Genomic DNA, 72,089 nt, shown 5'->3' with positions numbered 1-72,089 from the left:
AGTAAAAAAAAAAAAAAAAAAGCTTGATGAAGGGAAACAACACATTCCTGCTGGGTAAATAATGTCTGTGCATCGCAGGCTCCCGTCACCTTATTTGTCCCGGTGCACGCCAGTGATCCCATTAAAAACCTCTACAGCGACAACATCCACAAAACGTCCATAAACAAGCGAGCGTTCTCAGAGCCAGCTCCGCCTCCATCAGCTCAAAAAGTCAGAAAAGCTTCATCCTCGAAGAAAGAACCAATGAAACTGAGCTAAACCTGCTCATTATTCATCATTCATCTATTAAACACAGAGGTTCTCAACCTTTTCAAAATAAAGGTCCCAGAGAGCGGGGACCCCCACTGTAGCTGAAGGTGGTTGAACACAGACATGAACATTGAAGAACAGTCATATGGAGACAGGACCATCTATATAAGGGGGAATAAAGGGGAGAGATTTTTGGGGTCCATCCATAAAGTCAGTAAAATGATGGTCTATTGTTCTATGAATCTGTGATAACCACATTTATTTATTCATCTGAATAATATCCACTGTTATCCAGGAACGTTTATTATTATTATTATAGTCATCTTAAAGATGGAAATCCTTGTTTTAATCACTAATAAAATGGTTCAAAGTGACCAAAAATGGTTGAAAAGGTGGTGAAATGGGTTTTTAAAAACCACAGAAATTGGTTAAAAGTTGCAAATTAGAGTGGACCAAAACAATTAGTTTAAACTGGCAAATAATGGGCATGACAAATCATGAATGTGGTTAAATTAGCAAAAATAAGCATGAAATATGGTGAAAATATAGGTTAAAAGGGACAATAATGGGTCAACATACAGTGTGTGACATTATGTGGAAAAGTGCTGAAAAATAATAATTGAAATAATTGAAATGTGATGAAGAAGTGGCAGAAATGGAAGAAATGTAGCAAAAATGCATTAAAAAGAGCAAAAATATTTATCTGAATAATATCCACTGTTATCCAGGAAATAGTTGGAAAGGTGGTGATTCTAAAAACCACAGAAAATGGTTAAAAGTTGCAAATTAGAATGGACAAAAAACGGCCCGAAAAAGTGGTAAAAAAAGGTTAAAAGTGCCAATATTTGAACAATTAGTTCAAACTGGCAAATAATGGGTATGAGAAATCATGAATGTGGTTAAATTGGCAAAAAAATAAGCATGAAATATGGTAAAAAGAGGTTAAAAGTGACAATAATGGGCCAACATATGTGACATTAGGTGGAAAAGTGGTGGAAAGGATTTATAAGTGCTAAACAAGTCTGGAAAGTGAAAAAAATGTGGAAAAATGTGCAGAAAAGGCATTAAAATGTGATGTAGAAGTGTCAGAAATGGGAGTAATGTAGAAAAAATGCATTAAAAGGAGGAAAAATATGGCAAGAAAAAGTGATGAAAATATGTTAAAATATTGAAAGTTTGGTGTAGTTGCAGAAAAAGGGTAAAAATAAGCAAAAATAGGCTCCAATTGTTAACCATATTTAACATGTTTGGTATGATTTGGGACGTTTAATAGTCAGCAAAGTCATTTAAACAGAAAAGTACAAAGTGAAGTGAGAATGAATAAATGTTGAAAGAAAAAATAAGGTTTAGGGTTAGAGGAGGATATTCAGGCGTCAACACAGCACGATACTAGACAGCTGTTCCTAGTGTGAGAAAGTCCTGATCTGAACTGTTAGATAATAAAACGATTCTTCTCGTACACGTGTTTATCAGAGACTTTAGAAACAGCAGCAGCATCACGGACCACATTCAGTCTTTGTGTTTTCATCCACAGTGTCTGGATCACGTCCATTCAAAGAGCTGAAAGCAGCGTGTCCTACATCGTGTGGTGAGAGCTGCTGGGGTCTCGTTCTCGTGGGGCCACAGTTTTACAAGCAAGTGAAAGCAGCAGCAGCAGCAACCAGGGAGGAAAAGCTTACACCAGTAAAACAACGAGAGGTATGGAAATAACTCAATTACCTCACAGAAAACTATGTCAAACAAAACATTTCAAATCATCTCCAAGTCTATTTTTAACTTCTTCAATTGAACATTCCTTTACGTTTTCAACATTACACAACCATGCAGCACTATAAGACTTCACTGACGAGTAGGGGTGTTGGAAAAAATTCATTTGGCAAAATATCGCGATATTACGTCGATTCTAAATGCATCCATATCGGCTTTTGTTTTTACCTTTATTTAACCAGGAGGAGACATTGTAACTGTATAAAGAAGAGCTGGAACCTGGACATGTTGACCAGCTTGTGTTTTTCAATAAAATAAAATGAAAAAAATACTAACTTTCTGCTTTTTTTGTTGTTCTGGGCATAAACAGTACAAGTTGGTTTTAAGTTGTTGGCACATGTTAAAGCTAATGTCTTGAAGGTAAAATATGGCAATAAAATATATTTCATACATAATGTTCTCATGAAGATGTACAAATTTACACATTACTTGTTTGTTAAGTCGTATATACAGTATATAATAAAAAAATCACAATAATCACAGTTATACTTTAATATCGGGATGTATCGCCAGACACCAGGCAATACACATGAATCTAATTAAATCTATTATACGTAGTTAGATCCAATGTGTCAATAAGTCATAACGTATAATATTAATAAATAAACTAGGCCGTCCTTTTTTGCATGGTCGCCGTTATACAATGAACTTTCTGAAACGGAAAACAATATTGTTGTTTTACTATTTTTATCTATTTATGCAATCTGACACTGAATATAAACGTCACCTGCATTTTTTTGGAAAAATATTATTTTATTATTATATTTTACCACAAATTATGATTTAGTTTTAGTTTTTTGACTAAAATACAACTTAGTTTTAGTGAAAATTAGCTATTTTAGTTCTAGTCTAGTTTAGTCAACTAAATGACATTAAGGTTTTAGTCGACTAAAATATAAAGCGTTTTTAAGGATTCAAATATTATTGATCAACCTGATATTGGATGGTATTGATTTATTATATTTTTTCCTCATATATGCAGCATTTTTTTAAATAATCAGTTTTGTTATTGTCACTTAAAATAAATGTTGTTGACCAAAACTAAGATGAATAATTTTACAACTCCAATCTTTGTAATTTTATTTTTTTATTTTATTAGTTTTCTATCTATTATTATTATTATTATTATTATTATTATTATTATTATTATTATTATTATAATTATGTCGTGTAATTTGTTCTTTTTCTGTTATTATTATATAGTTTTTAGAGGTGTTTGATTCAACATTAATAAATACTGTTGAAGATTTACAAAATACATGGAAAATCGAATCAGGACTAAAGCATGTGTTCCCAGCCCTAATAAACACTGATTATTAAGTTCAGGATTAATTCAACATGTTCTCATTAGAAGTTTGTGGAACAACTTCATCTGATATAAAACAATATATACAATGATTCCTGACGCAACACCGGTAGAATAATATTCATATTCATAAGCAGGAAAGTGACACGTGCACGCGCACACAGTCATTTTGCTGTGAACACGTAAATTAAAGAAAGTTAAAGTAAAGTGAATAAATCCCACCTGATAATAAAGAAGCAGCTCTGCCATGGTTTGTTTCATTCACTCCGCCATGCTGACCAGGTCACGTGTCTGACAGCCTGCGGGGGGCGGGGCCTAACGAGGCACTGATTGACAGCTCAGCGCTGACGTCACTTTTTGTGAATGGAGTCGTTTATGTTTGTAAATGTTAAAAATAAAAAAATAAATGTTTGTAAATGTTAGATATAGATGTGAGCTTTGTACACATAGATACACACATGTATATAAAGATATATGTACATAGATCAGACATGGGCAACCTCAGGCTCGGGGGCCAAGTGAGGGCCCTAGGTCTAAATTTGTGTGGCCCCCAAAATAAACACACAAAATTGCTTTAAAAATAAACAATCTTACAGAAAAACGTGTAAAATGAACACGAAATGAACGAAATTACTTAAAAAATATATAAAATTTACAAAGAAACACAAAAGATGATAAAAACATTAAATGTTTGCAAAAAAATATGCATATCAACAATAAAAACAAAGACGACTCACAAAAAACTACAACAAAGATACACAAAATAACTCTAAAACATAAAACTACAAACAGAAAATGAGCAAAATGAAAACAAAAATACACTAAATGTATACATACTGTATATAAAATGTATACAAAAAACACAAAAGATGACAAGAACATTAAAAAAGAACAAAAATATGCAAATCAACAAGAAAAACAAAAACGTACACAAAACTACAACAAAAATACACAAAATCACTCAAAAAACACAAAACAACAACACTTTAGGAAATGAAACATCAAAAAACACAAGATGAAAAAACATTAAAAAAGTTAAAAAAAATTTAAAAAATGCACCAAAATCACCCAAAAAACAACAACAAAAACATAAAAATTAGAGAAAATATATAAAACGACAACAAAAATACACTAAATGATTTCAAAATATCTAAAATTTACATTATCACTCAAAAAAACAGTTGACATCAAAAACACAAAAAAATGACAGAAACATTAAAAAATAACAAAAATAAACAGGTCCACAACAACAAAAATGACTCATCACACACAAAAGTAGTAGAAAAACACACAATATGACTCAAACAACACACCAAACTACAAAAACATATAAACTGAAAGAAAAATATACAAAATTACAAGAACAAAACACACAAAATGCCTCTGAAGACATGCAGAAAATTCACAAAAATATACAAAAATGACAGAAAAAATATACACAATGAGAACAAAAACATAAAACATGCATAAAAAATGCTCAGATTGTTCTTTATTCTAAAAGTTGACATAAATGTTGATCATGTGACACTCAGATAAGACAGAAATCACATTTTTATGGCCTTGCTGTGATAAAAGTTGAGGGTAAAATACAGTGGTGTGTTCAGGTCAATAATCTGTAATAATCTACAGATATACAGTGGATTTAAATCATCTCTACCTTTTACTCTGCTTTCCTTGGTTTCATGTGGATATTTCTCATAAAGACTAAAAGTTAAAAACAAACATTGCTGATGTAAAACCTGTGAAACATCTTTAATTGTTTGAAACACTGGGTCTAAATCTTCCCTGTGGAGCTGAAGCATCAGTAAGTGTCTGTTAGAGATAAAATGATAGAGTACATTATACATAGTGTATGAAGACATTTCATTAGACGGAGAAATGTCACTGTGACTCACCTCCTCCTCGTCCATTTAAAACCTCTTTTATTTCTGCTGCTGATTGAAAGTCTTTCTGCTGGAAGATGGAAACGTTACATTTGCTCTTCTGTGATGAAAGAATCATTAATGACAGCGTCTCCAATCCACACACTAAAGCACTCATACAGGGAGGAATGGAAAGACTTTTACTTTTAAACCACCTTTGACGCTATCCACCCACTTTCTTATTTCTGTAGCTTTAATCACATTTTTATGATGCGTATTAGGGCCACATTGGAATAAAATCTGGCCACTACAAGATTAAAGTTGCAAAATTTCTAAAAAAAAGGTGACATTTTGTTGTAAACACTGAAAAATGTACTAAATGACAACAAAATACTCAAAATTATTTGGAAAACTGACTGTAAAAATAATGAAAAAATTACAAAAGTATATGCAAAATGATTAAAAATACAAATAATATGGCAAAAATACAGAAGAGAAATACATTTAAGAAATACACAGAACGGCTACAAAAATACTAACAAAAAATAACAACAAAGTACACTAAATATTTATTTTTTTTAATACACAAGAATGACTGTATAAACTATGCAAAATTGGGAAGAAAAATACACAAAACAAGAACAAAAACACAGGAAACTTTAAAAAAAATGATATGAGAAATTATGTTGAAATCAACATAAGTCAAGAAATTAAAAAAATAAATAAATGACAAGATAAGATGAGATTCTCTAGAATGTCAATTAAACCTGAACGTATTGCGTTTCTAGCTTTGGTGCAACAACAGCAACAGCAACAGCAACAGCAACAGCAACAACAACAGCAACAGCAACAGCAACAGCAACAGCAACAGCAACATCAACAACAACAGCAGCAGCAGCAACAGCAACAGCAGCAGCAACAGCAGCAGCAACAGCAGCAGCAGCAGCAGCAGCAGCAGCAGCAGCAGCAGCAGCAGCAACAGCAACAGCAACAGCAACATCAACAACAACAGCAGCAGCAGCAACAGCAACAGCAGCAGCAACAGCAGCAGCAACAGCAGCAGCAGCAGCAGCAGCAGCAGCAGCAGCAACAGCAACAGCAACAGCAACATCAACAGCAACAGCAACAGCAACAGCAACAGCAGCAGCAGCAACAGCAACAGCAGCAGCAACAGCAGCAGCAGCAGCAGCAACAGCAACAGCAACAGCAACAGCAACAGCAACAGCAGCAACAGCAACAGCAGCAGCAGAAGTTTTTAAGGACTATTATAATCTGATTGACGTCCTATTGTTAATTCAAAGTATATTTAATCTGTTGTTTTGTTTTTTGCAGCCCCTCCATCTTCAGCTCTAACAGGTTTTCTGTCTTTGAAAGATTTAAAATGTTTTTAGATTTGTTCAGAAGTGCTTTTACTCTAATGTTTCACACTCGACTGAATGAAAGTGTGTCAGAAGTTGCTTCTGTGCTCTTCACTATAATTACTAAACGCTCATAGTTTCCTGAATGATTCCTGTGACCATGAAGTCATCACAACTCAATTATTCACCAGTGCTTCTGAATTTCATCCAAAAAGCAGAAAATGTATTTATTTTGTTCAGAAACACAAAGCCAGACCTCGGTAAGACGTCACTAAACTTCTGTTTCTGCCTTTTATGGGTGACAATTAGAAAGTTGTGCCAGTTAAAATAAACAGCAACTTTTAGCAATATTTAGCAACAAAATACGTTTAAAAAATGTATGAAGATTTACTTTTTTTTTTTTTACGTTACTTTTGACCAGATTTACAGCAATATTTGTGAAATTTGTGAAGCTTTTTTCTTCTAAAAATATTTTATCAATGTTAAATGTAAATGTAAATGCAAAATCTAAATCTTAATGTTAAATGTTAAATGTAAATGTTAAATGTAAATGTTAAATGTAAATGTTAAATTTAAATGTAAATGTTAAATGTAAATGTTAAATGTAAATGTTAAATCTTAATGTTAAATCTAAATCTAAAGGGTAAACCTAAAGGTTAAATGTTAAACCGAAATGTTAAATATAAATGTCAAGGTGAAACTAAATATTTAACTAATATGCAAATTCACCAGAAGTACCAAAGTACGATCTCACCTTCAACATTTAGATGTAACAATTCGATATGGTTTTAGATTTGACATTTAGATTTAAAATTTGGATTTATATTTAACATTTAAGATTTACATTTTAACATTTAAATTTAAATCTAACATCTATTTAACATTCATTTTTAAATATTTAGATTTAGACTTAACATTTAGATTTAGATTTAACATTTAGATTTTGTATTTGGATTTATATGTAACATTTAAGATTTACATTTAACATTTAACATTTAGATTGAACATTTAACATTTAGATTTAATATTTGGATTTAGAGGTAACATTTAAGATTTTTTTACATTCATATTTAAATGTAACATTTAGATTAACATTTAATAATTAGATTTAGATTTAGTATTTACATTGATCATTTGTATTGAAATGTAACATTTATATTTAACACTAATGTTTATATTTAGCATTTAGATTTAACATTGACGGGGGGGGGGGGGAAAATTCACAAATATTGCTGTTAATCTGGTCAGAAGTAACAAAAAAAGAGTTTTGTTGCAAAATGTTGCAAAAAGTTGCAGTTTTTAAATTTTAGGGTTTGCAACTTTCCAATCTTCGCCCCATAGCGTTTCTTCTGAACATTAATTGGTAATATTATTTGAGCTCTGGAGTAATCCAAGATGTTCCGGAAGCACACACAGGCGTGCGGCGCTGTACGCCTCCATGCTAATAATGCTTTGACAGCAGAGGATAGATTTCCTGCTACAAGTTATGACGGGAAGATCAATTCTTCTGAGCCGTCCAGCGCTAGCGTGGCGTTCCTCAGAGAGCTGAGCATTATCTCAGTAGATAAGCTTACGTTAGCACATTCACACACACTGAGTTTAAGCTAACGTAGCTCACACCATAAACAGGGAAAAAGGCTTGGATTTGTGCAGAGAACAGTCTTTCACTCGTCATAATCTAATCATATTCCTCTTTGCCATTATCTGATTTAATTTGAAGATTTTCAGCCACCCACAGAAGAAGCAGGAAAAGCTAACAGGGCGTGTTTGTGCATTTATGTAATTTCATTAAGAATTCCCCCATTTTCAGTCGTTTGTGTCACAAATGTTGCTGAGATCATTGATTCTAGAGCTGAGACACTTTACTGTCTGTCTGACTACTGGGAGGTTTCTACAAGATGTTTAAAAAGCAACATTTGCACCATGTTAGTGATGATGACGCAAATAAAGTAAAGTGCATTAAAGCAGTGGTTGTCAACTTTTTTAGCACAATATTCACTGTTATCCAGGAAGTTTATTATCATTTGCTCTACAGTATATATTAATCCTTGTTGAAATCAGAAATAAAATGGGTTAAAAGTGACTAAAAGGGTTCCAAGTGTTGATATTGGAACAATTAGTTAAAACTGGCAAATATGGGCATTCCTAATCGTAAATGTGGTTAAATTGAAAAAAAAAAATATGCATGAAATATGGGAAAAAGAGGTTATAAGTGACAATATGGGGTCAATATATGCGACATTAGGTGGAAAAATGGTGGAAAGGGTTTATAAGTGCTGAAAATGTCTTGAAAGTGGAAAAAATGTGCAGAAAAGTCATTGAAATGTGATGTAGAAGTGTCAGAAATGGGAGAAATGTAGCAAAAATACATTAACAGGAGCAAAAATATGGCAAGAAAAGTGAATGAAAATACGTTAAAATATAGAAAGTTTGGTGTAGTTGCAGAAAAATGGTAAAAATAAACAAAAATGGGCTCAAATTGTTCAAAAGAATTCTTAAAGGCATCTGGCGACCCCATCCCAATGTGTCCCGACCCCAAGGTTGAGAACCCCTGCATTAAAGGAATCATAGGTAATATATTTTTTTATGGAAACCATCTACTCAGTTTATGTTTATAGTTAGACGTAAATACGAATAAAGGGGCGGGGAAACTAATTCAGGCTTGCCATTTGCTTCAGAAAATATTACAGCCAATCAGGGAGCTGGATTTGGTTTTAATCCCTCCTACTTCATTTACATTAGGTCTACTAGTGAATCTGTTGGCTTTACCAGCACTAGAGTAGACTAAAAGCTGTCTACTAGTAGTGTCCTGCATTGCATTGTGGGATATGGAGTCCTGTAGACACTGTTTTTATAGTGTTTCTTTACCAGAAAACGTTTTCATCCTTCATGCATGTTTACTGTTGTAATTAATATTTTTATTTTTTTGTTGCAAAGATTCTTTCAAATTAATTGTTTTTTTTTTTTTTTGTTATGGATTAAAGATTGAATAAAATGAAATACATTATACACAATATAAATGAGTGAATGTTTAAAAAAATCACTTTACACTGTTTTAATTGTTTTCTGTTGAAAACGTCATGAAAATAAAGAGACGATACAGAGTCAATATAAACATAAAAATATTATACATTTGTGTGCAGATTGTCTGTAGGAAGTACAAGTCATTTCACATTAAATCAATAGTTAAATGTCTTTATTGATATTTTTAATGTGACATTTTAAATGAAATGTGTGGCTCAGGGCCAACATTAAACTAACAAATAGAAAATAAATTAAAATGACTTATGACCTTATTGATCAGGTGGTGTTTTGTTCATTTATTGGATTAATGGGAGAGTAAGTCACACATTTCATTACATCTGTGTAAAGAGGGCGGGGCAAAGGCTACATAATCAACATAATGGAAGTAATGCTCGTGTTTGTGGACGTAGCAGCAGGAAAACTAATGAATAATGATAATTTATTGACTTCATAACTCATACAAAAATCATTCAAAGGTCATGAATGCACGGAATGTTTTAAATATGAAAGTGTTTCCTTTCCTATATCAGACTTTTAAAAGATGTTTTTATATCTGCAGACAGTGGTGTTTTCACACACACACACACACACACACACACACACACACACACACACACACACACACACACACACACACACACACACACAGACACACACACACACACACGCACACACACACACACACACACCCACACACACACCCTCTGTCAATCATTGCTACTTATTATCATTTTGTTCATTTGTTTAACCATTTTTCAGCAACCCTGCAATAAAATTTCATCAAAATGGCTAAAAATATTTTTTTTTTAACTTTATTAATTGGAAAAGGTAAAAATGATTCCATAAATAGATAAAGTTCCCGCAGAAAGACAAAGAAAAACCAAAAAATACACCAAATGAAACGAAAACGCACAGAATGAAGTAAAAACAAACATGACCTAAAAAAAATACACAAAATGGCTTGAAAATGCAGAAAATGACTCGAAAACACACAAAGTGACTCCAAAAATACAAATAATTACTGCAGAAACACACAAAATGATTTAAAAAATGAAGAAAAATTTGTGCAAAAATACACAGAACAACTAAAAAATACTCAAAATGACTCGAAAATGCGCAGAATGACTCCATTAATACACAAACGTCTTGCAGAATTATACAGAAAAACCAAAAAATACATAAAATGAAACAAAAATGCACAGAATGACACAAAAAACACACAAAATGTCATTAAAATTAACAAAATTACTGCAATACAAAAAACAACCAAAACAAATACATAAAATGACTTAAAAATGCAGAAAATTACACAAAAACACAGAAAATGACTTGAAAATGCACAGAATAATTCCAATAATACACAATATTACAGAAAGAATACACAGAACAACCAAAAAATACACAAAATGACACTAATGCAACACAAATGAACACAAATTAAAATATAGAAATCACAGGTCATTGTTGCATCTGTTGCTTGTAATTTGACATCAGCCCCATCTTACCACTGCAGGATGATGTAAGCGCGTAGAAAACCAACTAAAGCTAATTATGGGATGTGATGCAAACTTTCTATGAGCTACAAGAACACAATCCTCCTTTTCATCAGATTTAATTTTCCTTTAAAGTTCTACAAGTTCATTTTCATCAACATCTAGTCTCCACGTTCTCTGCTAATCACTTAAAAGGTTGTTTAGGTTCCAATCAATCTTTCATCAACTAAGATTACAGTAACAATGTTAGTTTTGGTGTATGTTAGGAAACTCAGAAAGTCAATCACAATTACGTTCTCAATTACTTAACTTCAATTACAATTAATTACAATTACTGAGCCTGAAATAAATTACCTAATAAAAGTTAACCTCCCTCTTGTGTTAGCTTCCTGTTAGCATCTCTAATGCTAACGGGTCCTAAATTAGCTGTAGAATACACTAAAATCCAATATCTATCAGTTAAGCTTCCTAATCAATAAAAATATAGGTTTTAATCAATTTTTTAATGGTGAAATGTGGGAAAACTTGATATGAAACATATTTTAATAATTGTTAACTACATATGTGTAGAACTGTACATAGAACTGTAACAAGGTTCCACAGTTTTGCATTAAATTCTGATTGACAATTTTTATCGAATTTTTATGGCAATTACAATTACAAAATCAATTATCTAAACTCAATTACAATTTCATTACAATTAAGACAGCAACAGATTTTTAAAATTACAATTACAATTATGCCATAATCGTAATTAATTATCAATTGCGCGATTACAATTATACTTGACACCAACCCTAAAACACACACACACACACACACACACACACACACACACACACACACACACACACACACACACACACACACACACACACACACACACACAGCAAAGGTCTTTGACAATCGATGACTCATGATTGATGACTCATGTCTAGATTAATAAAACCTCTCAGAAAAAGATGCAGATTTTTGTCTAAATGTCAACAACGTCTAATTTCACTTTATCTCTGATGTGAAAAAGAGGAAACATTTAGTAGTGAATGAGTCAGTGAGTGACTCATTAGGACTGGTGTTAGCATAATGTTAGCCTAATGTTAACATAATGTTTGTCTAATTTTAGCCTATTGTTAGCATAATGTTAGCCTAATGTTAGCTTAATGTTAGCATAATGTTAGCCTAATGTTAACATAATGTTTGTCTAATTTTAGCCTATTGTTAGCATAATGTTAGCCTAATGTTAGCTTAATGTTAGCATAATGTTAGCCTAATGTTAACATAATGTTTGTCTAATTTTAGCCTATTGTTAGCATAATGTTAGCTTAATGTTAGCCTAATGTTAGCATAATGTTAGTTTAATGTTAGCATAATGTTAGCTTAATGTTAGCATAATGTTAGCCTAATGTTAGCATAATGTTAGCCTAACGTTATATTAATGTTAGCTTAATGTTAGCATAATGTTAGCATAATGTTAGCTTAAGGTTAGCCTAACGTTGGCATAATGTCAGCGTAAAGCTAGCATAATGTTAGCCTAATGTTAACATAATGTTAGCCTAATATTAGCTTAATCTTAGCATAATGTTAGCTTTATGTTATCACAATGTTAGCCTAATGTTAGCTTAATGTTAGCATAATGTTAGCCTAATTTTAGCCTAATGTTAGCATAATGTTAGCCTAACGTTAGCTTAATGTTAGCCTAATTTTAGCATAACGTTAGCCTAATGTTGGCATAATGTTAGCCTGATGTTAGCCTAATGTTAGCATAATGCTAGCTTAAGGTTAGCCTAACGTTGGCATAATGTCAACGTAAAGCTAGCATAATGTTAGCCTAATGTTAGCATAATGTTAGCCTAATGTTAGTATAATGTTAGCCTAATGATGGCATATTGTTAGCCTAATGTTAGCATAATGTTAGTATAATGTTGGCATAATGTCAGCCTACTGTTAGCATAATGTTAGCCTAATGTTAGCATAATGTTAGCATAATGCTAGCTTAAGGTTAGCCTAACGTTGGCATAATGTCAACGTAAAGCTAGCATAATGTTAGCCTAATGTTAGCATAATGTTAGCCTAATGTTAGTATAATGTTAGCCTAATGATGGCATATTGTTAGCCTAATGTTAGCATAATGTTAGTATAATGTTGGCATAATGTCAGCCTACTGTTAGCATAATGTTAGCCTAATGTTAGCATAATGTTAGCTTAATGTTAGCATAATGTTAGCCTTTTCCATTGGCTCTTTTTTTGTGTATTTTTGTTGTCATTTTGAATATTTTTCTGTATTTCTTTAGTAATTGTCTGTATTTTAGAGTAGTTTTGCTTATTCTTGATGATGTTTTGAATATTTTCCTGTAATTTGGTCATCTTGTGTTTTCTTGTTGTTTTGAATATTTTTTTGAATTTTTGTAGTAGTCGTCAGTATTTTGGAGAATTTTGTCTATTTTTGTTGTTGTTTAGTGTGTTTTTTGTACTAATTGTTGAGTATTTTTGTAGAAGCCGTCTGTGTTTTGGACTAATTTTCTACTTAGTTTTGCATTTTTCTGTAATTACATGTGTTTACTTTGGGGGGCCGCACAAACTTAATTGTGTAATCTGTCATTTATCGCACACTTAGAGCCGTAGTTCAGACAATTACAGACGTAAATGAGTTCCTTTCCTCCAAAGATCACAGTGAGTCATTAAAAGCAGGTAAATGTATGAATGGTCTGTGTGGACCATCATACAAAGCACATGTGCACGTGGTGCGTGCACGTGGTGCGTGCACGTTGCTCAGAGAAAACATCAGGAGCCCTCTTTTCAATTTCCTGCTCCACTCTCATTTCAGTCATTCTTTATATTCATTTTATTAGTTTTGAACCAGAAAAGTCACAGTTTTTACCTTTTCCAGTAAAGTAAAAAATAATAAATAAAATAAATGTTATTGAAATTTTATTGCGGGGGAAGGGGGGGTTAAAATGTTTTATTCTTGAAAGAGGTTCAGAAAAATGGTAAAACAAATGAACAAAATGATAAATAAGTAGCGATGATTGACAGAGGGTGTGTGTGTGTGTGTGTGTGTGTGTCTCTAAATCCTGGGGTTCATCTTTTCAGAGCGATCCAACGTCCAGATGGAAACATTTGTACAGTATCACGTTGCTATTATTGGACTAAAATGATCCGTCCTCCCTCTCAGTGGCTCCGGTCCAACCGTCCCCTCCCTCACAATTCTATAATAATAATAATGTTGTTTTTTCTGGTATTTCCAGTGACACTTTCATACCGTTTCCCAGCAAGAAAGCAACACATCACTATGTGTTTTTATTATTTAATTCATGTTGTTATTTTGTGTTTATGGAGTCATTCCATAATATTTTTCAATATTTTTTAGTTAGTTTTTGTGTTTTTTGGACTTCTTGTTAACTATTTTGTTGTCATTTTGAATGTTTTTCGATGTTTTTATCATAGTCATCTGTATTTTGGAGTATTTTAGGTATTTTTGTTGTCATTTTGGATGTTTTTCTGTATTTTTGTAGCAGTCGTCTGTATTTTGGTGTAATTTTGTGTATTTTTGTCATCATTTTGAATGTTTTTAGGGTCATTTTGTACATTATTCTGTATTTTTTTTCAGCAGTTATCTGTATATTGCAGTATTGTTGTTTATTCTTGTTTTCATATTGAATGTTTTTCTGTATTTTTGTAGCAGTTGTCTGTATTTTGGAGTAGTTTTGTGCATTTTTGACATCATTTTGAACATTTTACTGTATTTCTTTGGTCGTCGTCTCCATTTTGGAGTAGGGTTGTGTGTTTTTATTGTCGTTTTGAACATTATTCTGTATTTTTGTAGTAGTTTTCTGTAAATTGGAGTAGTTTTGTGGATTTCTGTTGTCGTATTTTTCTGTTTTATTTTGTAGTACAGTCCCCTCCCTATAAAGAGCAACACCACCTCTTCTTCACAATCAAATTCATTAGATTTTAGTCCAAAATGTTCGACTGCATCATTCATAATGTAGCATCATGATTTATTTTTTGTTGATTTATGCTATTATTTTGTGTTTATGGAGTCATTCTATAATATTCTTCTATATTTTGGGTCAATTTGAATATTTGTCCATGTTGTTGTAGTAGTTGTCTGTATTTTGGAGTATTTGATGTTTTTTGTTGTTGTTGTTTTGAATATTATTCTGTATTTTTGTTTTTGTGTATTTTTGTTGTAGGTTTCTGTATTTTGGAGTCGTTTTTGTGTATTTTTATTGCCATTTTGAACATTTTTGTTGTCATTTTGAATATTTGTCTGTATTTCTTCAGTAGCCATCTGTATTTTGGAGTAGTTTTGTGTATTTTTGTCATCATTTATAATGTTTTTGTGTATTTTTGAATATTTGTCTGTATTTCTTTAGTAGTTGTCTACATTTTGGTGCAGTTTTGTGTATTCTGGTTGTTGCATTGAATATTTTTCTCTGAATTTGTCGTATTCTTGTGTCTATTTGGACTTGTTTTAGTGGGTTTTTGTGGTCGTTTTGAACATTATTCTGTATTTTTGTGGTAGTTGTCTGTAAATTGGAGTAGTTTTGTGGATTCCTGTTGTGGTTTGATTATTTTTCTGTTTTATTTTGTAGTACAGTAGTCGTCCCCTCCCACACAATTCTTCAATAATAATGTTTTTTCTGTTTTTTCTCCAATGAGACTTTCATAAAGAGCAACACTCCACCTCTTCGTCACAATCAAACTCATTAGTTTTGAGTCTAAAATGTAATGTGTAATTCATAATGTAGCATCACCATGTGTTTTCATCACTTTCTCTTCACACTTTCATTAGAGGAAATTAGTGAGCAGGTGTTTGCAATCAGCATCATCGGCCTTTCATGGCTCAAAAGGGAGACTTTCACACCCAGCAAGCATCTGATTAACCTATCAGTGGAAACACGCGGTTCAGGCTCTAACAGCATGGAGAAAAGCACCAGATGTGTGCACTTTACCACCCTCATGTAAACACGAGCAGCACCAAAGAGGACAAACACACGCAGCCTGGAGATGGAGATGAGACAGAATCCTTCATTCAAACTAAATATAATAAATAATACAAACATGAGCCACTCATGACCTCCCAAAACAAGTCCCCAAAAATAACATAACAAAATGTACAATAAATAACTAAAAAAATATGACATAATGACAACAAAGACACACAAATACAACCACTTAAACATACAAACATAATCCAAAAACACACAAAATGACTCCAAAGAGTGGACAAAATGCTGACAAAATTACTCAAAATGACAGAAAAAATGGCAATAAAAAATAATAACATCCATCCATTTTCAGACCTGCTTGTTCCTGTTTTTCAGGGTTATGGGGGTCTGTCGTTGCCTAGGCGGGGGTGCACCCTGGACAGGGTGCCAGTCCATCACAGGGCAACACACACACACGTTTTGGATTGTGAGCCATAGTGAAGGCTACGCAGCACAAGGAGAACATGCAAGCTCCACACAGAGAGGACCTAAATGTCCACCCCAGGGCTTGAACCCAGGACCTTCTTGCTGTGAGGTGGACGTGCAAACCACTAAACTACTGTGCATCCCAAAAATAAAAAATGCAACAAAATGACACAAAGGTGAGACAAAATAACAATAAAAACACACAGAATGTCAGTAAAAGAACACAAAGTATGAACAAAAACCAACACAGACTGAAACTAGAATAAGAATATTTTATTGTTTTCATTCACTTAAATCAGGGCTGACTTTATTTAAGCACAGCGACTAATAAGTTAATAAGAGAGGGTGGGACTTAATGACTAGATTTATATCAATAGAATAGATTTTAGTTATTGACACAATCCTAAAAATAAGCTAAATTTATTATAATGTTATTTTAATGATGTTACACAATGAGTCATATTGTTTATTATTGAAAAAAAACATCTATAAAATCTACTTTTTTGTGAAAAAAACAGACATTGGCGCCATCTAGTGGACATGACTTGGTATAGAGCAGAATGGAAGAATAAAATGTGATTTATTTTTTTTATCAGAGGCTGAATTATTAACATTCATGTCAGCATTTAAAATAATGAGCAATCATTGTATTAACAGATAATAATAATAATAATAACAATAATAATAATAATAATAATAATAATAATAATAATAATAATAATAATAATAATAATAATAATAATAATAATAATAAATAGTTTATCTGACACACAAAGAGAACTTTATTGTCTTCAACTTTCCTTCACTCCTCAGTTTCATCATCGTCTTTATGGTTTGATGGAGTTCATTATAAAACAAAAACAGGTCACAAAGGCTGCAAAGTTTCCCCTAATCATTTTAGAATAACATGCAAATAAATGTCTGATAGCAGGTTTACAGATTATCATCCTACAAAGAGTCATAAAATAAACATTTCTTATCATAATAGAGATACCTTTATGAGCATTAAGAGTAGAGTTGCACAATGACGCTCAAAGGTGACATTTACACGTTAGAATTGGAATAAAATTACATAAATTTGGACCAGATTTAAAATTTAATTAATCTTTCAAAATCTAAAATCATTATTATTGTTATTTTAGGAACTATATTAACCATGTAATGTTTGTTTTTAACCCTATTCCTCCACGCAAAGCACTTTTAATTTGAAATAAAGGCTTTTTTTTAAAGGTTTAGGATTAGACTCTTTTTCAAAAATATGTATTCTATTTGATAAATGTCAATTTTAAAAGATTTTTGCATATTCAGACATATGTAAGTGTAGACCAGCATTAGGAGTCATTGGTTAGAAAGGGAACCAGTTTAATGTGAACCTGCTCATAGCCAACAAAAAAAATAATGTGAAAAATAAACTGTGTGTGAGGAAGAAATGACTCCAAAGACAAAAACAAGATCAAATACACAAAAATGCTTCAAAAAGACACAAACATTTACATTAAACCTCTGCTAAGCTTCTAATTCTCCTCTTTTCCACATATTATCAGTTATGTGGATCAATGATCCTGATCATGGTTCTATGATCATTCACACATTAATCTTGGAACACATTTATATCCCTATTAATAACATACAGTAGCTCACAATGTGTGGACACGCCCATTTTTGGGTGAACATTGTTTAAAATGTACACGAGGAACCAACGCGACATAAGTGAGTCCAATTTTATAAAGATCAGTCAATTATGAATTGAGATACTGTATAACTATTTCACCAATAATGAAAAAGAGATTTTTCTATTCTTCAAACTGATCCAGAATCAATATATTGATCTGTATCTCCTTAAAAAGTCAACAAAAACTTCCAGGGCCTAAAGCAGACGTAGGCCACATTCTGCCCTTTTTATGTGACCCCAAAAGTAAAAGCAGAAATGACAGAAAAATACACAAAACAAGAGCAAAAATACATGAAAAAATCACAAAGAATTACAACATTGCAGGAAAATAAAAAAACAAGAGAATAACAGAAAATACTACAAGAAATACACAAAAAGACTAGAAAAACACACAAAAAAATGACTCCACAAACCCACAGTACTAACAAACAAAACAACAGAAATACACAAAAATGACAGATACACAATATGACTCCAAAAAACACATTTTACAGTAAAAATACACAAAAGGATTACAGAAATGCACAAAATGCATCAAAACAAGTAAGACAACAACAAACAGACAGAATGACAGAAAAACACACAAAATTACTTTAAAAACGCTTTGTTAATTAATGCTCAGATCGTTCATTATTCTAAACGCTGACATGAACGTTGATCATGTGACCCTCTGATCAAACAAACATGATCAACCTAAAGTCTATCTTTAGTTCAAATGTTAGAATCTGTTGAACATTTTTAATGTAATCCTGGTAATAAACAATATGAGCTCCTTAATGGAGGAAAAATGACACAAAATCACTTTATAACCCTTTGTTGTTTTGTGTATTAATGCTCAGATTGGTTGTTTTTCTAAATGATCTGAATTTTCATAATGTGACGCTTGTAGGGGTGTAAGTATAGTTATTTATTAATTATTTTAAACTCAAATCAAACATTGTGATGTAATGACGCACTTAACGCTTTTCAAATACATTGGAGGAAGAAAAAAACACATTAGTCAAAATACAGATTTTTATTCTTTTATTTAAATTGTCAAGAATATTTTTGAACTAATATATATATATATACATATATTTAAAAAATGAAAGAAAAACCTTCTTACAAACCGTTTGAACTCATAAACTAAAATAAACTGCACATTTCTTCAATTATCACTATGTAAAGTTGAAGAAAAAATATAGATTTAAAAACTAAGATGTTGACGTTTCCTGTTGTTTGTGTTTTTTTGGTCCATGCTCGTCATTTAAAGTGGAATAAATTCATATCTTTCCTATATTTTCCTGTTTCCAGATGTAACTTCAGGTTGTTGGTGTAGTTATGACCCATGTGGGTCCAAAGTCTCTCACACCATATCATACAGTCATAAAGTAGTGCCAGGAGCAATAAGTGGACCTGAGAACTGCGTGGACGTCCATGCACCAGGTCTCTTCATCCTCCTCCAGGAACAATGGAGAAGCTGCAGTGGGTTGTGTGTGTGTTGGTTGTGTGTGTGTGTGTGTGTCAGAGTTCTGATGATGTGGTGGGACAGGAGGAGGTCTTTGTGATGCTGGCAGGACCTCTGGAAAAGGAAGGTTTTAGAGGTCCAGAGCCAGGACAGGAGGAGGTCTTTGACTGTACTCAGCCCATACCTGATGGTTCTGAGCAGTACTTTCAGTATCTTCACAGCAGAGATGTGACCCACTTTAAAGTTCCTCTGTCCTGGGAGAAGCTCCTACCCTCAGGGAGCCCCAGGGACCCCCAACAGGACGTGGTCCACTGTTACCACACTCTACTGAAGCAGATCCAGGAAGCAGGACTCAAAGCTCTACTGGTCCTTCATGGGTCGACGGTTCCAGACGCTCTCAAGTTGAGGTACGGGGGCTGGGAGAGCCCCCAGTTACAGGAGAGGTGGCACCAGTATGCCCAGTTCGCCTTCCAGGAGTTTGGAGCACCTGGACACATGTGGGTGACACTGGGCGACATCGGAGACGTTTGGGACCAAAAACAGGAAGTCGATGTTCTTCAACTGCATAACGACATTTATGACATCTACCATCAACGCTACGCAGACAAAGGTGAGAAACTAATCAATCAATCACATGATCACAGTGGTACCACCATTTCAAACTCTGGAAACTAAACCAGTATTTTTATTATAAAAGCTTTCTCAGAAGTTCCCAAACACTTCTGAGTCATGACCCCATTTTGAACATCACAGATGTCCAACGACCCCAGAGACAGTTTTTAGGGCGGGGCTACCGAGCTCAAAACACCCTCACTTTACTCTTTCTCTTCTTGTTGTTGTGTAAACTAGTTAAAATCACTTCTCTGTTATACGTGAACTATCGGGCTGATATTTGGTAGATATAATTTATGGATATGTACGCATCAACGCTCAAAGCCCAATTATTGATTTGGGGCCCAGGGGGGACGTTCCGCGGGCCCTGCCGTAGTTCATCAGAACTTGTTTTTTCTAGAATGAACTTCTGATCATGTTTATTGTTCAGTGTTTTACAAATACAGAAAATAGCCACGATTAGTGTCAAAGTGTGACACTGCATTTTATTTGAACTAGATTTATATTTGAGAAAGTACAAGATACAGATATTTGATATTTATTGTGTGTGATGTGTATTTGAAGAATACTGTTTTTACCAGAGGTTTTTTTTTTTTTACTAGACATTTTAGGAAACCTTATTTTAATTCCAGGTGACCCCACATGGGGTCCCGACCCCAAGGCTGAAAAACAGTGCCAGTATCCTAATGCTCTATATCCATTGTTTGTATTTTATAAATCAATTGTTCTCTATTTTAGTGGTTTATCGAATATTCTGTTTGTGACTTTTGATACAATTTAGGGGAGGCTTTCTATCTTTTGGGGGGTGGGGGTATAACTAAAAAAATATATATATATAAATATATATATTATATTATATTATATACAGTTGATTTCCCTTGTTTCACCCTCTCTCCCTCTCCTTTATTTCTCTGTGTTTTTGAACTGGTTTTCCTTTCTTGAGGAAAGACATGGTTTCCTGCTGCTGTTTATCTGATGCTCAACGTCACATCCACAGTTCAGATTATCCTACCACAGTAGACGCACATGCGGGTCGAACCATTTTCACTGTGTTTAAAGGGGGTGGTAGCTAGGGCCCTGATGTAGCATGGCTTAACCAGTTTATTCTCACTCAAGACCCTTTTTATTCCAACGTAAATCATCTTAAAATGTTTTTAAATGCCTCTGAGAGCATCCCCCCCCCCCCCACACACACACACACACACTGCCGTGGACCCTGCCTTTACCCCCCAGTCTGACACACAAGGTTACCAGTACTTTGCACGATCCCGAAAAGGTCGAGGATCGACCAGATAATGAACAGATAAACTTGTGTGTAATTTATCTAAAACTTTATGAGCAGCTGATAGCAACAAAAAAACACTTTGACAGCAAGAAGAACAGACGATCGACCGATGCAGATTATTGATCTTATCCTGGACCAATCAGTGATAACAGTGGCGTATCAGGAAGGTCGTTTTCACTCAGGGACCAAATATGGAATATAGTAGGGGTGTGCAGCATTGTCATCAATATGACGATACGATACAATAGGTTTTTTTAGACTGCAAGAAGTTTTACGTTATTATTATTAAGCATATATTTTCAAGAGTAAAAAATAGTATTTTTTTCATTTCAACAAATAGGGATGAAAATGTCTTTATGTAATGAAAGTTTGTTTTTTTTTCACAGGGAGAGGTCTGTCCATTGGGATGAAAGCGAGGGACGTGATTGGTCGATCTCACATCAAAACTGAAGTCAAAGTAAGTTAGTTTACTTTACTTTGTGTTGGTGTGCATTAAACTTTAACACATCTGTACTTAAGTGACAACAAAAATTTGAGAAAAACATACAAACCAACAACAAACATACACAAAAATAAGATAAAAAATATATCAACAAAAAAAAACAGAACTAAGAGAAAAATATACAAACAACAAAAATACACAAAATGACTCCAAAAACAATGACAAACACACAAAATGAGAAATAATAAACAAAACAATAGAAAAAATTTGCACAATGACTCCAAAAGTCCACTCATATCCTTTGTTCTTTACTGTATTCATACTTAGGCAAGGCAAATTTATTTGTATAGCGCATTTCATACACAAGGCAACTCAATGTGCTTTACATGATAAAACATTCAATTGTTTAAAATCAATAAGAACGTTTAAAATCATCAGTAAAATCAATAAAAATCATCAACAAACACATGACATCAACAACATGACCATAAATCTCTCTCAATCATACGCAGTAGAGAAAAATAGTTCCTTTAACTTTGATTTAAAAATGTTCACATGTGATGCTGACTTCAGCTCTGCTGCAGTTTGTTCCACTTCTTTGCAGCATAACAACTAAAAGCAGCATCACCATGGTTACTGTGAGCTCTGGTCTCCACTATCTGACCTGTGTCCATAGATCTGAGAGACCTGCTGGGTTCATACCTGACTAACATCTCACTGATGTATTCTGGACCAAACCCATTCACACATTTATACACCAGCAGCAGAACTTTACAGTCTCCTCTGAGGCTGACTGGGAGCCAGTGTAAAGACTTTAAAACTGGACTAATGTGTTCTGACCTCTTTGTTCTGGTTCAGACCTGAGCTGCAGCGTTCTGAACCAGCTGTAGATGTTTGATGAAGACCATTACAATAGTCCAGTCTGCTGGAGATAAAAGCATGGACCAGTTTCTCCTGATCTTTCTGAGTCATTAAACCTTTCACTCTGGAGATGTTCTTTAGGTGGTAGAAGATGTTTTTGTGATAGATTTGATCTGATGCTGAATGTCAGATCTGAGTCAATCAGAACACCAAGGTTTTTGACTTGGTCTTTAGCTTTTAAAGATCCAGACTCAGATACTTAGACTGATCATTATATTAAAATTTGACATAAATGCTAATAATGTCTAGACAATCCCATTTTTATGGCCACGCTGTGATAAGTTGCCTCATCTCATTCATAGCCATCGTACAGTAAAACTGCATCCACAGCATATTTTACAACATGAGCAAACAAAAAAAATAATGTTTATTTAATATAAAACTGCTTCATCAGGTGGATTTTTTGTCGGTGAGCATTGAGTATAACTGTGGCTCCTCCATGGATTTACAACGTCAGCTCCAGGACATACAGGTAGATTTACTTTATATTCAGTAACAGTGCATAGTGACGCCCTGAGCCAAAGAAACTTCATATTGATGCACAATCTTTTTTTTTTTTTGTTTTCTTATAGAAAGATGAAGGAAAAATGCCGATCCTCATTTATTCTATAACAGTTCAAGACTGTAGCCACAGCCGGTACCAGCTTCTGGGAGATTTCCTCAATGGTATACGTATTTTAATGATGTCAGAACCAATCATGTGATATTTAATCTTCCTTCAATCCAGCCTAAATATTAATCAGGAATAATAAAGATATTCATCTCTACATGTAATCAGGTTAATTGTAATTATTTTTATGCTTAAGATTAAATTGTTCTGAATTATTTTTGAAATGCAATTTAAAAACAATAATAATAATAATAGCACATAGTATGACTCCTACTTAAAAGGCATATTTAAGGGAAAGACAATGAATGACATTCATAAACAATGTGAAATAATAAATACATCAATACATACATACATAATTAAATAAATAAATAGTGTGCAAGTCAAACACATAAAAACACACAAAAGAAAGATAGATTTAAAAGTGTGCTTTCATTATCACACTGTGCTCCATGTCTTTGTCCCTTCAAAGAAGCAATGAAGCAATAAATAAATATAAATGCAAAAAAAATAAAATAAAAAATGCATCTATCTTTTTAAAGAATAACTTGAATTTTAAGTGAAAATAAAATTCTCTCCTTATTTGTACAAAGTTCTAAGGACAAACGAGAGAACCATCCTGGGCTGTGACATGAGGAACGTTCTCGGATCGTTGGACATGCAGGGTGTTCGGTACGTCTGCTTTGGTTTTAATATTTATCCTGATTTATTTATTTCCCTTTAACTCAAATTCTCCTGGTTTTATATCACACTAGGTTCTCTGAGTCTAAAACCAGCTACCAGACGGTCTGGGAGACGTTTGGAGCTCAAACAGCAGCAGAACGAGACCTCTTCTACAGGGATTCTTTCCCAGACGGCTTCCAATGGGCCACCTCGAGTGAGTCCTTCAAGGTTGAAGGTGGCTGGTCAGAGGGGGGGAAGGGTGAGACCATCTGGGACCGCTTTGGACATGCAGGCCTAGCCTTTGACAATCAGACCGCTGACGTGGCATGTGACTCTTACCACAAAGCTGATTATGACCTCTACCTGCTACGAGGTCTCCAAGTCAACACCTTCCAGTTCTCCATCTCCTGGGCTCGAATATTCCCCTCAGGGCATCGTGACAGCCAATCAGAGAAGGGCGCTCAGTACTATGACAGGCTCATCAACGGTCTCCTGGAGGCGGGTATTCAACCTGTGGTCACCCTCTACCACTGGGACCTGCCCCAGGCTCTACAGGACCACGGAGGATGGACCAACGCCTCCATCGTTGATGCCTTTAGAGATTTTGCAGATTTCTGCTTCTCCAGGTTTGGAGACAGAGTGAAAGCCTGGAACACGTTCAGCAGTCCGTGGGTGGTGAGCCATGCTGGCTATGGAACGGGGGAACATCCTCCTGGTGCCACAGACTACGTCATCTCATCCTATCAGGTTACACCTAGTGTCCAACACAAATTCCAAATCCAGCTCTTTAGACCAGTGTTTCTCAGGCTGTTCAGCACACGACCCCCAAAATAAAGGTCCCAGAGACCAGGGACCCCCACAAGAACATTGTTCTATGAATCTGTGATAACCACATTTATTTATTAATTTGAATAATATCCACTGTTATCCAGGAACTTTGGTAAATTGTCATCTTAAATAGTTAAATCCTTGTTTTCATCAGAAGCAAACTAGGTGGAAAAATGGCCAAACATGGTGGAAAAGGTGGAGAAACCACAGAAATTGGTTAAAAGATTGTCCAAAAACAGACAGAAAAAGTGGTACAAAAGGGTTCAAAGTGACAATATTTGCTTGAAAGTGGCAGAAGTGGGGGGAGTAGGAACAATTAGTTTAAACTGGCAAATAATGGACATGACAAATCTTGAATGTGGTTAAATTGTCAAAAATAAGCATGAAATATAGTGAAAAGAGGTTAAAAGGGACAATAATGAGCCAACATTTGTGACATTAGGTGGAAAAGTGGTGGAAAGGGTTTAGAAGTGCCAAATATTTCTTGAAAATAGAAAAAATGTGCAGAAAAGGCATTGAAATTTGATGAAGTATCAGAAATGGGAGTAATGTAACAAAAATGCATTAAAAGGCGCAAAATATTGCAAGAAAAAGTGATTAAAATAGGTTAAAATATGGCTAGTTTGGTGTAGTTGCAGAAAAATGGGTAAAAATAGGCAAAAATCAACTCAAACTGTAAAAAAAAATATTTTTAATTTCTTTAAGGCATCTGGCGACGCCCTCCCAGTGTCTCCAGGTTGAGAACCCCTGCTTTAGAACATCCAGTTTGGCTAAAAATGATCAACTTATGGCCGCCTCTCCAAATACACAAATTCAATGAAACGCTACAATATTTGCACAGCTTTCCCATGCTTACATCACATGATGGCAGTCATTTGTAATCACAAATTGTGGAAAGAAATTTTAATATTTCTTCAAATTATTCCACAGAAATATGTTGTCTTCCCGCCTAAAATCTGTGGCCCACTTGAGATCAAAGTGGTCCATATTTGGCCCCTCAACTTGACGCCCCTGTGTCGGACTAAAGCTGTTAATATGACTGTAGATATTGCAGTTGTCGTGCCTTTGCTTATTTCGTCTGCTCTTGTTTTCAGGTCACTCACAATATCCTCAAGTCCCACGCTGAAGCCTGGCACGTTTACAATGACAAGTACAGGAAGACGCAAACGGGAAAGGTCGGCATCGCTTTGAACTCGGACTGGGCCGAACCCGGGGACCCGTCCGCACCTGGAGACTTGGCAGCTGCAGAACGCTACTTGCAGTTCATGCTGGGCTGGTTTGCACATCCCATATTTGTAGACGGAGACTATCCCACCACTCTGAAAGCTCAAATCGAACATAAAAGGAACGAGTGTCTACACTCAGAACCAGCAAGACTACCAGTTTTTACTGACGAGGAGAAAAAGAGGATTCATGGAACTGCTGACTTCTTTGGCCTGAACCATTTTACGTCCCGCGTGGTCATTCACAGTAATGGTAGCTGTAGTCCTGGTCCTCATAATGTTGGTGACTTCCAGGCAGGTGTGGATCCATCCTGGGGTTCTACGGCTTCTGATTGGATCTACTCTGCACCCTGGGGGCTTCGCAGGCTGCTGAATTACATTTCTAAGGAATATTTGAGCTCTATCAAGGTCCCCATTTACATAACTGGAAACGGGATGCCGACTAACAACGACACGAGCAGAGTCGAGTACATGAGGAGCTACATGAACGAGGCTCTGAAAGGTTACTGTCCTGTTTTTACTGATAACTTCCTGTCAGGGGGAAGAAATAGTAATTTAAATATATTGTTTATAATAAAATAACACCGATAATGTAAAATAAATGCTCTTCCAGAAGACGTACAAAAATACTTCTCACTACAAACCAGCAAATACAGCCTAAGAGATCAATTTATGTTTATTATTTTACCAAAAGCCAGATCAGAAGTAAAACAAAGATGTCTGTCTGTTCTAGGGGTTCATTTGTGGAATAATGTGGATAAAGAAATAAAAATTAGTGGCACACACTCTAAACCTGAACGTTCAAAGTAATTAAAAAGATTAAGTAATTTATATTCAACGTTATAGAAAAAGCTTTAATAACTTAATTATGTCAAGTTCATATCATGTTCTTCCTTTTTGAGTAACTAACTAATAATTTTTGAATAAATGAAACTATATCGGTTTATAAGTAAGCATAACTTAAAAAAACAACTTACTGTAAGTACAACTTAATAGAATTAAGTAATTACATGATAAGAATTATAAGGTCCTGTTATTTGTGTTGTTTCAAATATGGATTAGTTAAAAAAAATAAAATTAATTCATACAGCACTTTAATTTACAGTAACGGTTATCAAAAAGTCGCCAGTCAGGCTACTTGTACTAAATATCAAAGAGAAAATGTCACAATATATTTGAGAGAGTTATGTGAAGCAGTTTGTGTTCTTTGTTAAATGTTGTTTGAGAAAAGTTATTTCTATTTATTTGTTTGACTGAAACAAACATGAAATGCTCTGTTTTTTGTATTTCGTAGCGATGAACTTAGACGGAGTGAACGTGGCCCGATTCACCGTGCAGTCACTCATGGATGGTTTTGAAGGAAGACAAGGCTACAGCCAAAGATTTGGTCTTCACCATGTGAGGTTTGAAGACGCCGACCGACCAAGAACTCCTAAACAATCTGCATATTTCTATGCTCAAATCATCAGTCAAAATGGCTTTGTTTCATCCAAAGACAAAACAGTAAAAAGCTTGGAAATGTACTACAGTCACAGATCAGTACCGTTGTCGCCATCAGCTGTTCCGTCTGAATCCAAAGTTGTCTGGGAGAAGTTCTCCAATCAGTCCCATTTTCAGAGAAAGCTGTATCATTATGGTACCTTCCCGCACGGCTTCAGCTGGGGAGTTTCCTCCTCTGCCTACCAGGTGGAAGGTGGCTGGGATGCTGATGGTAAAGGGCCCAGTGTATGGGACAACTTCACTCAGACGTCAGGGAACATCCCTGAAAATGCTAACGGGAACGTAGCGTGTGACAGCTACCACAGGCTTGACGAGGATCTGTTTATGCTACGAGCTCTGAGGGTGAAGTCCTACAGATTCTCTCTATCCTGGTCCAGGATCTTCCCCAACGGGAGCCGGACTTCCTTGAATCCGAAGGGCGTCGACTACTACAACAGACTCATCGACGGCCTGCTGGCGAGTAATATCACTCCAATGGTCACGCTGTATTATTGGGACCTCCCACATGCTCTGAGAGACATTGGATGGGACAAAGTTGAAATGATTGACATTTTTAATGACTTCTGTGACTTCTGCTTTGCCACATTTGGTGACAGAGTGAAGTTTTGGATGACGTTTAATGAGCCTTACACGATTGCATGGTCAGGATATGGACTCGGACTGATCCCACCAAAAGTTAAAGACCCTGGCGCGGCCCCTTACAGAGTAGCACACAATCTAATATTAGCACACGCAAAGGCCTATCATACATACGACGATAAGTACCGCAAGTCCCAGCACGGCCAAGTATCCATCGCCTTGAACGCAGACTGGGTTGAACCTAAAGACGTGGACGTTCCTCGAGAAGTGGTGGCCGCTGACCGCGCTCTGCAGTTCAAACTGGGCTGGTTTGCACATCCCATTTTCAAGACCGGTGATTATCCTGATGCCATGAAATGGCAAGTCGGAAATAAAAGTGAACTCCAGCGATTGGCAGAGTCGAGGTTACCGTTGTTCACCGAGGACGAGAAGACCTTCGTGAAGGGGACTGCAGATATGTTCTGTGTTAATCATTACACCACAAAAATAGCAAGCCACATCACTGCTCGGCTCTCTCCCCCATCCTACCAGTACGACCTAGACCTGTCGGAAGCAGAGGACAGCGACTCTCCAACCACAGCGCTCAGTAAGCAAAGAGCAGTGGCATGGGGCGTGAGGAGACTCCTCAACTGGATCAAAGAGGAATACGGAAATCCAGATGTGTACGTCACTGAGAACGGCGTGGCCACGGACACAAAGACCACTGTTGATGATACTGCCAGAGTGTTTTATTACAAGACATATATCAATGAAGCTCTCAAAGGTGACTAAGGGCGGGCATACACTGTGCAATTTTTGGCCCATTTTGAGCCAATTTTTCACTTGTGCGTCTATTTTTGGGATGGGCCCGAGTCTTGGCTAAATCGTGTGTCGTGCATCGTGTAGTATACATGGTGTAGTGTACATAGGGTCACAAGAATTGATTAACACCTCACGACCAGCTCCTGATCAGCAATCATATGGTAGCAAGAAAGTCAAACCTGTTTGAAATCCTGGTCGCCCCCCGTGAGGATATTTCACTGTTGAAGCAGTGTTACGGACCGGCTTACCTCAAACTCTCACACTGCAAATGCATGAACACTGTAGGATGACTGTAGAATTGTTGGACCATAGTGCTCACATCTGTCCAGATAATTCCTGGTCCACACACGTCACCGCGTTTTTGTTTTTGAAGCTCTTTTTGGTTAGCATTGTGAGTGTCTATCCACGTCTGAGTTCTTGTTCTTCTTCTGTTTTAATGGCGATGCTTCAGATGTCTTCTAATTTTTACGTTGCATTTTCAGAAACAGGACCCTGACGTGTTGTGTATGAACGTACAGTGTGAGCACTCAGGTTGCGTCAGTGTCGGTCGCACAATATGAGCTGGAGTTGAGTACAACGATTGAAAAAAAAAAAATCGCACAGTGTATGCCTTCTCTAAAATAAATCATTTAATGAAGTAGATTTTATTGTTTAGCGTCTTGATCACATCTGTGGTTGCTTCTTGAACCCTAGCTTATTCACTCGATGGCGTGAACGTGAAAGGATACGTAGCAGCGATGCTCATGGATTCTTTTGAGTGGCTCAACGGCTACAAATTCGGATTCGGGCTGCACCATGTCGACTTCACCAACCCTAGCCGACCAAGGACCCCCAAGTACTCTGCACATTTCTACTATCAAGTCATAAAGGAAAACGGTTTTCCCATGCCAGACGATGAGAAAATGCTCTACGGACGTTTTCGAAAAGATTTCATTTGGAGTACGGCCACAGCATCGTACCAGGTATAGAGCATTTATCGTCAGGGTACTACACAAAGGTTTCTTTCTCTCTTCTCACATGTTTGTTTTCTGTGCAAATCAGATTGAAGGGGGGTGGAGAGAAGATGGTAAAGGTCTCAGCATCTGGGACACGTTCGCTCACACTCCACTGAGGGTGTTTAACGATGACAACGGGGACATCGCCTGCAACAGCTACAACAAAGTGGAGGAGGACGTGGCCATGTTAAAGCAACTTAAAGTGACCCATTATCGGTTCTCTATATCCTGGCCCAGGGTTCTTCCTAATGGCACCACCGAGCACGTCAACGAGGCGGGACTCAATTACTACCACAGGCTGGTGGACGCACTGCTCGCTGCCAACATCCAGCCTCATGTACGTGCAAATATTAGCCACAGGTCATTAAAATAAGGTGAAAACCTGAGGGCAGACCCTAACCGTCTCTCTGTTGTCAGATTACTTTGTACCACTGGGACCTCCCACAAGCTCTTCAGAATATCGGAGGCTGGGAGAATGATTCTATTGTGGCCAGGTTCAGGGATTATGCCGATGTTATCTTCAGCCGACTTGGCCCTAAAGTGAAGTTTTGGATTACGATTAATGAGCCCTACAATATAGCTAATGTTGGCCATGGATACGGAGCAGCAGCCCCAGGTATATTCAAACTTATTCAACAGTTTACCATGAACAACCAATCTATTAAAATACCCTACGTCAGTGTTACTACAGGGGGTACTTGAAAGTGAGAGAGAGAAAAAGGGAAACAAACAAATAAAGTGTCAGCCTTGGTTCAACCTTAGGCGTGATATGACTGGAAATGATCACCTATTCAGGAGCCACTAAATCAGTGATTTCCAACCGTGGGGTCGCCTCCAGTTTAAATGGGTCTGCCTGAAATTTCTGAAAAATGTAAATCGATTGTTTTATATATTTATTTTTTTAATTAAAACAATACATAATCTTAAAGGACTGTATTTCTACACCTTCACTTTGTAAATCTAGTGCAACTAAAATGCAGTAAAAATTGAAAACGTGATCAAGAAGTAATTCCAGATAATTTGGTGACGCGAGAAATTCTTGATATCAAAATGTCCAAAAATCCAATCCAAAAAAGCTTGGGAATCACTGTGATTAATACTGTTTCCACTTATTTAAAAAGTTAGATTATTTAAATTTTGTGTTATCACTAGTAGGGATGTAACAATTAATCGTAAGGCAGTTAAAAATCGATTTATAGGTATCACGATTCACATCAATACTGTGAAAATTGAACCAGAATTTCAATTAATAGGCTTCTTCTTCATTTGTATTATTCCTTTATTTATTTCATTCAAGATTTATTTTTAGTTAAATTGCATTGTTTTGAATAGTTTATCAAGGGATTCTTTTGACAATGAAAAATAAAAGGAAAATAATACAGTATTTTCTATAAAGGAGTATTTTTCAGTCATCATTTGTCTACAGTCCCATTTTGTAAAATAAATCGTGAGAGAATCGTATTGTGAACCCAGTATCGTGAATCGAATCGAATCGGGAGTTGAGTGAAACGTTACATCCCTAATCACTAGTTAAATCCAGTTCCAGTTCATTCTAGTTCATTCAAATTGTTGTAGTCGGACAAAGGGGGGACTTGGATTCAGAAATAAAAAGGAGGAACTAGAGCCAAAAAAGTTTTGAGAATCACTAATTCTACATTACAGTACAATGACCAAAAGCAGAGCAAAAACCATCTATCACATACAGTATCTCAATCTATGTTTTCTTGTTGCGTTCCCAGGGATCAGTTTTCGTCCAGGCACGCTTCCTTACATCGTCGGTCACAACCTGCTCAAAGCTCACGCTGAAGCGTGGCATCTCTACAACGACAAATACAGAGCAAAACAGAATGGAATCATCTCCATTACCATCAACTCTGACTGGTCTGAACCCAGGAACCCACACAAGCAGGAGGACGTGGACGCTGCGAGGCGTGTTGTCCAGGTACGTCGGACACTTCCTCCTTTAGACCATATCTGAGCTATGTGACCTTGGTTTATGCTACGCTAACTGGTTTTGTTCTGGTACAGTTCTACATTGGCTGGTTTGCCCATCCCGTGTTCAACGGAGACTACAGTGACATGATGAAGACAATCATTGGACAAAGAAGTCTAGCTGCTGGTTTACCAAAATCCCGGTAAAAGGGCAGTTGTTTAATGTCTTTCCCGACATTGTCCTGTGATCACTGACGTTAAACCCTTAATTAAAATACACAACTGAACCCTGAGTGACATTTATATCAAACTCGTGTATTTCTCCAGGTTACCAGAGTTTACTCCAGAAGAAATCAAAAGAATCAAAGGAACGTTTGATTATTTTGGGTTCAACCATTACACGACTGTGCTGGCGTTCCCCGTCGCCTATGGAAACCTACAACACTATGATGCAGACAGGTAATGGAGTATCTTCAAATACGTTAAAATATGTTCAGGTTCGATACTTTTTAACATATTGTTTTCAAGATAAAATTTACCTACTGAAATATCGAGTGTGTATTGCTTAATAAAGCAGAAAAATCATAGCTTTTTAGTTCCATTCTTTTGTAATGTGGGTTCAATTGATGATTTTCAGCACTTTTTGGTTACCATCAACGGTATCCATGGAAACCCCAGAATAACTTTTTGATGTTTGATGTTTAAAAAAGCCAATAAAGGTTACGTTAGGTATTAGAACAGGAACCATTGAGTTGTTGCTCAGTGTGTGATGGCTGTGACCAACTGTCATGTTGTCCACTCCACTCCGTTACCTTTCCGTTATCATTTAACCTCTTGTTAAACATCAGGAAGAATTCAGCATAGCTAACATGGAACATCAAGCTAGCTACCGCAACCTTTAAATTCCATGATTTCCAACATCCTAAATGTGCAACTAATGAAAATTTTGCCAGTGACTTTTTTCTTTGACTCATTTTGTGTGTGTTGTCTTTTTTGTCTTGAGTTGGTCTGTGTATTTTTGTTGTTTTGTGTTTAATGAGTCATTCTTGTGTGTTTTTGTTGTATTTTTGTACACTTTTCAATCGTCTCGTGTTTTTGCAATCATTTTGTGTGTTTTTGATGCTTTTTTATCTACTTTTGCTGATTTTTGTGTATTTGTTTTGTGTATTTTTCTGCCATTGCGTGTGTTTTTTTGACTCAAAAAAACACACTGACCCTAACTCTAGTGCCTTTACTTTGGGGGCCACAGAAAATAGACTTAGGCTTACCTTAGGTTTGTTCTGGTCAGGGGGGCAGGGACCATCGCTGACCGTACCTGGTTGGACTCAGGATCATCATGGCTGAAGGTTTCACCGTTTGGTTTCCGGAAAATATTGAACTTCATCAAAGAAGAGTACGGAAATCCACCGATCATCATCACTGAGAACGGCATCTCAGAGCGGGGCCCCATCGACCTGAACGACACCCACAGGAGCCACTACTATCACAACTACATCAACCAAGTGCTCAAAGGTACCAGAGATCCATCATCTTCATAGAGAAATGATAAATATGTAGGTGTTGGTGTTTTAAGGGCGTTAAACTTGTTTTTACAGCGTACCTGTTGGATAACGTGGACATCCGAGGCTACACAGCTTGGTCGTTGATGGACAACCTGGAGTGGGCCACTGGTTTCTCAGAGAGATTTGGTCTTTTCTACGTCAACCACTCAGACTCTAACCTGCCTCGAGTTGCAAAGGGCTCTGTTTCCTCTTATTCCACCATCATCACCTGCAATGGGTTCCCAGATCCAGCCTTAGGACCAGATGAATGCCTGAACCCTGGAGGTAAAACTGAGAGTAGAACAAACAGCCCTGCTCTGAAATAGCCACTAAATAATTGCAAACAAATGTAGAAAAAGTCTATAAAAATACACAAAATGACTCCAAAAATACACAGGCTGACTATGAAAATACAAAAAAATGAACAGAAATACACAAGGTTATAACAAAAATACACAATGACTCCAAAAATGCACAAGCTGACTACAAAATGACTCAAAATACAACAAATAATTGCAAAAATGCACAATGAAAATTCACAAAATGACTCTAAAAACAAACAAAAAATAATAAAATGACTCCAAAACACACAAAATGACTTGGATAACACTGAGATCTCTTTGGTAAAGGTAGAAATAGACAAAATGACTCAAAAAGGCACAAAATTACCCCAAAATTACAATATACTCCGATAACACACAGAACTATACGCTAAAAATAAATACACAAAGAATACAAAAAAAACAAAAACACACAAAGCCTTGGTTGTTTTCTGTGTTAATTTAGTTGTGTTTGCTAAAAATCTACGGCAACTTAAATGAGATAGAAATGTTTAACTAAAATGTTGATTTCTCAAATATAAATAATGTGCATATATATGAATAATATCCAAGCAACGAATGGTCTTAGTGTTTCCTCACAGATGATCTGACATGGATCACATGGTGTGTGTGTGTGTGTGTGTGTGTGTGTGTGTGTGTGTGCGTGTGTGTGTGTGTTCTCTGCAGAAACCATCAAACCAGTCACTGACACCAGTATAAACTTCTTGGGTCTGAAACTCTCCCCCAGTGATGCAGAGACGGGACTTTACACCACGTTTTCTCTCCTGATCGTTGCAGCTTTTGGAATGTTTTGTACATTAGTTTGTTTCTACAGAGCCAAGAAACGCTCAAAGACAAAGAAAACGTTTGAAAGCATGAGCATGTAGCAGAATATTTACATTTAAACCCAGTTTTTTTTTTTTTTTAAACACTGATTTATAGGTTTTAACAGAAGAGAAATAACTTTGACATTTCTACAATTACAGATATTAACACAATGTTCTAGTGCAGTGCTTCTCAATCTGAGGTCTGAGGACCAAAGCATGAGGTTCCATGAAATACTTTTGCTATGCTACGTTTTTTCAATAAATGTTCACATATTTGGTTTATTGGTAACAAAATAATCACTGTTAAATACTAGACCAGTACAGGTACTGTTTAAAAATCATTACTACTACAAATACTTTGAATATTAAAATGGAAAAAAAATGTATCATTTCTGTGACATTTACGAGTATAAATAGCATCCAAACCCATTTTCTAAAGCAGTGGTTCTCAACCTTTTCAGCCGACGACCCCCAAAATAAAGGTTCCAGAGACCAGGGACCCCCACTGTAGCTAAAGGTGGTTGAACACAGACATGAACATTGAAGAACAGTCATGTGGAGACAGGACCATCTATAAGGGGGAATAAAGGGGAGAGATTTTTGGGGTCCATCCATAAAGTCAGTAAAATGATGGTCTATTGTTCTATGAATCTGTGATAACCACATTTATTTATTCATCTGAATAATATCCACTGTTATCCAGGAACATTTGTTGTTATTATAGTCATCTTAAAGATGAAAATCCTTGTTTTAATCAGAAATAAAATGGGTTTAAAGTGACCAAAAATGGTGGAATGGGATTTTAAAAACCGCAGAAATTAGTTAAAGGTTGCAAATTAAAGTGGCTAAAAACAGACAGAAAAAGTGGTAAAAAAAAGGGTTTAAAGTGTCAATATTGGAACAGTTAGTTTTAACTGACAAATAATGGGCATGACAGATGGTGAATGTGGTTAAATTAACCAAAAAAAAAAAAAAAAAAAAAAGTGCCAAAAATGTCTTGATAGTGGAAAATTGAAATTTGATAAAGTGTCAGAAATGGGAGTATTGTAGCAAAAATGCATTAAAAGGAGCAAAAATATGGCAATAAAAAATGATGAAAAAGGTAACATTTGGTTTAGTTGCAGAAAAAGAATTAAAATATGCAAACGTGGACTCACGACCTCAAATGAGGTCCTGATCCCAAGGTTGAGAACCTTGTTGATTTTTCAAATTGAATTACAGATTGCTGAAATATATTTTATGTATTTTATCAGCAGTATATCTCATTCTCTGTATAACTGCAGTGTAATGTCATCTTCCTTCCACCAGAGGGTGCTGCAGGATTGAAGTTACGTTGGTGAATTTTTCCATGTACATATTCAACCTTGTTGTCTCTGCAACAGCAACAAAAACAACATTTCAGAGTCACGTGAAGGTTTTTGTTGAAAGATTTTATTTTAAAAACTAACAGCAAAGTACTATCAATACAAAAAAGTATAAAAAGTACAAAAAGCGTTGATCGAAAAATAACTCAAGTTGAAGAATATTTGAGCTGGTATTTGTGGCACTGCAGGTATTTAAAGAGATGCGGCTTCTTTTTTTAAAATCAGAGCGCATTCAAGGCATTGGCTTCACGCTGAAATACATGCGTTTTACAATCCTCAGCGAACACTTTGTATTCTGTAATCGAAACACGACACTGGAGCATGAAATGGGAACGTTAAAGTACACATTTGGTCAAAAAAAAATACAAAAAACAATTGTACCTACAGAAACAAGCTACAAGTTTCTGAATAAAAACAATATTGACGCACTTACGAAAATAAAAAATCATATTGTACCAACAGCCTTCTGCCAGCGGGGGGCGCTTCAGAAGTAAGACTTACGTGAAGGTAATTTTGTTTGCGGTAAAAAAATATACGTTTGCGACAGTCATCATAAAAAGTCTGGACAACAACAACAACAACTCCCATCGTCAACATAAACTACGATACCAAAAAGAAAAACAGTAGAAAAATGTGTAAAACATTACAAGACCATAAGAAATACATGTTTTTTTCTTCAAGCATTATCCAGGTTTGTTTTATTCCTTTGGACAAAGGCACCCCCGGTGTGTTCCAGTTAGCATCTGTGCACGCCACAAACACGGGTCTGTGCAACGTCAACATCGAGGAGAAGAAGAAGAAGAAAATAAGAGACACACCTGAAAGAACAACATCAACAATTCCATTCCAGTACCTTTGCTTGGACGACTCGTACCTTGTCCGTCACTTTCTCTACATCCGTCTTTTTTTTTTTTTTGCACAACTGGCTTGTAACGCCATGAAATCCAGTTCCAGTTTAAGTCTAAGGCAAAACATGAGATGCATTCACTGAACTTCCAACAGGAGCCGTTAACAGAAACCTAAACTAGTGGCTCCACAACTTTAGAACAGTAGGAAAAAAAAAAAAAACATAGCTGCCCTGAGGGAGATGGACATCGTAACCGTTCTGTTTCAGAAGCACTTTGGCTCGTTTTCGTCAAGGCGTCTCAAAATATTGCTGAGTCGAGACGACCAGTCTCCATTCACTTGATGCTGGGCCGCGATTGGCCGATAACACTGCGAGGCTTGGGCCGACTTCATTCACCACAAGCATATTTCACACTCACGTACTCACCACTCAACCCCCTGAACCCTCCCCCCAAAAAACTTCTCATCCCTGGTGTCCTGGCTGCACGGGACGTGAACCATCGACCTATGCACGCAGACCTGTAACAGATGTGAGACATGTTAGTGAAGAACTCAGTCAGACCAAGAAAAGAAATATCTGGAATGAGTTGGAAAAGCAACTGAACTTGTTTTTGTCTCCTTTCATTATTAAACGCTTCTGCTCTGAAGTTCAGAAATGATACTTTATTGGCAGTGGCTATCCGTACGGTTGCCGTATCAATATACCGACATTCTATCTATACGCAGCGTCCCTCATTGGCCAGTTTAGGTCACATGACTAAGACTAAATCGAACCCTAAAAATTGTTGCGATATAGGGTTATAACCTAACCCTAAGATGCTACGTATGTGTACTTTGGTAAACGTACCAAAAGCATCAGGGGTTTGTCGTACGGCAACTTTCAAATTACATTTTTCAAAACATTTCAACTTTTAAATTCTTAAGAAAAAAAGTCAATACAAGTGCCCAATATTTTTATGAAAATAAATTTCATTTGGACATTTTTTGAATCGATACAATAATCATGAAATATTGCGACATATCTGGAACAATTTTTTTCTGAGGCCTTTATTTGTAAGAACTGGAATTAGATAATGAATGGGATCCAAATCAACACCGAAATACCTATGAGGAAATGAAAATCAAATGTTGGGCCTCTGATTGTCAGGAAAAAGCGTCGGATTGCTCACCCACTAATAGAGAGAACAATTAGACCATCATGAGACGGGTTAGTTGTTCTCTACTGTTGATGTGTTTAAAGTCATCTAAACACAGAAAAATGATAAAAATGGAAACAAAGTTTGAAGCCGACAAAAGCCAATTGGCTTTTCATAAAAAGTTCAGTCAACTTTACCAACACCAGACGTACTCAGACACCTGAACAGCCTTACCTTTATCAGAGCTGCTGCTCTTCTTCTCCTGGGCAAAGTTTAATCGGTTCTGCTCCACAGCCGTGCCGTTGGACTCGGGGCTACTGCTGCGTGACGAGTTGCTCTCTTCGTTCTGGTACGCCAGGTCTAGATGCTGCTGGGCCAGCTTCAGGTGCTTGCGCATCCTCTCCAGGTCCCGCGAGGATGCTTCATCTCCAAAGGACTCGCGGCCTGAGTCGCCCAGGTTATCCCTGAAGCCCATTTTACCCGACGGGTCCTTCTTCAGAGCGGTGTGATAGCCTGGAGGTGCGGAGGGTTGGCGGCTGATGGAGGACCTCTGGCTGGCCAGGGCAGAGTGACGAGGGGTCGTGGGCCGGGGTCGAGGGCGGCAAAAGCAGTCGCGGATGCCGCTGAAGCCAAGGTGAAGGATCTCCAACGTGGTGAAGAGGAGGCACAAAGCGCTGACGCCGTACATGATGAGCAAGAAGATTGTCTTCTCGGTGGGACGCGACACAAAACAGTCCACCGTATGCGGGCAGGGGCTCCGCGTACACACGTACTTGGCCGCCACCTCCAGGCCGTACAGGATGTACTGTCCGAACAGGAAGGACGCCTCAAAGATGGCGCGGGACAACAGCTGGAACACGTACACCTTCATCAGCCCGTCCCTCTTGATGCGACGCCGGCCGTCGTGCTTCTTGCTCGGCTTCTCCACCACCTCCTTGTCCTTCTCTGGTTCGATCTCCTCTAGGATCATGGGGTCCTCCTCCCCGTTGTCTTCCGCCTCCTCGTAGTCCCTGTTGGCGCCACGGCTCACGATGGGCATCCGCTTCCTGTTGCGCGGCCTGTAGTCGTCGTCGTCCATGCGGGCGATCTTGTGCATAGCGAAGCCGAGGTACATGATGGTGGGGCAGGTGATCATGATCACCTGGAACACCCAAAAGCGAATGTGCGACAGCGGCGCGAAAGCGTCGTAGCACACGTTCTCGCAACCGGGTTGGTGCGTGTTACACACAAATTTACTCTGTTCATCGTAGTAGATGGACTCGCCCCCGACCGCCGTCAGCACGATCCGGAACACGATGAGGAGCGTGAGCCAGATTTTACCCACAAACGTGGAGTGGTTGGAGATTTCATCCAGCAGGCGTGTGAGGAAACTCCAGCTCATTTTGTCTTTGGAACAGGAACGTTTTCAAACCTGGAAAGAAAAGAGACAGAAAAGCGTTGGAATTCTGCATGAGTTACTGAAACTACTGTGCACGGCTCGACAAACTAATCAGTCCTAGATTGCAATGAAGTCTAAAACCTATGTTCCTAAAGTGGGGTACGGGTACCCCATGGGTACACAAATTATAGGGGGTACATGAATAAAAATAAAATTGGAAACTAGAATATAAAAAGAGGAGCAGACAGACCCATTGGATCATGTAAGACTGCCCTCTAGTGCAGTGTTTCTCAAATGTGGGTACGTGTACCGCTAGGGGTACGCAATGGCACGACAGGGGGTACTTGAAAGAGAGAGAGAAAGTGGAAAATTAAATGAAAACGTTAAAAATTAGGTTTGTAATGTTTATATTTAGTTAAAAAGCAATATAATAAATGCAATCTTTTTTTATTTGTTGCAAGAATAAAGCATGCATAGCGGTTGTAAACGATAGTTAATCTTATCAGATGTTGAACATTGACATAATTTACGTATTGGACCATCACCAAGTCAGTTAAATCCGAAATACTTGAGTACTTAAAAGAAAGTAGAAAATTAACAAATAAAAACATTACAAATATGGAGTTTTGTAATTTTTACTTAAAAATGTATCTTGATTAGAACATGAACTGAAAATACAAATGTCAGTCTTGGTCCATGTGATGAGCAGAAATGATAAAAACTAGAGAAATAAATGCATTCAGGAGGCATTAAAACTAATGAATACAGTTACATCCCACTTATTTACAAAATAATTCATAGTATTCTGAGCAAAATGTTGAAGTCGGACATAAGGGGGGACTTGGATTCAGAAATAAAGGGGGTACTAGTGCATAGGAATGTTACGTTATCTCAATACGACAATATATCGATCGATTATCGATAGATGTAACAATTAATCGTAAGGCAGTTAAAAATCGATTCATAGGTATCACTGTTCACATCGAAACTGTGATAATTGAATCGTAGTACTTTTTTTAAACAGCAGAGGGCGCTTTATTTTTATCCTTCTCTTGTCCAGAAGTGTAGGCAGCGGGCGGAATCTGCTACTACTTTCTTTCTGGCCGCCTTCTACTCTTAAACATCTTCATAAATGATTCCTTACCCCTTTAGCACCGAAAGAATATCTGTAATATTACGTGAATATCTGTAAAAGTCACGTTTTTCTATTAGCTCCATCTGCAAGCATAGCATCTCTTTTTCACTGCAAGATATCTGCATGCCAACCGACCACTGGGTTACCAACGCCCTCTGCTGGTCCAAACAAATATCTGACCTAAATACAGTGCAATGACTTTTTTTTTTAAGTCCAATTGTTAAGTCACAAAATACATTTTCAGTTGCACTTTTAAAAAGAAAAAGAACTATTATGCAATGTTTTGCATTGTTTACTATAGAACCAGAATTTAAATTAATAGGCTTCTTCTTCATTTGTATTATTCCTTTTTTTATTTCATTCAAGATTTATTTTTAGTTAAATTGCATTGTTTTGAATAGTTTATCAAGGGATTATTTTGACAATGAAAAATAAAAGGAGAACAGTTTTTTATAGTTTTGAACCCAAAAAAAAAATCATCATATGTCAACAGTCCCATTTTGTAAAATAAATCAAGAGAATCATATCGTGAACCCAGTATCGTGAATCGAATCGTATCGGGAGCTGAGTGAATCGTTACATCCCTAATTATCGATATGCTCCCGCTAAGTATCGATTTTTTTTTTTACCTTTTCTGCTTTCTCACTAAAATGTGCAGGCAAGTCTTCATAGAAATTTTGTCACTGTTTGTTGAAGGAACCAATATATTGTTTCCTGGAATATTTCACTATAATGGTATCATTGGTAATAAAGACCCTATTTTTTGTTTACAGAAAGCACTATTGGAGATACTTATTGGTTTACATTGGTATGTTGATAGTGTCACTGTTCATAGGACACTTTCAATTTATTGTCTTTCAGAGACATAAAATTTTTTTCTTGTTATGTTATAGATTATCGTAGATTAATTTCAGACCAATATATCGATAATCGCAGTATTGTCATATCATGAGATAATCGTTATCGTGAGCTTTGGATCGCGTATCGTATCCATTAGTGAGTTCTGTAGTGTGGCTTGTTTAGGGGAAGGTCTGGGTTAGGACGCTCTCAGAATTAATCTAACTGAGCTTTACATAACGCTGTATTTTAATACAAAAGGATAAGTACATAAAAAAGCTATAGGCAATACTGTAATTTTCAATATCGTCAAAATAGAAAACTCGATACATCTTGAATCTTGATATATTGCCCAGCCCTAGTTCTACTTTGTAGTTTTACACAGCTAACACCGTTTGGGGTCAAACTGACACCAATGCATGCGATATCTGTTCAGCACATTAAGCATAAAATTAGCACAATTATATGTTTATGCATAATCAATTGTACCCATGAAATTAGGAAAAGTCATGAAATATGAAGCAAAAAAACACCTCATCAACACCCCCCACCAGATAGGTTGTCATAACTCACAACCTTTTCCTAAATGTCAATAGCAATAACTCAAAAAATTAGAAGTGCGCATTTATTATTTTCGAACTCCATCAAGGTAGTGATCCCCTGAAGTCACACACCGAATGTGGTTATCCTACCTTAAAGCTGATATCTGGAGTTTCTGAGAAATCTATGCTTATTTATCTTTTACTATGGTCTACTGCTGGTGGTCATTCATATACATTAATGTACTGTATATAAGTCCCTCCTTCATCCTACAGACCCCTATACACATGGAAACGATCACCGAGTGCACCCAGCCAATAGGCTTCTACTTCCTGTTTTTGAGACTGTCAATCAAAGTGAATGTGGAACTGTGCACGGAAACAAGGTCGCGCATCACAACAGCAAACAGGTAAATATGATTTTGGCTCTTACGTTATCCATAGACATACAGTATATCAATACAACCCTATGAGACCTTGTTGTGTTCCGTGATGCGCGTGCAGAAAAGTAGAGGCGTGGCAGTGGGAGGAAGTGATGCTGTTGAGGGCGGGACATCGTGACGTTTCTCAGAAACTCCAGATATCAGCTTTAAACGGTTTCTAAAAAAAGCAGTTTTAAAAGCTGGAATAGTTACTAGAACTACACGACTTCAACTAAATAATCTGTCTCACATTGTAATCAAGTGTAAAACATCCCACCTTGACCAAAACCTGAAACACTGTCGCCAACGATAAATAAACAGAAGCAAAGCCACGTTGTTGTTGTTTTTTTCTTGAGGTTTAGTGATTCAACGACCACCGCAGAAGTAATGAAGAGCGCCTGCGGTTTCACGGCATCCCGTGACAAACCATATGAAACGACTCTTGCAGAGTAATTATCTGCCTTTTAAAACCACACCAGTCGTCTGCTTTCTGTACGCTGTCACCTCTTCGACACGCGCTGGATCTGACACTATTGTATGGTTACATGTCAATCAGAGCTCAGATCAATGGAAACCTAAGTTTAAAGAGCTTAAACTCTAGATCTGGTTGCAATATATCATTCAGTTAAATCTAGAGTTTCATTAAATACTAAGAAATGTATAAAACTACTTCACAACTAAGTCTGGGCAATATATCAAGAGTCGAGACATATCACAATTTCAGTTTTGGTGATATAGAAAATTATCGATATATATTTTATAACTTATTTTGTATTAAAATGGTCATTTTAGCAGTCGCCGCTGTTTTCTCTTTCTCAGAAATAGCATGTAAAGCACAGTTTGATGAATTTCTGAGCTCGTCCTAACGCAGATCTTCACTTTAACAAGCCACACTACAGAACTCACTCACACGTGCTGTCCCTTAGAGGAGAAGACGACAAAAGTGGCACATGTTGTACAGTTGTTTTGTTAATAAATGAGTCAGTGGGGCATTTTTCATCAGCAAATTTAACCCAGAATTGCCTTTTTGTAAGAATCGAGTAAAAAAATATCAGGATTTATAGCGCATGTTGACATTTGAAAGACTTTGATCAATATCGTCCAGCCCTATTGACAACTCTAAAGGCGAAGGACGTTGACTTGAACCTGGGGTTTGCAATTCTTTAGGTTTAGATCAGAGAAAAAACATCACATTAATCACAGTGAGAGCCATAAACATGGATACAAACTCAAATCTTTAAGAAATAACTCATAAAAACAGATTAAAGAGATCAGCAGATGCCTCTGAGAAAGACTGGCATCTGACAGCCAAAAGATCTCAGTAACTTTCTTGAAAAAAAAAAAATTGTCTGAATGACAAATGTATCAAATCTGTAAGTTCTGCTACAGTGTGCATTCTAAGGCAGGGTAATGGAAAAGTTGGCCGAGTTCATTTCTCATGTTACTTTTAAGACGACACAAAATTCAGCCTTTCCCAGGATGTGGGAAGCTGCATAAATATTTTTAGAAAATGCTCTCAATGCCAGCGACTCCACCTAGTCTTAAATTTTATTCACACAGAAATCCAAAAGCGCAGAGAGTTTAAAAGCAGCAAGGACAAAGAATGATGCATTTCATAAAAACTGGTTGAGATCATTAATCTCACACCTGCTTTAAACCCAGGTAAATATTCCACGTGTGGTGACTAAGCGTTTACATTCAGCCTGTAATCCATGTGTTTACATATAAAGTTCAGCTATTGCAGTAATGTGTTGAAAGAACAAGTCTTATTATTTCTTGTTCTACATCAGGGGTGTGAAACTCATTTTAGTTCAGGGGCCACAGATTTCATGCAAAAAAAAACATGTAATGCCAACATTATTGTGCCTTAGTTTGTACTTCTACGTATAAATAAAATACTAAATATGTAAAAAAAAAAAAAAACGACCATATCCAAGCAATAAGTGATAAATATCAGTCCCAACAGGATATTCACTTTAAATTATTTGGAAATACAGAAGGATTGAAGGATTTTACCAGAATTTTAAGGTTTTTCAACTGTTTAAAAGCTGCAAATATTGTTGAGTTTTACACAATGATTCATGTTTTCTATATCATTTTTACTTTCTCCTGCAGGCCGAGTTGGATGCCCCACCCCCCCATCACATTTCATTTTAGAGGTTCTCATGAGAAAGACACACAGGCTGTTTATCCACGTTCTGATCGAACAGCTGCACCGTTACAAACCCACTGCCAGGTCCTCATCACGGAGCCCCTGGTACGACATGTTGGTTTTGTAGAAGTCAAAGATCAAAACTGTGACGAACGTTAAATCGTGGTTTTTAAACATCCCAATCAGACTTTTACAGCAAACATTTTTCAGCTGTTTTTAATCTAGGTCAACGGATGATGTTTGCTGCAGCTAAACTACTAACTACTGTCAGGGCTGATATGCACCACGCCAAGAAAAAACACCGCTTCACATCAGTTAAACTCAGCTGGAGAAAACATCTGATTTCACTCACATTCACTGTGAATAACTTCAACATTAAAGCAAATCTCTTTGACAAAAGCTGCTTAAAAACGGGACCTGAGACTTTGCACAGGAACAATAACTTTAGAACAGTTTCAATTGTTTGTCAGTCAATCAGTTACATTTCAATAGTTTCATATCAATCAGAGCTCAGATTAACTGAAAACTGGAGTTTAAACTCTAGATTTAGGTGCATGTTTAGTTGCAATATTTCATGCAACTAAATCTAGAGTTCCATTAAATACTTAAGGCAGACATACTGTGCGATTTTTGGCCCATTTTGAGCCGATTTTTGACTCGTGTGACTATTTTGTGGAATCGTGCGAGTCTCTGCTAGATCGTGTGACGTGCATGGTGTAGTATACATGGGGTCAAGAGAAGCGATTAACACCTCACGCCCAGCTCCCGATCAGCAATTGTAGGTCGTAAGGATTTCAAACCAGTCGTTGCTCGTGAGGGTGTCACACAGTTGACGCAGTGCCACGGACCGGCTTACCGTAAACGCTCACTGCGCATGCGCAAACACCGTAGGACCACTTTCTTCTTTTTGCTGAGATTTGCGAGTGTCTCTCCACTTCTGGGTTTTTCTTCTTTGTCTGTTTTAATGGCGACGCTTCAGTATTCTTCTTCTTCTTCTTCTAAGTTGTACGTTGCATTTCCGGAAACAAGACCCTGACGTGTCGTACAGTGTGAGCAGTCAGACCGTGTCAGAGTGTCGGTCCGTACAGTGTGAGAACAACGATTGGAAAAAAAAAAAAAAAAATCGCAGTGTATCCCCAGCCTTTAGACATTTATAAAACTACTTCACAACTCCTCCACAAGACCGGATTGTTTGCAGTTCTTTAGGGTGAGATCAGGCATTTCATATATTTGGTTGCTCTTTCTTGTTTTGTTATTTTGTCCGTTATTTTATGAGTTTACTTAAGCTATACGTGCTGAAAATACTGTTAAAAATGCCTAGAGGGACGATAGTGTCAATGAATAGTTTGTGAACACTCTTCAAGCTGTACTGAGACATTTAATATATGTTTATCAGTCAGAAAAATGACCTTTTTATGTCTGTTTGTGTGGTTTATATGGACCCTGAGTAGGGTTACTCAATTAATCAAAATGTGGTTATAACACCCAACGATTACAAAAATAACATAACTGAGAAAAAAAAGAAATTTAAATTTTTTACTTATTTTTTTAAATATGTTTTATTTGCTAAATAAAACAAACCCATTATTTCGGACATCTACAAATAATAAAGCTTGGCGCACACACGTTATTAATACTAACTCTGAGTTGTTTAATCCATGCACATGCAAGCTCCTCCCCTCCGCCCCGCCCCTTTCAAAGCTAAAGCTAGCCTGCAGGCTAACACGAGGAAGTTGTTGCTGATGGTCTTAAACATGAAAAGAAACGCAGTAAAAACAGTTGGTAAACAAGTGACAAGTCAAATTCTCTTCTATGGGAACGTTTTGTGTTTGATGATGAAAATCTAGAGCAAAGACACATAACATGCAACAAGTGTTTTGTGCAAAACAGAACATACTTGATTTTAGTGTCTGAAGGATTTTTATTTATGTTTAAAAAATATATATAAAATTTTTTTTTTACAAAAAATAAATCACTTTTTGGTTGACAAATAATTGTGATTTCAATTATGACTAAAATAATCGTGATTAATATTTTTTCTATTAAATTTTTTCCCTAACCCTGAGTCTGAACTACAGGAATTTATCTAACTTTGGGGCTGCACAATAAGAGGTTCCTCTGTCATTAGTATTACATCATCATCCAACATATTAACGAGTCATTCCTGACAGTCAGAAGAGTCATTGTCAAGTTGCAAACTATTGTTAGAAATGTGAAAAGACGTCAACACTAATTTATTTACCCACTGGGTTCAAACCTCTGGATCTAATGAGCTAGTGATGACCAAAAATAATAAAACATGCCATAAGGGCCACTGTTGGAAACCAGTGTTAAACATACTGGGGCTCCATTTATTTAGGGAGAGTTCACTCTGCAGATTTGGATTTATGGTACATTGTTCTATGAATCTGTGATAACCACATTTATTATTCTGAATAATATCCACCATTATCCAGGAAGTTTAATATTTGGGCACTTAAAGATGTAAACCCTGGTTTTAAACAGAAATAAAACGGGTTAAAATATGGCAGGTTTGTTGTAGTAGTATAAAACGGATAAAAAATAAGGAAAAATTGGCTCAAATTGTTAATATATATAAGAATATATTCACAAGACATCTGGCGACCCCATCCCAGTGTCTCGTAATCTCAAATGGGGTCCTGGCTCCAAGGTTGAAAACCACTGCCCTGAACGAGCCACACTACAGAACACACTCACACATGCTGTCTCTTAGAGGTGAAAAAGCCAAAAGTAGCACATTTGGTTTGTTAATAAATGTGCATCATTTTGCATCCGCAAATTTAAGCCAGAATTTTATTTCTGGTCAGACTTTATTTCAATTAAAATTTGAGGGTTTATTTGTCGTTTAAGTTTCCGGTTTGTGTCGATTAAATTTTACGATTATAATTTATATGGTTTGAGATTTGCAGTTGACTTGGTTTTGTTAGGAATGAATAAAATGTGTCTGATTTAAAAGCCAGCAGTGATGGGGAAGAATCTTCAGATCATGTCATCAGAACCAAGCTGCAGCTCATCAAACCCTAATGGCTTTAAGCTCCGCCCATTAACACCAACCTATGCAGACCAACAAACTCCTCCAAGTCCTAGTTAAATCTAGTCAAACTAACACTTCATGAGCACAAACTAATCCTTCATCCAACATGTTTTAGTTTCAGCTCTGATCTGGAACCAGTCTGAGCTTCTTTGGCACCTGACACTAACCAGTGGTTCTATACATTATTCGTGAGCTCCAGCTCACAAAGAACAGGGAGCCTTTTGTGGCCCTTAACATAACATCTGGTTGGCTGGAGAGGGTTAATCCTGCTGAATACCAGGAGCCGAAAGCTGGGAGTGAAGGATCCAAGAAGGAACTGGAGAATAGGTTCATCAGATCTCATATTATCAAGCTGCTGCATTCAAAATAACCCACTAAAACAACAGCTACCAATAGTCAGTGATACAGTGTGTTGCGTCCTGTAAAATGAACCAAGAGTGGGAAGAAGAAAAAAAAAAATAACATTTTTACGCGTTTGGAGAAGAATCCACCTCGTGGCAAACGGAGCTCCGCATGCTCCAGTGGTCATGGTTTATGTGTGAGTTAATCAGTGGTCAACAGATATTTACCTCTATATCAGCACAACATCCACACTAATCAATAATGATAACAAACAAACATCTGTGTGCGTAAAAGGAACCAAAAAGACAACACAAGCACTACCCAGAACCCTTTGCAGCCATCACATGCACATCATACATGATGCAGGGTTGGTTAAAGCTCTCCACATTACACACGGTCACTGATCTGTTATGGTTCATTCCACTGTTTTTATCCTCATCATGTGGTTGCTTTAAATCATGCTTTAATCAGCCGTTGTTCCTGTGCGTAAACGTAAAAGAAGTTAACGTAGAAACGCGTGATTCAGCCTCAGTGAGGCGATGATTGCTTAGATGTGAACAGCTGAGAGGTTTTGTAGTCGATAAAGAAAAATAGATGATATGAAGCTTAATTAATGATCAACGTGGATGTGGCGCCGCGTCTTTGCGCCTCCACGCTTTTGTTTGCGCGGCGTCTTTCTTACCTTTTACGCACTCCGTGTGATTCCTTCAGTCCAGCCGATGTGTCCTTGTGTTTTTCCTTTAATTTTTAAGTGAATCTTTGGTATCAAGCCATCCACTTTTTTCTTTTTCTCCTCCTACTTCTTTCCTGACGAGGAGCTCGTGCCTCTCTCCAATTGCTTGTGTGCTTGTGTGTGTGTGTGTGTGTGTGTCACTGCAGACAAAGAATATCTATCGCCTAATTCCCCCACCTCCCCCTCTTATCCCCTCCCAGTTGTGCCGGACACCCCACCCCCTCGTCTGCACAGATCGGGGAGGAAAAAGCATCAACTGCCAGCATTCCTGATGCAACCTTTTTCTGCTCTCTAGTTCCTTACTTCCTTTCGTTTTATTGCCTTTACTTCCTTTAGTTTTATTTCCTTTTGTTTTATTTCCTTTACTTCCTTTCGTTTTATTTCCTTTAGTTCTTTCAGTGTTATTTCCTTTAGTTAATTTACTTCCTTTAGTTTTATTTCCTTTACTTTTTTTTTAGTTCCTTTAGTTTTATTTCCTTTACTTCTTTTACTTCCTTTAGTTGTATTTCCTATAATTCCGTTAGTTTTATTTCCTTTACTTCCTTTAGTTTTATTTCCTATAGTTCCTTTAGTTTTATTCCATTTAGTTACTTTACTTCCATTAGTTTTATTTCCTTTAATTAATTTACTTAATTTTGTTCCTTTAGTTTTGTTTCCTTTTGTTCCTTTAGTTTTATTTCCTTCATTTCTTTTATTTCCTTTAGTATTGTTTCCTTTAGTTCCTTTACTTCCTTTAGTTTTATTTCCTTTAGTTTTAGTTCCTATAGTTCCGTTTCCTTTAGTTCCTTTTGTTTTAGTTCCTATAGTTCCTTTACTTTTATCTCCTTTAGTTGATTTATTTCCTTTAGTTCCAGGAGCAGAGCCTGTAAAACACTATCCTGTTAAAGTAGGAAACATAAAGAATGCTCTAAACATTTTTAAATGCACTCATCTTTTTTTTATGCTATGAGACATAAAAAGCCATCGTGCACACGTTAAATCATGTCCTTTACTCCAGTTCACACTTTAGCACAGATGTGGGCAACTGGTATTAGTGGAGGGACTCGATTAAAAAAAAAAAAAATCTTAATTAATTAGAGACTTTGTAATTCATTTTAATTAATGGCTAACAATATTTGACACGAGGATTTTGGTATAACTGAATCAATGAAAATAATAAATTAGATTAAACAACTAATTTTTTTATTTATTTATTTATTTATTGGAGGATATGCCCCTTGAGATGGAACATCTCGTTTTCGAGGGGGTCCTCAACTTACATAAAATGACAGATAAAGCAGAGCAGACAATACAAGAATTCAATATTTCAAAAATAATAAATACAACAAAATATAGATAGACACACCCACACACACACAGTATACATTTAAAGGAGACATATCATGCTTTTAAATCCTTCCTTTTTACATATAAATCATACAGTTGTGGTCTATATAAAGCGGAACTGCAATGCTTGGGTCTGAATTCCTCATTATTATAGCTCCACCCCTTTTCTACCCCTTTTCTGATGTGCTTCTGAGAGCAACTCGTTTTGGTGCTGTCTCTTTAAATGCAAATGAGACACTCCATACCCCGCCCCCTCTTCAGGTGACACTCGGTTCAACTCCACCCTGCTCGGCCATTTTTGTAGTTTGATAGAAGAGATACGGCTATGTAGCGGAGCATAAACTTTTTATTCAGAGGTTATTTACAAAATGTCAACAACGTTAGACTTGTCCATCCAGCCTTACATGTTCCAGCCAGAGTCTGACCCAGTGGAGCGAGATGAAAATGAAGCTGATGAACCTGCAGAACCCTAACAAGTGAGCTAACACAAGCACCAAGCTAACGCTAGCGCCAAGCTAACGTCACGAAATGCATTTTAATACAGTCTTTTCAAAGACAAAAACGGCAAAATGAAATGACTAATGAAAACTTTAGACTTAAATTAAATCACGTAGGCCATATCATCAAGGATCTAAAACGAGCACACAGTGCTAACATATGAAGACGGTGCAACTGCTAATGCTAACAAAACAATGACAGGGACGTCTTATCATCACACTTTTTAGCGTTATTTACAGCTTACCGAAGTGCTCTGTTCGTCGTCTCCAAAGATAGAAGGAGTTGATGAACTAATTTAGCAGTTCTACTGCAAATACTGTGATGTAATAGTTCAAAAAGCGTAATAGAGAATAGAAAAATCGAAACAGATTGAAAAATATGAGCAAAACAGAATATAAAGATATCTACGGAGCACCTGAAGAGACTAATTTGATTTTTTCTGTACTTCTAAACACTCTAAATATACAACAAAATGCATTTAAGGGCTAAAAAAGTGGATTTAGCATGATATGTCCCCTTTAACAGTTGATCAAAACAGTAAATATTTTATATAAAAATAAATAAGTAATAATAGTGATATCATTAATAGTAGCTATCTAATGATAGTAAAAACTTTCATTAGATTAAATGAATAAAAAAGGTTTAGGTTACATAGCCTATAATCAAAAACACTGGAGATGGAGGACAAGAGCATTTTTAAACAGAGACAGAGGTTAGAGAGCGGATCGATAATGGGAGAATGTTCCAGTCAAATGGGGCTTTATAATTGAATGAAAATTTACCGACTACTTTTTTGACTCTAGGGACTACAAGATATGGTTTATCAGCATGACGCAAACTGTATGAAGATCTGAAAGGAATTATATATTGTTTTAAATAATCAGGAATACATTTAAATATAAATAATAGCCAGTGAAGCTGTCGTCTAGATGCCAGAGAGAGCCATGACAAATGTTCATACATTTGGCAGTGGTGAGTTCTAAAGGGACAGCGGAGGATAACATTAAGTGGTTGGAGAATCGTGGCAGTGGTGTTTTGATAAATAATATCACTGTAATCAATAATGGGAAGAATCAACTGTAAAATGATCGTTTTTCTAACTGAGTAACTAAAACAATTCACTGATTGATAAAGCAATTTTAAGCGATAAGAAATTTTGTTTGTAATAGTTTGTATATGAGTTTTAAATGATAGTGAGGAGTCTAGCCATAGACCAAGATATTTAAACTGATCAACAATAGTGTTTATGGCGGCATGTTGGGTGTGGGATACATATGTATGTGTATATGCATATGTGTGTATCCATAAAATGAAGAGTCTGTCCTTAAATCTGTGAATGGGTTTGGTCCAGAATACATTAGTGATATGTTAGTCAGGTATGAACCCAGCAGGTCTCTCAGATCTATGGACACAGGTCAGATAGTGGAGCCCAGAGCTCACAGTAAACATGGTGATGCTGCTTTTAGTTGTTATGCTGCAAAGAAGTGGAACAAACTGCCAGCGGAGCTGAAGTCAGCATCACATGTGAACATTTTTAAATCAAAGTTAAAGGCACTTTTTTTCTCTACTGCATATGATTGAGAGAGAGATTTTTGTCATGTTGTTGATGTAATGATGATTTTACTGATGATTTTAATTGATTTTACTGATGATTTTAAATGTTCTTATTGATTTTAAACAATTGAATGTTTTATCATGTAAAGCACATTGAGTTGCCTTGTGTATGAAATGCGCTATATAAATAAATTTGCCTTGCCTTGCCTTGCCTTAAGACTGCTCTACTGTAAAGTGTCTTGAGATACCATTGGTTATGATTTGGCGCAATACAAATAAAAGATTGATTGATTATTTACATCACTGTGTGAGAACTAAACTGATATTGATTTTCATTTTAGACTGGCATGAATTGTCAGTATTTGTTTTTACGTTCTGTCTTCAGTGGCACTTTTAGCACTTTAAATTGGAAAAACATGGTCTTATTCATGTTATTATTATTTATATTCCTATTGATTTGAAAAGGTGATATACTGTATGTACTGTATGCCCAGAGTTAGTCAAATTATTAAAGTTATTTTTCATTTATTTTTGTTTGGTTTTTTTTGTTTCCACCAAAAATGTTTCTCTCATTATGAACTTTGTCCATGGTCCCAGCCCTCGTTATTCAGTTATTCACATGATCAACATTCATTTCAGCATTTAGAATAATGACCAATCAGAGCATTAATACAGGAGAGTATGTGTATTTTTATTGTTTGGTGTGTTACTGTTGTCGTTTTGTGTGATTTCCTATCATTTTAATAGTTTTTGTTGTTTTGTGTGTTATCCATCATTCTATGTATATTTGTTGTCATTTTGCAATTCATGTTGTCGTTTTGTGTGATTTCAAACTTATTTTGTGTTTTTTTTGTGCATATTGCTCTCATTTTGAATGTATATTTATTGTTATCTTGACATTTTTGTTGTTGTTTTGTGTAGTTTCCCATCATTTTGATTGCTTTAGTCTTCTTGTCATTAAGATGTATATTTGTTGTAATTTTGTGGTTTCTGTTCTGTGTTTTTCTTGTAATTTGGTGTATTTTTGTTGCCTAGTGTATTTTCCAGTATAATTTGGTGTTTTTTTAAGTGGTTTTGTGCTTTTGCGATGGGGCCGCAGGTGGCCCCTGGGCATCCTGTTGTCCACGTGTGTTTTAGTGCCCTTCCTAACCCCTCCAACACTTCCTGACCCTACGCATCACAGTGACTTATGTCCTCGTTACACAACAGAGGGCGGCATGATCATGAATCACCCAGAGGGAGAAATGTAACGTGTGATATTAACACTCAATCAAAGGCCAGGTTTCCTTCTAACTGCACACTTTGCACTGGGCTGATGCTGCACTTCTACATAAATGGGATCCGTGCTGCTGCAGAGATTATAAATTGCCAGTGTGGAGGTCGGCGTCCGTCTCCTTTAGGTCGTCATTTAGATTGAATGATCGCATTGTTCTTCCAGAACCTCCTGAAATGCCAGTGGTGGATGTTTACCAGTCAATCAGAAAAAGGAAAAAGTGCAGAGAAAGCACAGTGGCTCTACTTTAGCAGATTACTTATAGTAAAGCTGGGCATCCTTGGATCAAACTCCGTTTTTCCACTCATTATAGTTGCAGAGAAGGATCTGCAGTTATTGTTTAATATCAGTTGAGGAATGCATAGCCCTTCCCCCTCCTCACTGTGCAGCAGATTCTCTATTGTGAAGGGCAGAATGATGCACGGTGCTTTCATCACAGTGATGGAGGACGATGTTGGGAATGAGCAGCAGAGCCTCTTGGTTCTTTCACAACAGGAACAAATTTGACCTCTCGTCCTAATTGAACTCACGTTTGTATCAACAGGTCGTCATGGTTTCTGAAAACCAAACCTGTAGAGCAAACATGTTTAACAAAACAACGCCCTAAGGGTGCGTTAACGCCAGCCCTCTTTAGCTCATTTTAACCCTGCCAGCAGAGGTGTAATAAAGAGTACTGGTATATCCTACTCAAGTAGAAGTACTGTTTCTTGACTGAAATTGTACTTAAGTACAAGTAAATAATGCATAAAATACTGAAGTGCAAGTAAAAATTAGCTCAATTACCAGTTACTTTCACCCTCCACGTTTATTTTTGGTAATAAATCTTGCCACTTGCCAATTCAAAATAAAAAAGTATAGCTACATTTATGAACTCTAAAACATGGTAACAACATAACAGGGAGAAACCACAACCTGAACCACAGAAAGGGGCGTTGATCAGAAATGGCCCAACTAAGAACATATGGATTATGTTCAATGTGTGTCTTCATAAACTGCTTACCTGGAATCAGTACAGTATTGTGGTTTAAGGCATAATTTACTCAGTAAAGGTTGGGTGTAGAAACGTAACAAATAACTTTACTTCTTTTAAAACTTACTTAAGTACAAGTAAAATGTGTGATTTAGAAATACAAAAGTACCCATAAAAGCAACTCGCTTACAGTAACAAGAGTACTTGCCTGGTAGGGTTCGTTTTCTCACAAAGTCCACATCGTCTGGCCTGGTAGGAACTGTAACCAGACTCTGGCACAGATTAAAAAGCCTAATACCAGTAGTACAGATGCACAGGAATGTCTTGGCGTGGCTGAAACTGAACTCAGCGCTCGGTAACGTGAGTTTACAAAAGAGAAAACCAAACAAATTACTTGATCTGGATTTTTAAATGCATGTTAAAAAGGTTAAAGGCAGACATACACTGTACGATTTTTGGCCCATTTTGAGCCGATTTTCGACTCGTGAGACTTTTTTGTGGGATCGTGCAAGTCTCTGCTAGATCCTGTGTCGTGCATCGTGTAGTATACATGGGGTCACGAGAAGCGATGAACACCTCACGACCAGCTCCCGATCAGCAATTGTAGGTGGTAAGGATTTCAAACATGTTTGAAACCCAGTCTCTCCTCGTGAGGGTATCGCACAGTTGAAGCAGTGCCACAGACCGGCTTACCGTAAACGCTCACACTGCGCATGCGCTAACACCGTAGGACCGCTGTAAAATTGACGGACTGTCATGCCCACATCTGTCCATCCAGCTCCTGGTCCATCACATCACCGTCTTTTCTTTTTTAAAGCTCTTTTTGCTGAGTTTTGCGAGTGTCTCTCCACTTCCTGGTTTTTCTTCTTCGTCTGTTTTAATGGTGACGCTTCAGAGTTCTTCTCCTTCTTCTAATTTGTACGTTGCATTTCCGGAAACAAGACCCCGACGTGTCATGTATGAACGTAGAGTGTGAGCAGTCAGATCGTGTCAGAGTGTCGGTCCGTACAGTGTGAGAACATACATCATGAGCTGCGCACATTCGGGATCTTGCGTCTGAGTCGCACAGTTTGAGCTGGAGCTGAGAACAACGATTGAAAAAATCGCAGTGTATCCATTAGTGCACTATGATAATTGGATAGACAATCGAGCTAGGAGGCACGTTAGCTTGATCAAGATCTGATAAGTGTAGTGCACATGCACCACATTCTCTCCAGAGGCCAATCTTCGGAAGACGAAAAAGATGTGATGGCCGGCGAGAAGCAGAAAAAGTGCTTTTAAGCAGACGAAACCAATTTCATGCTGCTAAAGCTAAAGAACCTGAACAACTGTAATTAACCAATCTTTATAAAATTTGACTTAGTTATGTCAGGTTGTTTCACCAAGTTTCATCCAGATCAGATCTGGATTGCGCATTTCATCTTGATTTTTGGGGAAAAAGTGTGTCCATACATTGTACCTACTGTATGGTTATTAATGGGGGATATACATTTTCTTCCAAGCCTTTAAAGTTTGAATGATCATGGTATCATGATCAGGATCATTGATCCAGATAACTGACAACATCTGGTAAAGAGGAGATTTGGAGCTTGGAGGAGGTTTGTGCTCTTCTTCATGTTTTTATTGGAAGCTTTACAGTAACATGAATTTCTACTTGTAGTAGAAGTAACAGTATCATTTTATAACTAGCTAATAGCTATAGTCCAGCATGAATCTGATAAACAGATTTATTAACAGCTACAAATCACACACACACACACACTGCAAAATAAATATTCCAGAGGAGGTTTAAAGGCAGCGCAACCAAACACTCCAGAAAAAGGCTGCAGGTGGTATCTGGTGCTTGGTACCAGGTGATCTAGCACAATGGAAACGCAGAAATCCAAGAGGGGCCAACTACGTTTAGAAATGAATGAACAACAATAAAACTTTTCACATCCATTGTTTGGTCTTTCATGTCGTCCATTATTATTATTATTATTATTATTATTATTATTATCAATTATATTCCGACAGTGTTCAGACTTGTCTGAACGTGCTGCTTTGACAGACTGAGCAATCATGAGTTGTTTGACATCAAACCACGACATCATCAGACACGTCTGTGCACACTTAGGGGTGGAGCTTGATTTCAACACTAGGGAGTGAAGAATTATCATCAGGTGTTTTGGCAGACGTTCATATCAGCGGCTCATGAGGAATAAAAAGGATTAGGGACGACATTAACTACAAAACAAGAGAGCGCCAAATATAAATGAGGAACCAACCTGACATAAGTCAAATTTTATAAAGATTGTTTAATTACGAACCAAGATTTGAATCTTTAAAATTTTAGCTAGGATTGAGAGGGAGGCATTTATCTGATTTAGAAACTGATCCAGAGTTAATATTGATCCGGATCCCCTACAAAATGTAATGGAATCTTCCATGGCATAAGTTCTGTCTTTGGTTAAAATTCTGTCAAATATTGTAACGTATTTTTGATGTTACCCTGCGAACAGACCAACAAACAAATAAATAAACGCTGGTAAAAATGTGATTCGTTATATGCACTTAAAATCTGCAGGATGAGAACCAAACTAAACTTCTAACTAATACCAACCCTTCCCATGAATGCTAGTTAGATGATAGCTCTAGAGCTGAGTCATAAACTTTGTTACTAATTTGTGCCACAAGTGTGAGTTTAAAGAACGTTTTTTATTGTAAAGATGACACAGAATTGTCTTTTGGGTCGAGTTTCCCTTGAAATAATGAACCCACAAAGACATGTTTCAAATGTCTTATTGTTCCTTTTTGGTGCACAGGTTGACTAATGGAGCCCAACCCAGCACACACCCTCAGTCCCTCACTGTAGATGGAGATTTATGAAGGTCCGACCTGTGATTACTCAATAAAGAAAACATTCCTCTGCTCACTGACTGTTCCTGGTCAGAGATTTATGCCTAATTCATATTTCGCAGGGTCGGATGGAGCTGACGCTGCTGCTTCTGTCATCGCACATGTTTTTCTTTGGGATTTAAACAGAAAACAGCAGAAAAGTGCATGAGTGTGAAGTTGGCACATGAATGAAGGAGGTGAAAGGGCTTTGCTAAGGGAAGGGTTCGCCCTGTTGTTTTCTGCAGAGCCTGACCCTCTCTGAATCATCTCACTGTGATCATGATCCACATACACACACACACACACACTTACGTCTACAGTGAAAAACTGATTATATAAGTGGAAGTTCAATTATGAAACCCATAATAATACGTTAAAGTTGTATTTAATCAGACAACTTTTTTTCTTTTTTTTTTTTAAAGGAAATGTGCTTTGATCTCCTTTATTAAGGAAATTTCCTTTGATATCCTGACATGTTTTTACTGTCAGTCGTCCACAGAGGTGTCTGCTGATTGCTTTGATGTGTCCTTGACATCCGCGAAATAGTTCCAGGAAGCTCTTTTAGTATTATTTTTTGAATAATATTATTCAGAAAGAACTCGTTAGGACACATCAAAGCGATCAGCAGATGCCTCTGAAGAAGTTGACACTCGAAAACATGTCAGGAGATCATAGTAAACTTCCTGAAAAAAAGTTGTCTGAATAAATGAGACCTTGACATATTATTCAAGAAGAAGACAAAATTAATTTGCTAGAATTATTACACAGGAGTGAAAAATAAACATTAAAGCGATCAGCAGACGCCTCTGAGGAAGACTGGCAGTTGACAGTCGAAATACGTCAGGAGATCAAAGGATCAAAGTACGTTTCCTGAAAAAAAGTTGTCTGAATAAATGAAAGCTTAATAGTAAAAAAGAACACAATGTGAACTAACTGGAATTATGAAACCCATAATTTTCCAGTGAGCTTCTCTCCACCTCTGATTAACTTCATCCTCACCACCATCTTGTGAATTATTGTTCAGCTGAAGGGAGGTTGGCCGTCCCTCGACGGTAGCTCCATCTTTGCACACAAATGGAAAGCAGACATAATAAGCTCTTGGTGTTAGCGCAAAATGCTGGCAGCACACTCGCACTGGTTTTAATTTTTTAACTTGCATTCTTGAGGCCGTCTCCTTGCCAACACACTCGGGGGGGAAATGCATTAGAGTGCGTTTCACTTTATTAAATAGCATTAGCACGAGATTTAACCTGGAACGCATCCAAGATGACGATGGAAAAATGACCAGTCGTCATTACTTCTAGTCTTCTGCCTCAGATGCTAATTATGCAACTTTTCTCTGCAGTGGCTGTTTGGTGTCAATCATTTGTATATTTCTATGCATAATAAAATCACAGATATGCTGTACCTCCATTGTTTTGGGGATGTATTAAAGGGAACCTCCACTGTTTTTATAAGTTCGGCACATTATTATGCACCATATTCATTTTAAAAATGTGACTACTTTACAGTTTTAGAGCCTGTGCTCCTTCGAACTTAAAATCATGTGATTGATGATGTCACACGGCCCCACTGCCTGTAAACATCCCATTGTTTTCTATTGAAGTGAAGATCTTAGCCTGATTTTTAGATCATTTAGCAGCTTTTCCAGTGAAATGTACAACTTGTGCTGCTTTTGGTTGCTCTAAATAATCAGGAAACGTTAAAGATGTTGATGTAAACCTCTTTTGTTTACTGAAATACGATAAAAACAAACCTGAGACCACAAGAGGCAACAATTCCGAGTAATCACGGACAGTTGAAGGACTTCTACTGTTTATGCGTCTTCAACTGTCTGTGATTTACTCGCAAACTTCAGCCACCAGAGCGTGTCAGCGCACTGTTTAAGGGAGAGTAAAGGTCCCTTAGGAGAGCTCTTCTTCTCTGCTTCATTGTTTACAACAAAACCGAATAGAGTTGGAACTGTCGCTCCCTGCGGTCACAAATTTTTTTCGAATCACAACTGTTTTTATCCTCTTTCGATAAACAAGAGGTTTACATCAACATATTTAAATTTTAATGATTATTTAGAGCAATCAAAAGCAGCACAAGTTGTCATTATGACTGAAAATGATCTAAAAATCAGGCTGAATGTTTGACTCCAATAGAAAACAATGGGATGTTTACAGGCAGTGGGGCCGTGTGACATCAGCAATCATGTGATTTCAAGATGGAGGAACACAGGCTCTAAAACTGTAACATAGTCCCATTTTTAAAAGACAATAAAATTAATATAATGCATAATAATGTGTTTTGTTAGACATACAGTAGTTCTACTAATAAGTACATTTCAAAGATTTTGTAAAAAACAGTGGAGGACCCCTTTAAGCGGTCACATATTAATTAAAAATAGCTGCTAACCTGTCCCACACTGCAATCTTTCAACTCACAGAAACTACAGGGAAGAGGAACTTCCTGCTCCACTTTCCCCTCTAGAGGACTAATGCTTTCCATCTGTGAGCTCTTTAGGAATGTGTGTGTACGTGTGTGCGTGTCCAAGAAGCTTCTGCCACACATCAGAGGAAGGCACTTACTTTAACCCCATAATCAATCCAATTTTACTAAAAATTTCAGTACGAGCAGGAAAATCTGATTATTAGGCATAAACAGGCCCTAAGGGTAGGAAAGAATTAATCTGTGATTGTAGATTAGATACAAAATGACCTTCTGTGGCCTATTTGACCTCTGTGACAGTTTCCAGATTTTTCTGTGTGAAATATTAAATGTCATTCAAAGTTTTCTAGGCCAGTATGCTATACTTTAAAGTTGTCAAACTACTGAGTTGCACTTTTCTTCTTCTTCTTTGCTCCTGCAGCTTTACAACTTCCTATTGTTGCACCTCAGGAACAATAACTGACGGAGACAGCGTGACTAGGCACGAGTTAAAAAACGGGGGTTGAGCGCTCCTCATTTGTAAGGTCACCTTCTGTTTGTGGGGGGGGAGTGGGGAGGAAGTGGCTGATGTTGATGATCTTTCTTCTTCTTCTTCTTCTTCTTCTTCTTCTTCTTCTTCTTCTTGTCAGACATTTAAAGACTTGACAGTTGTTGTAATGCCCAAAGCTTTCTTTCTTTCTCTACGATGCCAAACATCTTAAAGAAACCTGCAGAAGATCTGATTAAAGTGCTTCTCGCCCCCCCCCCCCCCCCCCCCCCCCCCCCCCCAGTCACCCCCATGTTGGGGTTACATTGAGAACAGACCACAGACCAGCCCGTGGGACACACAATAGATGCCCCGATGCACAGCACATGGGGGAGGAGGGGTACGCCGTTGTCATGGAAACAGACGGCCCTACCCCCGTAGCAGATGGTGGGTGGTGAGGGGGATCGGGGGCTGGGTGTGTGGGTGTGTGGTTATGGCGGGACCGTGGATGATTATCTACACAGGTTTCCCTCCTGAAACATTAACCAGTGTGTGTGTGTGTGTGTGTGTGTGTGTGTGTGTGTTCTTAAGTGAACAGGTGGCTCAGCTGTGTTAACTCCTGTCTTAATGTAGGAGAAAAACTAACAAACTAACCCAGAAATGGGCAACACGCGACAAGAAAACACACAAATTACCAAGGAAATACACAAAATGACACCAAAAACGCACACAACAGCAACAGTATTACAAAAATAATGACAGGAAAATAAACAAGAGCACAACAAACAAACACAAAACCAGGGAAATACAACAAAATGACAACAAAAACACACACAAGTGGAACCAAAATGAGCCAAACAGAAGAAGTAATACGCAAAATGACTCCGGATGTACAAAACAACAAGGAAAATACACAAAATCACTCCAAAAACACACCAAATGACAACAGAAATAAACTAAAGTACAAAATAAATACCCCACAAAACCAGGGAAATTCAACAAAACAACTACAATAACAAAAATACAACCAAATTACCCAAACAGAAAAACGTGTACCCATAATCAGAATCAGAATCAGAATCAGAAATGTTTTATTTGCCATGTACAGTTTTGAGGACAGTACAAGGAATTTGACTTGGTGGTTGGTGCACAAAACAAGCAACAAAAAGAAACAAAAGAAATAAAAACAACACAACATAGAACAACCCAGCAACAATAATAATAATAATAATGATAAATATAAAGGATGAGGGATAAATAAAGGATAGATAGAGAATAAATGATAAATAGGATAAATATAAATATATATATACAGTGCAGCAGGTATCAAGCTGGCGAAGGTGGTGATCGGGGGGGGGGGGGGGGGGGGGGGGGGGGTTCAGTGGGTGACTTGGGGTGTGTTCATGTGGATGGTGGCAGATGACTCCAGATGTACAAAACAACAGGGAAAATACAAAAAATGACTCCTAAGGGGGTAAGCTACGAATCTAGATGACCTCTTATCGTGCTAACTTCCGGGATTTAATCAGTGTGTGCTGGACTACGAAGCTCGCTGGAGTTTAATCACTATGGTAACTAATGCTGAATGACGAACCTGCTCGTGACCAGGTTTTTCTCTGGCTTGGATCTTAGCGAGTACTAAAGCCCCGCCTCCTGACCAATCAGATCTCTTAGAAAACAAGCTGTCCAATGAAAGGTGATGTATGATCCCGTCACTGTGGAACTGATGTGACAGCTGACCATAAACTGTAAAAAAAAAAGACACCGACAGGAGAAAGATGCAATACTTTCATTTGGGTTATGAAATGGATCAGATCTGATAGCGAGTATAAAAGCTCCGCCTCCTGCACCTGTTGTTCTTCCCTGTCATCATGAATTTATATTTATTATATTTCAGATCATAAACTGTTCCTCCTGTGAAGACGCTCTGCCAGTTCTCTCCATTGATTGGTCAGACGCTGCAAGCTCCACCCCTTTCACGTGTGTAATCACTTGGCTTAAATTAGCGTTTTGATCAACGTTTGTAGTCCAGCTCATATGTGGTGAAGAATGTTTGGTTAGTTCACGCCAGCTAACAGAGATTAATCCAATCTAGATTCGTAGCTTACCCCCAAAAACCCAATAAAGGACAACAAAAATACACGAAATGATTCCTCAACACACCTTTGTTCTTTCCCGTGTTACGTTTCGACTGGTCGTTATTTTATTAAATAAGATCATTCTAAGCCAAAGCCGATGACTTTTAACTGATCAATTTGTCTTGTCATTGCTTTGACCACACTTGACCCAAACAAACCAACATTTGTCACATTTCCAGTATCACGTTGACTCAGTGATGAACATTTACAGTTGCTATGTTACTCTGTTCTGGAGAAATGAGTGTTTTTTGCATAATAACTAAAGCAAATGGTTGAGTAATCGCTGGAACTAAAGACTCTAAAGGTGTTTAGTTTTTAATACACTTTTTATCATATCAGGAGGATGGTTGTCAAATGTTTTTCATTAAAGCTGAGGGTTATTTTATTTATATTTCATTTAAATGTATATTTAATCCATGTATAAAATTGGGATTTTCTTCACTTTTTTAATAGAGGGTTGGGTTTCTAATTCCTGGGATTTTGTCCTGTCACCATCCTGTACGGCAACATTAATACACCAATGGACTCCAGACGTACAAAACAATAAGAAAAACACACAAATTGACAACAGAAATAAACTAAAATACAACAATAAACACAGAACCAGGAAAATACAACAAACTAACAACAAAAACGCACCAATTGACAACAAAAAATAACCAAACTGAAAAATGAATACACAAAATGACTCCAGACATGCAAAAAAAACAAGACAAATTCAAAATTTACCTTTTTTTCATCATATCAGGAGGATGCTTATCAAATGTTTCTCATTATAGATATGGATTATTTAATTCATGTATAATCCATGAATGAAATTGAGATTTTGTCCACTTTTTTAAAGGAGGGTTGGGTTTCTATTCCCTGGGTTTTGTCCTGTCATTATCCTCTAAAGCTCTTATATAGGATCTCGTGCCCTGGAGGCTCGTCCTGTTAAACTTCAGCTTGTGTCTTTTTCACAGTGAACACAAATACTTCTCATAGCTATAGGTCACAGCATGAGTTCAAGTCTTTCTTTCCACAGTTCAGTGGTCTGTAACTGTGGAAGACGTCTTCAAATGTGACTAAAATAGTCTAACAGTCCTTTTCATTATGTTTTCCATTAACTTTTGGCAGCAGAGACAACGAGGGCTTGTGTTTTAACCGTGCTCTGATGTCACGCCTAAGTTATCATGGCGCTTGGACATTTAGCACCAGTCAGTGAACACATGCTGTTTATCGAGATTTACCGAGAATTGGAGGATTTTTGTGCAGGAATTTAAAGGATCTGGAAGGTTCTCAGATCCAGTGCAGTTACTTTCCTCCTCAGACTTGTGTTATATTTGAGGACAGGAGTCATCAAGGAAGGGGGGTTTAAACACTTAAAGACTTCTATAGGAATAGGAAGTGTCGAGATTGTGTCAAGATTGTCAATGACGTCTGAGAGCTCTTCCTTCCTGTCTAAGCCTTTGTGTATTTATATTTTAATGGTGTTTAATCAGAACTAAAAGGGGTTCAAAGTCACCAAAAATGGTGGAAAAGGTGGCAAAATTAAATTTTAAAAACCACAGAAATTGATTAAAAGTTGCTAATTAGAGTGGACAACAACAGACAGAAAAACAATTAGTTTAAACTGGCAAATAATGGGCATGACAAATGGTGAATGTGGTTAAATTGGCAAAAATAAGCATGAAACCCAATAATGGGTCAATATATGTGACATTAGAAGAAAAGGCATTGAAATTTGATGTAGAAGTGTCAGAAATGTGAGTAATGTAGCAAAAATGCATTAAAAGGAGCAGAAATGTGGCAAGAAAAAGTGATGAAAATAGGTTGAAATAGGGTGAGTTTTGAGTAGTTGCAGAAAAATGGTAAAAATAAACAACAGTGGGCACAAATGAGACAGAAAAAGTGGTAAAAAGCGTTCAAAGGGTCAATATTGGAAGAATTAGTTCAAACTGACAAATAAAGGGCATGACACATCATGAATGTGGTTAAATTGTCAAAAATAATCATGAAATATGGTGAAAAGAGGATAAAAGTGACAATAATGGGTCAACATATGTGACATTAAGTGTAAAAGTGGTGGAAAGGGTTTATAAGTGTTGAACATGTCTTGAAAGTGGAAAACAATGTGCAGAAAAGGTTTTGAAATTTGGCAAAAATGGGAGTAAAGTAGCAAAAATGTATTAAAAGGAGAAAAAATTTGGCAAGAAAAAGTGATGAAAATAGGATAAAATATGGCAAGTTTGGTGTAGTTGCAGAAAAAGGGTAAAAATAAGCAAAAATAGGTGAAAAAATATTTTAGTTCTATAAAGCATCTGGCGACCCCTGCGACCCCTTCCCAGTGTCTCACGACCCCAAAGGTTGAGAACCACTGCCCTACAGTAATTCACATATATTAGTCACTTTGCGTGTGTTGGTCATGTGACTACCAGGTCTCGTTTGATTGGTGAAATGGAGTCCGACGACGCAATGTAACTCAATGCAACGAAGTAAAAGTAGTTTATTTTTCACAAAAATACTCAAGTAGAAGTAAAAAGTTTGTTGGATTGAAACTACTCTGACAAGTACCATTTATGTAAAAAGTGACTCAAGTAAATGTAACGGAGTAAATGTAGCTCGTAGTGAGAACTGAGCATATTGTGATGAAATAATGTGATTTTAAACCTTTAAAGGTGTAGTATTGTCGTGTTATCTATTCAAATTTGACCTTAAATCACATCTGGGCACGTTTGTGGATAACCTGTGCTAACAAACCTCATTTGTAACAGTCCAGCTGTTCACATCTGGCTCAGAGGTTTCTCACTATTTACCAAACATTGCTTTAACAAGGCACGTGTGTTTTTTTGTGTCGTAGTTAAACACCTATAGCTGAGGCGTTGTGTTGCGGTGGCTCATCACAGCCATGCAGCATTTCCATCTCTGAGTTATAAATGCGTAATAGACTTGGCAGCCATATTGCCAACTACTCCAGCGAGTTGAGACAGTAAGGAATTATGGGGCTGAGTAAAAGTGCTGGGATCACCATTGATTCAACGCGCGGTGCAGCACCACTCTCCTGGATGACGGGAAAATGACACAATCTATCAAAGCGGCCGCAGGAGGCCCGGACCATGGCGATGATTTGTGTTTGAAGCGCTGGGAGAATACAAAGTAAGTGTGGGAGTCCTCACAGGGTGTGGTTTACACTATTCACGTCTAATTTTGACTCATTCAGGAATGAGATCCTGATTAAAATCTGTCTCGGTGTGAATAAGAGACGTTCTGGGTCTGATTGTCGTGTGTGTGGTTCTACTCGGACAGGAATCCTTGGTTAAACATGTGTTTATCCCATCTGGCCCTGCCCTCTCATGTCTGAGTGGTGATGTAATGAAAAGACATTTTTGGGTCTCATAACAACTTCTTGTTACGCCATTCCACTGGGCAACAGTTAAACTTTAAAATAGTGTGTTTGTGTTTGAGTGGGATGGGACACACACTCTTTAAGTGGGTAATTCTCTAAACAGAAAAGACTGGACTTCCAACTCATGAGTCCTCATGATGACTTATTACTTCTGTCAATGCAAATGAGTGACTTACATTCAGTAAACATCTGCCAATCAGGTTTGTTCCCTTGTTTTCAATCAGGTTTTTTATGATTCTCAACTTCTGTTCACACCAAAGTGTTCATTTCTAACCAAAAAATGGGCAACGGGCGGCAACTGAGGGCCACATCCAGCCCTCGCTCCAAAACAAAATGAAAAAAGACAAGAAAACACACAAATTACCAATAAAATACACAAATGGTAGGGGTGACCCGATCCGATATCGATATCGGTCCGATATTAGCTTGAAAACAAATATCGGATTCAAATTTACAGATTTTACAGATTTCATTTTTAATTTATTTTATTCAATTGTAGAATACTGGAGAAATGATGCTGAAGATTATAATGTATGTAACCACTTGGTTAATAATAAATGAGTCAGTTTTTCTCATCCCTACTGTTGCTGACTAATGTTCTCTGTTTGAGTGACATCATTACACACTACAAAATAAGTAATTATTGTTTTTTTATTAAAGAAAAGAGATGAAAAAACACAAAATTACTACAAAACACACACAAAACAGCAGCAGTAACACAAAAAATGACTCCAGACATACAAAGTGACGTGAAAATATACTGTACACCAAAAAAAACACACAAAAACACAACAGAAATTAACCAAGTAGAAAAAGTAATACACAAAATAAATCCAGAAATACAAAAAAACAAGACAAATACACAAAATGACCCCCAAAACACACAAAAGCACAACAAAAAAAACACAAAACAATTAACAATGAGTCCAAAAACACACAAAACAGCAGCAGTAATACACAAAAAAATTACTCCAGACAAATAAACTGATGAGAAAATACACACAAAGCACGACAAAAAACACATGAAACCATAGAAAATACAAAAAAGAATCTAAAAACCAACAGAAGTACAACAAAAATACCCAAAATGTCTCCAAAAGGGTTTCCATTACTCTGAGCTTCTGATCATAGCAGTGTTAATATTGATAAGAAATTATGATTTAGTTTTAGTCATAGTCTTTTGACTAAAATCATACTTATTACTCATCAGGACTATGTTATACTGTATTTAAGCTTTAGTCAACTAAATGACATTCATTTTTTTGTCTTTGAGTTTTTGAAAAGCGCTAAAAGTAAAATGTATTATTATTATTATTATTATGAAAATTTCAGTTCGACTAAATCTGTTACAAATCAAGTCAAATAACTTATAAAGCATAAGATTTTACGCTTTAAAAAAAAAAAGATTTAATCACCATTAATCAACCTGATACTGTAGATTTGAAGTGATCAATGCGTTAGATCACATGATCCGTCTTACGTCTGCAAACCCTATCAGCTGACTTCCTATTGGTTCACATACTGACCTGTCCCGTCTTCCACACAACAAGTCGTTTTGATTGGATATCTTCCAAAAAGTAAACTTAGTTCTGATTGGATTTCAATAGTTTCATTATTATCAGTATATTATGATTGAGTTTATTTTAGTAGTTAGTCGTAGTCTTGTTTTGTCACTTAAAACAGTGTAGTCAATAAAAAACACCACGGAATGTTTTAGTCAACAACATTATCACCCACTCACACATGTACAAACACAGTTTATTATCAAACTGGTTCCTAAACAAAACTCCCATTTCTAGAAAAGGACAATGACTCACTTTCTCTGACTTGTCTAGTCATGTGACCGCGTTGTGACTGTGACAATTAGCGTAATCAGCACCCACGTGTAAGCTTATAATGACCAGTATCTCCAGAAATGCCTTAAAGTTCCCTGTTGTAATATTACCAAATCACCATAAATTAACTAAAATAGAAGAAATTACTAAAACTATTAAAATTTACAGTATTTAAGTAACATTTTTAGGACAAAGGGTGACTTTAGGAGAAACGACTCAATGGGCACGTTCACACCAGCCTTATTTACCTCATGTACAAATCAACTCTACAGTCATTGGTGAGCCTGAACACAAATAATCAAACATAAGAAGCAGCACAGCATTGTAGATATTAAGGCTTTTCAGTGATCGCAGAAAACTGTCGAAAAAAAACCAGAATAGACGTTTGGAAAAATCAATACGACCCTTGGCTTTTTCTCTCTTTATTTAAAATTGGGCACCAACACGACACAGAAATGTCTCATGTGCATGTTTTGGAAGGATATCAGTCATTTACACGCTATTATTTGCCTGGAATTGGGTGATTGAATGTCTAGCGAGTGGGACAAATGGAAAAATACCTCAAATTCTGCCAATAAACTTAAAAATTAACGAATGAAAGCATTAAATATTGTTTATTTTTATTTAAAAATTCTAATAATTCTAAATATTGTGCAACTCACAAAACAACAACAAAAACACACAAAATGACACCAAAAACACACACTAAGAGATAAAAATACTTACTACTACCAACAACACACAAAACGACAACAAGGACACACTAAATGAGAGAAAAACACACAAGATCACTACAAAATACACAAAAATAACAGAGAAACATACAAAACGACATAAGAAACAACCAAACAACACCAAAACACACACACTGAGAGAGAATAATTTAAACAAAAAGACATAGTCACCAACATCCCCCGTCAAAAAATAAACCAAACAAGGGCAATAACTCCGGAAAAAATGATTGCGCACTTCTCATTTTCGAACTCCATCAAGGTATTGATACCTTAAAGACAAACGCTGAATTTGGTTTTCATATCTTAAATAGTTTCTGAGAAAAGCTGTCCACTTTAACTGGGACGCACGGACGGACGAAGCTCAAACCTACTGTATATCCAACTTCCACACTTTGTGGCAATAATACCAACAACACACAAAAACACAAAATAAGATAAAAATATACTGAATAATAAAAAGAACAGAAATACACAAAATGACACAAAAAAACACAAAATGATGAGAGAAATTCTTTAAAATGAGTGTTATCACTCATTCATTCCATCATTATGATCTATAGATGTTTTTTCCTAGAATTCTGAGCAAATTGTAGTGAAACCTTAATATACAGTAGATGTGATTACGGTTAATCGTTAAGCCTTAGTTGTTCTACATCCAACTGTAAACATGACAAACAGCTTCATGTGATGCTACAGACGCTACATAGCGGTTTACTGCTGCAACACACACACCAGAGGACAGCCTCCATTCACCTCCTCAGCAAACATTTGTGCGTCATCTCACGCCAAACACATCACCTGACTGTTCATTTCTTGTGAAGCCTGACCCCGGTTTCAGGCGAATCTCTAAAGCTCTGTAGTAGTGCAGCTCTGTGATTATTGTCAGAATACGTCTCATCTGATAAAAGTGGTGATGAAGTAAATCAACAGAATTTCATTAGAACTCCAAAGAGTGCACATGAACAGTCGTACATGTGTTTGGTGGAAGTGTCTCTGTGCATGGTTCACACCGCCATCTATTGGCCTGGCATGTTTACTCGATGGTTTTAGACGTTTTCCTGTGGTCTCATGTAAATAGAGATTGTTTTAAAAACATTGTCATGTGAATTCAGAACTGGAAAGAAAACCAGAAACAGAAGCAAAACGTTATCCTAGTCCTAGCTTATATTTTGAATAAAATGTTTTTTGTGGAGATCTAGTCTCGTAACCTGGATTGTTAGACTTGTCATTGTTAATTATCAATGGAAATTCAAACCGGGGTGTCAACGAGTTTTTAAAGTTTCCTCTCACTCATCATCCCTTAGGTGTGGTTTGCTTCACAAAGGATTGACGTCCTTTTATATGCGAACCCTGATAGAAACCTTTAGTGTGGGAACAGTACAAATGTTTACTGGTGATACTGGGAGAGGATCAGCTGAATTAATAACAATGGAAAAACAATTTGCACGTGACAAACTCAGGAGCCCATTGTGTTAAAAACAGTGGCAATGTTTGCATGGGAGCTTTAAGTCCTCTCTGATTCAGAATCAAATTTAATTCCTCTTTAAACTGCATGTAAACACTTAATTCCTAACGCAAATGTAATTCTGAATTAAACTTAAATCCGAATTAGGTGGCTGGTTTATTCAAATTTTAATTCTGAATTAAATAATTCCTCTATCTTGTAAACGTTAAATTCCGCTTTGTTAATTCCGGTTGTTCTGAGCATGTTCGGCCAGTCATTGACGTAATCCAAGATGGCCACCAAGACTAGAGTCAAGACAATTTATTTAATAAGAGCCTTAAAGACATGGATGTAATGAAAAGAGTGGATGACTGGAGGCATAAACGTGGACATTCACACAGACACACAGACTTATTAAACACACACGGACATCGGCAAACTGAACAAGCTTCATCGGACAGGTGATACTAAAACGTAGAGATGGAGTAAATGCGTCTCCATACTGCTGCACAGGCTGTAAAATCACCAAGTTGATCATTTTACCTGTTGTTAGAGCTACTATTTTTTTTACCAGGGAGCAAATATTTATTCCTGGTTATTGTTTTCCAGAGTTTTACTGGGTTTTATTAACTGGTGATTAGTTCCTATCTCCTTCTCCTGCTCCGCAAACCAAAGTGAATCCGTGCGTTATTGTGGAGTTGCTACTTCAAAACTACAATCAAAATAAAAGTGAAAACAGTTCTCATGTGGTCTTCTATGTTGGAGCTGAAAAGAAAAGGTTTGTTTTGTTTTTTTCCCCGATAGACGTGATACGTCACGTTCTCCCCCCGTCCAATCAGAACCTTTCCCAACCCCCAGACCTAAAGCGGGATTCGATATAGCCGAATAAACCTGTTTTCCATGTAAACCTTACAATTTTCATGTGAACACAAAACAGAACACTTTAATTCAGAATTATTTTATTTGGAATAATTAATTCTGAATTAAAAAACATCATGTAGCTGTGGCCAGTGAGAGTTTGTGATGAACTGGGATAAAACGAATGTAAAGAGACCGTTTAAGGACAAGTAGTATTTCACACACCTTTATGCTCTCAGTGATAAACAGCTACTGGCAGATACACAGCACAGCCAGGCCTCAAGTTCTCTTGAACAATATACAATCGCAATTTTTCACTGAGGAATAAAAGTTTTGTGCGACCTCCATAACTCAACAGTTGCTTCTTTTTGTCTGATGGATTAAAGTTTTAGCAGAACCAGGAGTGATGACGGAAGCAAAACCGAATATGCTTTAAAACATTAACCAACCAGTTTCTATTTTATTCAACAGCATTGATTTCACTATTTCCATCAAAGTCACTTTGACAGCCACCTCAAACATTAGTCATGTGCCGTTTTTGGACTGTCATATTGTGTCAAAAGCAAGTTTCCGTAATCTTTTGACAAATCAGCAATTTTTGTTGGTTCCTCATGTGTCCAAACCAAAGAGTTTCTATAACGTCAGCATGACCTCAAAGAACCTGTTGGTCAGTGAAGTTAAAGGGAACAATAACACGCCTCTGTCAATGAACTAAAGTATTAACACAATTTTCCACGATTGCTTAAAACGGACGAAAAAAACGAAATTGAATCAATCTGATCCGTTTTTAAAATATATATTATTTCTCTCAGGCCCCAACATGACACGGAAATGCCTCGCATGCATGTTTTGAGATGATATTACACATTTACAAACTTTTTTACCTGAAAACTGATGACTGAATGTCTAGAAAATGTGATAAAGTGACAAATATGATCATTTTCGCCCATAATTCCATTCAAAATATTGTGCTGTTATGGTTTGTCTAGTGATCATGTTATCCTGTGACTAAAAATGAATTCAGAGCTTCATTTGAAGTCTCTTTTTAATGTGGTGGTTCAGGTTATTATTAGTTCATTAAAAAATGTGAAAAGGCTCTCGTACAAAGACATGTTAAACTGTGTCAAACTCATGACCCGGGGGCCAAATCCAGCCTTTTGAAGCATCCAATCTGGCCCACAGGAGAAAGTAAAAATTACAGAGAAAACATGAATCATTGTGTAAATGATACTCAACACTCCTGGTGCTTATATCACATGATGGCAGTCATTTTTAATGTTAAAATGTTGAAAAAAAATCCTTAAATTTCCTCAAATTATGACATAATATTTCCTTTAATTAAATAGAAATTGGTCACAAAGGAAATCTAGGAAATGTAAAGTGAAGATCCTGTTGGGACTGATATCTGTCACTTATTACTTGGATATTGTCGGTTTCTTACATATTTAGTGTTTTATGTATACGCAGAAATGTAAACTAGGACACAATAATGTTGAAATTACTCATTTTTCAGCATAAAAACTATGACCTATATGAGATCAAACTGCTCTGTATTTGGCCCCTGAACTACAATGAGTTTGACACCCCTGTATTGATTGGTGACGTGTTTCCTGCTAAACGTGAGGATGATTATCCAGTTGGCAGTAATTTGCAGTAATTAAGTAATTAAGTAATGTTTTTGGATC

General features: G+C 36.8%; 2 protein-coding genes across 3 annotated transcripts; one reads left to right on the top strand and one right to left on the bottom strand.

Moving 5' to 3' along the window:
• Nucleotides 1–19,523: 19,523 nt before the first annotated feature.
• Nucleotides 19,524–35,046, top strand: LOC114455541 (lactase-phlorizin hydrolase). Of its 2 annotated transcripts, XM_028436865.1 has the most exons (17): nt 19,524–20,205; nt 21,879–21,949; nt 23,250–23,327; nt 23,428–23,521; nt 24,059–24,137; nt 24,221–24,875; nt 26,051–26,681; nt 27,474–29,021; nt 29,753–30,021; nt 30,101–30,391; nt 30,472–30,670; nt 31,794–31,996; nt 32,083–32,189; nt 32,314–32,445; nt 33,275–33,498; nt 33,582–33,812; nt 34,535–35,046. In XM_028436865.1, the coding sequence occupies exons 1-17, from the start codon at nt 19,599–19,601 to the stop codon at nt 34,732–34,734; spliced, it is 5,619 nt and encodes a 1,872-aa protein (XP_028292666.1). In that variant the 5' UTR covers nt 19,524–19,598; the 3' UTR covers nt 34,735–35,046. The 2 variants fall into 2 exon arrangements, with proteins under 2 accessions (XP_028292666.1, XP_028292667.1); XM_028436866.1 differs by lacking the exons at nt 19,524–20,205; nt 23,250–23,327; nt 23,428–23,521.
• Nucleotides 35,047–36,085: 1,039 nt separating this feature from the next.
• On the bottom strand, nt 36,086–48,746 carry gjc4b (gap junction protein gamma 4b). The gene is made up of 3 exons (XM_028436016.1): nt 48,563–48,746; nt 38,255–39,431; nt 36,086–37,403 (listed from the first exon to the last, which is right to left on the bottom strand). The coding sequence occupies exons 2-3, from the start codon at nt 39,399–39,401 to the stop codon at nt 37,390–37,392; spliced, it is 1,161 nt and encodes a 386-aa protein (XP_028291817.1). The 5' UTR covers nt 39,402–39,431; nt 48,563–48,746; the 3' UTR covers nt 36,086–37,389.
• Nucleotides 48,747–72,089: the final 23,343 nt, after the last annotated feature.

The sequence above is a fragment of the Gouania willdenowi genome, chromosome 21, assembly GCF_900634775.1.
Source record: "Gouania willdenowi chromosome 21, fGouWil2.1, whole genome shotgun sequence".
NCBI lineage: Eukaryota > Metazoa > Chordata > Actinopteri > Blenniiformes > Gobiesocidae > Gouania > Gouania willdenowi.
The sequence above is the reverse complement of the archived record's forward strand: the minus strand, read 5'-3'. Positions and strand labels throughout refer to the sequence as shown.

Coding starts and splice junctions, on each gene's coding strand:
- LOC114455541 (XM_028436865.1), top strand. CDS start 19,599: ATGGAGAAGCTGCAGTGGGTTGTGTGTGTGTTGGTTGTGTGTGTGTGT. Junction 26,682..27,473: donor CATGAACGAGGCTCTGAAAG/GTTACTGTCCTG, acceptor TGTATTTCGTAG/CGATGAACTTAGACGGAGTG. Junction 33,813..34,534: donor TGAATGCCTGAACCCTGGAG/GTAAAACTGAGA, acceptor TGTTCTCTGCAG/AAACCATCAAACCAGTCACT.
- gjc4b (XM_028436016.1), bottom strand. CDS start 39,401: ATGAGCTGGAGTTTCCTCACACGCCTGCTGGATGAAATCTCCAACCAC.